This window comes from Cryptomeria japonica, chromosome 7, assembly GCF_030272615.1.
Source record: "Cryptomeria japonica chromosome 7, Sugi_1.0, whole genome shotgun sequence".
Classification (NCBI taxonomy): Eukaryota; Viridiplantae; Streptophyta; class Pinopsida; order Cupressales; family Cupressaceae; genus Cryptomeria; species Cryptomeria japonica.
In genome coordinates, this window is record NC_081411.1 from 159,378,732 (window position 1) to 159,450,820 (window position 72,089).

General features: G+C 37.6%; 1 protein-coding gene across 3 annotated transcripts; it reads right to left on the reverse strand.

Moving 5' to 3' along the window:
* Positions 1-8,783: 8,783 nt before the first annotated feature.
* Positions 8,784-43,445, reverse strand: LOC131078259 (probable folate-biopterin transporter 6). Of its 3 annotated transcripts, none has more exons than XM_058015925.2 (6): positions 42,681-43,438; positions 33,355-33,425; positions 32,795-32,999; positions 30,648-30,923; positions 30,250-30,441; positions 8,784-9,672 (listed from the first exon to the last, which is right to left on the reverse strand). In XM_058015925.2, exons 1-6 carry the CDS (start codon positions 43,035-43,037, stop codon positions 9,181-9,183), a joined length of 1,593 nt encoding a protein of 530 aa, XP_057871908.2. In that variant the 5' UTR covers positions 43,038-43,438; the 3' UTR covers positions 8,784-9,180. The 3 variants fall into 3 exon arrangements, with proteins under 3 accessions (XP_057871908.2, XP_057871909.2, XP_057871910.2); XM_058015927.2 differs by having other exon boundaries at positions 9,398-9,581; positions 42,681-43,445; XM_058015926.2 differs by lacking the exon at positions 30,648-30,923 and having other exon boundaries at positions 42,681-43,439.
* Positions 43,446-72,089: the final 28,644 nt, after the last annotated feature.

Below are 72,089 nucleotides of genomic sequence, written 5' to 3' on the forward strand. Positions count from 1 at the left end.
CACGATCAAGAGATGGGTTTTGGATAGGAGGGAAATAGGATAAGCAAGATCAAAGGGGGTAATCAAGGATAAAAGTAAGAAATGGATAAAATAATGGATATGAGTGGAAGGGTGTGGATCAAGTGCAATATATAGGACACACAAAAGCCTGTAAAGATCCTTAACCTTGTCAAGATAAAAGGTGGAAAAAGGGATATGGATGGATATAGAGTGAATAAGGGATAATGGAGGATGAGGGATAATAGATGGATGCACACGGATGGAACTTGCCCCTAAAGAATAGTGCAAGAGGACAATGAATTATGCATGATGCCTGTTTGTCGGATTTTCATCATGGTACTTGCCCATGGCGCCTATTTGCCATGTTTTCACTAGTGGACGAATTTGTTTTTCTTTACTTTTTTTATTTTTTACTTTTTTTCTTTTCTTTGCTTTTCTTTTTTTTTTTCTTTTTTTCTTTTTCAATTTTTTTTCTTTTTTGACTTTTTTGAACTATTGGAAGATGATGGATACTTGATAGGAGATATGACTTGGGAATCAAGTTGTTCTCTAGATAATACCCCTTAAAGATGTTCTATAACGATCAATGGCTATTGAATATATGCTCAAAGATGTCGATAGGGTGATAGTAAAGGGAGATGAAATAGATGATAAGACAAAAAGGTTATAAGGATTTATGCAAAGGATTGGATAAGAGAGATGGAAGGATAGAACATAGGTGTTGGATAATGGATGGGATGTTGGAATAATTGTGCATGGCTGGATGGAAATGCTAGCAAGATCAACATTGGCACACACCTTGAGGGGTGGTGGACTGGTGGAGAAATAGTGGATTTCAGAGTTTGTCATTTTGATGGAAAGGTTGATGTGGATTTTAGGACACAAGGAGTGAAAATGGATGAAGCAGGTGAAATAGGTTTTAGGATAGTGGATGTGGGAAAATTTGGGATAGCAAACTTGAATGCCAATTTTGATTTTTCTTTAGTGTGCAAGTCCTGTACGAGCGACTTGGGAATCCACATGGTTCTTGATTTTTCATTCTTTTTTGATACTTTAAAATTAATTGCCTCGATGTAAAACTTGGGAAGCCATACACATTTTGACTTTTCTTCTTTCTTTGTGGGTCTTTGTGGCGTTTTGAAAATTTCTTTCTTTTGTAGTTCCTTGGAATGCATTGCTTCTACAAGCACCTTAGGAACCCATATGGATTTTGAAATTACTTTATTTTTCTCAATGGGCCTTTGTGGCCTTTTTTATATCTCTTTTTCTTTTTGGATCAAATTTTTTTCTTCATTTTTGCATGTCGATTAGATGAGACATGTTGATCCTTTTATTCCTGTGGATTTTTTAATAGTGGAATTTTATGTTTGGCATCCAAGTTGCTTGGATAAAGAAAAGAATGTGTGGATGGATAGGAATGATATGAAGGTATTTTGGATGGATGGAAGGTGCTCGAAGATGTGTGCCTTTGATGATCCGCATAAGGGATGGAGGGATATAGGGACCTAAAATAGATGGAAGGGGTGAAGGGGAAGGCGTGTATTTGGATTTAACTGGAGAAATGTAAGATTTATGAGGGATACCAACATCTTGAGAGTGAGCAATGTAGCCATTATAATCAATATTTTCTTTTATAGCAGGGGGTTCTAATATACCCTATTCATGAATGTCTATCCCTTTTCTTTGATAATGCATGCTTTGAAAGATCTTTTTAACAAAGGGTTTCTTCTTACTTTTGATGCTAGAGGCAAGTCCATTTTGAGGTGGAGGTGGCTTGCAAGGAATGATAGGATCATGAGAGAGCTTTATGGGCATGATGGACTCTTGAGGAAAACATGGAGAATTATGACAAGGGAATAAAGGGACACTTTGATCTTGACATGGAAGAGGACCATTGGATAGAGTAGGAAGGGTGTTTGACACTTCATTTTGAATAGGACCATTTGAAAAGGTGGAAGAGGCATCATGATCTTGCTTAGGAAGTGGATTAGGAATGGGATTTGGAAAGATGTTTTTCTCTTCAGATGGAAGGAGTTCCTCTTGGAAGAAATGGAAAGGTATAAGGGGATCATCATGGGTTTCTAGGAAGGTAGGATCTTTTTCAACCATTGGATGGGATTGGAGAGTTTTGGTGTCTTGATCTTGATTTATGATAGGCCTTGTTTCTTGATTTTTCAGATTATCCTCTTGATATGGAGTCAATTCTAAGGAAGGGTAGTGTTTTTGATATGCATGGAGGTTTCTTTGAAGGAGTTCATGTTTTTGCATGATGGGGAAGCATTTCGGATGGGACTCTCTAGAGTGGGAATGTTTGGAATTGGAGTGCATGATGGCATAGGATCTAGGATTTTTAAATCATGTGAGGAACTTGAATCAAGATTGGGATTAGCTTGGATTTCCATAGGAGATAGTCCTTGAGGGTCAACATGAAAAGTTTCATCATTAGGCTCATTGTTTGAGGAATATGGTATAGATTGTTGTTGAGAAGCCTTAGGAGATGGAGGCATCATGGAAGAGATGGAGGCTACATGTGGGCCATTGCTAGCCACAGGTTCATAATGTTGATCATGTGTAGTAATGACATCTAGTTTCTTCTTAGGTGAATTATTAGGATCTTCAATTTCAATAACACCATCAACAAGTAGGTCTTGAATTTTGTTTTAATTCCATGCACATTGAAGTCTTATGTTTGTTATGCCTATGATATGCACAATAATTACTCAAAAATTTACATCCCCATGTGGTCTTGTTAGGCAATATGATAATATTATGCTTAAGAAGCTCTTCCAAAGCTAACTCAATAGATTGCCCCAAAGGTGTGAACTGTCTATCTAGGGGATACTTGGAGGAAACGTCTTTTTGTCTTGGTGAAGGTGTCTTGTGATCTTTTATGAGACTTGGCTTTTGATTTTGAATTACTTTCAGTTTCATCTTATATAATTGTTTTAGCATTTCTTGAAGTCTGGTGTTCTTGATATCATGAAATTTTATCTCAAGAGGCGTCATTGAATCTTTTTGTTGGTCTTGAATTTCATATATTTCTCGCTTCAGATCTTGAATTTGTTGGGCCAAGGTAGCCATGGAGATTTATGACAGTTTTAATTTGCAAGAATGGATTAGTTTGTAATGAAAAAGGTTGTCCTTACTTTCGTCATCTTTCTTATGAGAACTTCTGGTTCAAACAGGCATGGGCAACTTGATGTGACCGATATAGGAGGTGATGCAGAAGTCAAGATAGAATCGGAGATAGTTTGATTAAAGAGATGTTCAAATAAAGAGATGAGGTCAAAATATGGTTTCAAGAAAGATTTATCCCGTTTAAGATGTGACCTAAGATGATCAAGAAGATCGAGGTTTGATTTGATGATTGATTGATGAACTAATTAGGACGTGACCGACAAATCTCACAACACTACCACAAGAGTACATTATCAAGAAGTGTTTTGCTCGAGATCCAAATTTTCTCAGTTTAATTCTATGTTCGTTGTTGAAGAATAAAGATCAATGAGCTTAACAGAGACTAAGATTAGATAGACATATTTTTGACACAAAAGTGGACAAGGTAGTTATCTCAGTAGAATTCTTGTCCTACAAAGGGTGAATCGACTTCTTTCTCTCTCTCAAGGGTTGGAGATTTAGGTTGAGAGTCATTGTAAGTGATACATACAAAATTATGGAAATAGAGCGAGATTGATCTTCCCTCCCTTATTTAAGCGATAGCTGAATGTAGATTTCTAAGCAAAAGCCCTACTTCTCAGGGGTTCTTCGTCAAATTCGTTAGATTTCCCTTGAAGGTATAACCGCATATGTCTCAGGAACACACTATGCGACAAGAAGAGTTGACGGTTGGTGTATAAAAACTTTCTCCTCTTATAGATTTGCCTAGGACTAGGACACTTCTTTTTTAGTTTAGCCTCTGGATTGAGGCTTCTTCTTCTCAACACTTGGGGATTGGACATACAAGATATTGACACTTGATCAGATATGGATACTGACTATGGCAGACAAGAGGATGTTTGGACAATGAGGACAAAAGAGGTCTGCTCTAGGATACTAACTGCTTTCGGGACTTAAGGACAGATTTTTGTACGACAAAGTATGAGACCAGAACGAGTAACTTTCAGGGTCAGACGATGGAGATATAGATTCGTACAAGTTGTTGCTCTAACTCATACAAGGACCTTTCTTATTAGAATGACAATTTGACAATAGTGATGTTTGTCCCTACGAGTTTAAATCAGACCAGAACGATAAAGCGTTGACTTGTTGTTGGCTCGTACGACCTAGGATGAGTTTTGATAGAGTTTCGATCACTAACTTGGTTTTCAGTTTGCCTTTCAGTTACAGTTTGATGTTTCTAATTGTCTTGGGTTTTGTTTCAATTATTTTGAGGGATGAAAAGCATAGCAAATAGTAGGTGTAAAATGGTAACAAGCACAACATGCTAACCCTATGGAAGTTGGCTGAGAAGGAAAACCTTTGCCCGCAACCTAGGTACACACCCAATAGCTAATCAGAACACGACCACTAAGTATCACGTAATGGATTCTCAACGTCGTATTAGCCGACTCCAAACACTAATGGGGCCACGATATGACGAGTAATCTTGGGGGGAAAACCAGTTATCCCCTTGCACAAAGATTATCCTCCTTTCGGAGGTGAGCCGAATAGCTTTTAACCTAAAGTTTGTAGTAAGGGTTCCATTCGGAAGGATTGCCTGACTATCGTGCAAGCACGATTTAGATTATAAAACCTAGCAGGATGTTGAAACCATGTAGTCACGCAAGCATGATTTAGATTGCGAGGCCCTACAAGATGCTCAACATGAGACACTCCTCATAAATGAAGCAGTGCCACCGATTATTCTGTCTCCTGGGACTTTCACCCCAGAAGCGTTTTATTATAGTGAGTTGGATTCCTAGCTTTGGCTGGACTCACTCGGGTCATTCCCTCTCATCGAGCCTTAGGGGATTCTCAGGAGGTAGGCCCTCTAAAGGTATCAACAGATCTCAAACTCTAATAGAAAAAACAAATCTCATGGTCTGGATTTCTGATTGTCCGAATGGACAAGAGCATACTCTCCTACTCTAGATTTTTCCCAAAAATACGTAAAACAAAGTTGTTTCCCTTATAGAAATTGAAGTGTTCCTAAAAATATTAAGAAGACAGAATGTTTGTTTGTATCTCTTGAGGCAACCTACAAAACAAAGATATCAGTAGTTCGAGTTTGTAATCTTTGGCAAGCGTATGTTTAATGATTGAATTCTTTGCCAAGCGAACCTGCAAACATTAAAAGCCCAAAATTAGTTGCCAAAATAACATAAAAAAAAATCATCAAAAAAAAATTTTAGCATGCAAACTGTAAATTAAACTAATCTAACAAGAATTTTCATTCTTTATGACTATCCTAGTTATGACAGTTTTGAGAGTACTGCACTCTGACATCCATAACTTTCAAACCAAACAAAAATAGGCAAATCACTTCGACGAAAAATGTATTAAAATTGGTTTGAAACAACATATAAAAAATTTGTTTAAATCCAACGGTTCAATAAAAATTTATACCCTCCAAACAAAGACCATTTTTTACTGTCACAAAAGAACAAGTAAAATGATAGTACTCCACTCTTTCATTCATAACTTTCCAATGAAATTTAATTAGAGAAATCTCTCTGGTGTTAATGTAGAAAACTTGGTGTAAAACAACATATCCCAAATTTGTTTAGATCCAATGGTTCAATAAATATTTATACCCTCCAAACAGAGACCCTTTTTTACTGTCATAGAAGAACAAGCAAAATGATAGTACTGCACTCTGTCATTCATAACTTTCGAACCAGACACAATTAAGCAAATCTCTCTAGTGAAAATACAGAAAACGTGGTTTGAAACAACATATTTAAATTTTGTTTAGATCCAACGGTTCAATAAAAAGTTATACCCTCCAAACAGAGACCATTTTTTACTGTCACAAAAGAACAAGCAAAAAGAAATATCTTTATTTGCAAATTTAACACATGTTTATTAGTTATAAAGACCAAACATCAAATATGTTCAAACAAAATTAGAAATCTTGTAGTGGCGGCTTCGAGCCCCACAGTGGGTGCCAGAAATGTGTGTGTGAAATTTGGAGAACCTGCAAAGGCACAAACACTTCAATAAACCATTATTTGCATGGGTTAGTTAATCAAAAACAACAAAATGAAATCCATTGCAAGTTAGCTTATTGCCTCCTAGAAAGTGCGAGTGTGGATTGCTTTCAGATTGCTAAGCTATCCAATGACTAGACTACACTCAAATAGAGGATTTTTAAATGCATGCAACTAGGCGAATGCAAGATTAATTGATTAAGCGAAATGAGATTATCAAACTAAATGATCAAAGCTCTAAATGAAGCTAAGCTAGATTATATGCAAGAAATTGAAAAAAATGAATCTAAGCTAATGAACTAGAAGTCTAAATAAGAGAAATGAATCTAAGCTAATGAACTAGAAGTCTAAATGATTATAAGATTAAATGAAAGCTAAATGAAAACTAAGTTGATTGATGAATTAAATATGCAAAGCTTCTTCAAAATTTCCTTGATAAACTGCAACATAATATTAGCATAATAACGATGTAAAATTCTCTGATCCTAATTGAAGAATGAGACCCTGAATTTATAGGAAAATCAAGAGGGAGACCAAAGGTCAAGATTGATCTTTAATGAATGGTCAAGATCGATTCGAAGGAAGCACAATCCAGGTGAAATGATTTGATTGGACAATTTAATTCTATTTTGGAAAGATAAGATTGAGTTGAAATTAGCAACTCGGATTCTTTCCATTTTTCTTGGGTTCAGTCGATTTGTTTCCTTTTATTGAATTTTTGTGTTCATAATTTCCAATTTATTTTTCAAATTAATTCCTCTTTATTGATTTGTTTCCTTTTTTTGAAGATTTATGGCAATTTTTATTTATTTATTAAATATGCAAAAGATATTTAATTAAATAAATGAGATATTTGATTTTTAAAATATTTTCTATTTTGAATTTTGAATGTTGAATTTGATCAATTAATTATTTTATACCTTAAGAATTAATTAATCAGGCTCTCATGATTGATTTAAATTGATTATTTGATTCAAGACCTTGATGAATTTTATTGAATTTAAGCACATTAGTCAAGATCAAGGGCTCATGGTTTTGGATGACCATTTTTAAGGTATTACAGTTACAAGTTATTACATGACACCTAGTTAGGTGGAGCTATGGTTGGGCAAAAGTTACCAATAGGGTCCTGACACTAGAGTTGGCATTATGATACATTTGTCTCTCTTTACGAAACCACTGAATCCGTCACACCTTGCACCCTAAGTACCTACAATCAACCATATTCCACACACAATTGCACCAAACCAATAGTCAAAATAAGTCGAAAAAACATAAACAATGCATTGTGTGAGTAGAAGTTCCATCCCTAATCCAGTTTACAATGAGACTAGGGAGTTTGACAAGAAAATAAAGGGGTTCCTAGGGAATGTGAGAAAATTTTGGCTGCTTTCACCACCTAATTGGTTTGCATCACTCCATTCTAACATAGATCATAAGCTTCTTGAAAGTGCGGGCATTACATGCTTCATTTTGGTGGCGTTCTTGCTATCCATCTATTACACAGATTACCTATGGATGTAAGTTGACAGCTTCCCACTATCATCATCTTACTGTGTGCATGTTCATTTACTCTTGTTTAACATTACAACTCAATAATCACTCACTACAAACTATTTCCCTTCCAAAATATTGCTGCAATTTACCACAAACTACTGATTGAGAAAGCATCCACTTAAGACCACAAACCACCTTGTCCTTAACTGAAAAGCGGGCTACTCTCTTACTGTCAGTTTAGCATCACATACAGTGATTGAAGTACAATCTTCAGCTTGGCCAATAGCTATAACTTCACTCATTCATCACCATCCCCCTTTGCCTCGCCCAACAAAAAGGCCATCTTTGAGAAGCATACTTGATCTGCAATCTTGGAGACAATCCAAAACTTGAAAACCTTCTCATCATGCATTATTTCTTCTTTACATGCATGCATGAGAAAGTTTCTTAAAAACAACATACCATCATTAACATCATCAGCAATATTGCCTTTATTATTATGTTTACTTTCCTTAAGCAAGTCGGTAGTTGTTAATCTACACTCCAAAACATTGTCACAATAAAATCTGGAAAATAACAAAAAAAAATCTTGAAATTTATTTGTTATTAGCATATAGTAGTTCACCATCACTTATAGATCGTCCCATAGAGAGACCAATCTATGCATCAGAAGGAAGATCCACCAACATACGATTAATTATAATCCCAAGGCTGCCACATAAATCTGTCTATAACATGCTTTCTCCAAAGCTCCCACATAAATCTGTCTATAGCATTCTTACTCTTTATTATATCATATCAAACATTCAAACGTGCTGTTTCCATCTCATCAAGAATGACATTCTCCAAGGATTTTTATCTTTACCATATTCTTTGGTAACCAAATACTCACAGGTTCAAACTTTCAAGATTTATGCATTATAAACTTCTGCAGCACCGTTAGATATGATAACATACTGTGATACTAGAGGCAACGTGCACAAATGAAAAATTCAAAAATGAAACATTCAATCACAAATATATATAAAGATGGATTGGACTAAATAAAGAGCTAATTATTTAAACAAAAAGATACTTCCTAAATAAAGAATAGGTAGCCCATCTAGATTAGAAGCCCCATCATATCTACATAAGGCCTCAGACCCAATAATCAACTTATCCTTCATATATTAGTAGTACTTTAAAAAAGTGCTCATGTAACAAAGTTACAATATAAGTTATTTGTCTTGGCATGGTGATAACTTGATACTTCAAGGAGTTTGTCCATTGTTTGCAGAACCAGTCCAAGTCTTCGCAATTTATCTATCATTTGGTAATAGAGATGTGTATAGGCAATAATCATAACTTTCATTGTCTTCTTACTAGCTGTCACTGGATTGAAAAATCCCACTAAATGCTGCATCTTGGGCAGACCAACCCAACCATGCATTCTAACAATGGCGTTCCACCCTTTATTTTCTATCATCCATGAAGCCAAACACTGCAGGCAATGGCACTCTGTAAATTCTTATTGTATACAATAGATGCAAGTAGTCTATATACACTCATTAACCTTGTGCGCTGAAACCTCACTGCAGAGCTCAATATCCTTTGAAGTTTCTTCCATTTGCAAATTATTTGATAGGGAAATGCTTGGTGGTTTGATGTTTTCCACTGTACAGTCTGGTACAAGAAAAAGAAACATGAGGGGAGACAGTCTCAAGAGGCTTCGGATAAGTACTGCCAACCAAAGTCTGCTATAGTCATCCTTTTGAACATGGAGCCACTTAAGCAGAAGTGCACCAAACCAAGAACCACATGTATTGCCAAAGTTGGACACTGACATCAGGAAAGAAAAGACAGTGCCCTCAATACCAGTGGGGCAAAGCTGGGCAGATAATATAAGCAATGGCATTATCTGAAGCCTGGATAGAGCATCTGATAAAGCTTCATCACCTAAAACAAAAGCTTGATCAGGAATATGCATTCTAAGATTCATCCTAGTGACAAGAATGATGTCAAGAAGCCCAATAAATGAAGATGCTACCTGCATTGGAGATGACATGACTACTGATCAGTAATTTACATGAAATAAAGGGTGATACCCACATTTAAAATTAGAGATTCGAGCTAAAATTTCCAATTCTAACAGGAATTAGAATTATAATGGCATTCCCCAAAAGAAATGCTTCTCTAATATAGACTTAAGATGGATTGCAACTTGAAAAACAAAATTATGTAAAAGATATGACAAAAACCTTGCAGTAAACTCAAAAGAGAAAGAAATAAATTATATTAATGTCCACAAGGGACCAAAATAGGTTAACAATGAAATGCATTATAGAAAAATTACCATATACAAAGCACTCTCATCTTGTCAATTGTTAACTCGTATGCCATTAAATATATTAAAAATCAAATGATGTATAATTTCCCCTTTTTTCGGTGATCATCAGCAGGGTCATCTAGCCTATTTTTATTCCCGTAGACCAAAGTTGGAGTTAAGATTGCATTCATAATAAGAACATATCAGGAGCAGCGAAGTGTATACGTACTAAATCAATATGTTGATAATGATATAATCCATTTCCTGGTTCTTCACATTGAAAGACATCCAGAGCAATTGAATAAGTTTCCTTTAACAGATATTCATTTTGATCTTATTGTCCAAGGCCTTTGGGTATAAGGATAATCATGCAGTCCGAAGAGCATTTCCATCATTGATTACCATTACATTAATGAGCAGAGGATTGCAATAAGTATATGGTTACTAACCAAATTCATTTAGACATAAGTTTTAATAGAAGAAGTCTCTTGCCGTGAAATTATAAGAAGTTAGTCTCAAAACCTTAAGGGTTAAATAAGGGAATATTACACTATCAAGATAAGTTCTATCACCCAAATTAGCTTTAGATTCTAGAGTCAAATATTATTGTCTTCAGAATTGATAAAATTACATTTATAAATGTATTACAATTCTCATGTTAAGTTGGAATTATTGTCCTAGGACTAAATTACAGCAAATTGCAAATGGGAGCATTACAAAAGCAACAACTCTACAAAATTTAGTGCAATTTCCTAAGGTAATCATATGATGTTCAAATCACCACCATGAACATAGACACCATCAAGGCGATGCATATCAATGAAGAAGTAGCAATTGAAGTTAAGCTTGGATAAATGAGTGTAGTTGACTACACAAGATACTTCACAATCAATGAAATACGAGTAGTATGAACATAGGAGTTCCATCATCAATCATTCACAAAGATCTTTCATCCATCTAATTATCATCATTTAATGTGAGGATCTAACAAGAAACCATTCAATTATGTAGAAGAAACAACACATTCCACCATATCTTCAATGAAAAGCATGTTTATTTACAAGTTTGGCAACAATTTCTGCATTCTCCTCCTACTCTACTTCTAACTGCTTGTTATCTGCTACTCTTCTACTAAATAAAATATTCACTATTAAACTTTGCAAATGAAGAAGTGGAGCCTTATATAGTGCTCTCATTACAATAAGTGGCTCAGATTAATTCACAATCAATGGCCACGATTACAAGATAGAAACCCTAATTAGGTTTTGTTACACCCATTACAAAGCATTTAATGTTTGACCAATGATAAAATTACAGTTTATGGGACATATGTCCTTTGAATTTCCGACCAATAAATTGTGAAGGTAGGTACATTGAACTTTGTGTCCACATGTGGTAGTTATCTCTTGGTTGGATGAGTCAGGTGCATTGAATCTAGACGCCTTGTCTTGGAATGATGTGATTGGATAAGTGATGACAGGGCGCCACCTCAACTTGTTCCTTGTAACTCATCACAAATGTAGGTGATTAATGCAAATCTCTTGACACTCAACATTTCTAAGCTCAATCATGAATGAGATGAAGGTAGGAGATATTCCCAAACTGTATCCTTTTTGGGGATCAATCTTTCTAACTTTGATTAACTCTTCTGGAATTATCTCCCTGATGTACTAGCAATAATTCTTAGATTTCTGGAGGAGATTCAAGATTGTGAAAAAAATTTCTTTAGCACGTGCTTGCTCTTGTGAATCTTCTGCTTCCTTGATCTCTTCTATGTGGAGAGATCTCTCTCTTCATAAAGAAAGCTGATATCTTCACGTTGCACATACCTCCTTAGCTTGAAGTGAAGTATATGTGTTGACTTCCTTTGATGCTATGCCCTGCACTTGCTTTATAGTGTCTTTGCTTGATGTTGCTAATGCATTGGTCATACTCTTTTACTCCTTGAATTACCTTCTCATTTGTCTTTGCTTTGAGCATGTTGATGTTGATGCTTGAGTCCTCCCTAGCAAATTCGATGTTGTGAAGCAACTTATCTTGGATACTTAATCATCCCAATGTTGCAAAGTCTTCTTTGTCTTCTCACGTCCTTAAGCTTGAACACCACGAGCTGATCTCTTGCATGTCCTTATCTCCCTTAAGTGATGAATTTCCTCCTCCCTTTGCCTTCATAACCTGAAAAGTAAATAAACCTTGATCAAGATATAGAAGAGAACAACTTTGTTCTTCAAATCAGAAATGAATTCCCCTTGTTTAATCTCTAATTTTCACCTTTCAAGGTCTGATTCACTGATGTTCTAAAGTTTGATTTGTCATATTTTCAGTCTGAGACTTCACTTTTTATGTCTAATTTTTCACTGTTTCTGATTTTGTGACTTGATTCCTATCTAAACACATGCAGGGTTGGACTTTTTAGAGGTCACTGGAAGTGACTTAGAACAGGTTGGACTTTTAGGTGTGTATGGAAGTTCGAGTTTTCAAAGGGTTACTTACTGGAAGTGACACTAGGCAGGTCGGAGATTTGAGGAGTCACTAATAGTGACATCCCCCTTCTCAAATCACTGGCATCCCTCATCAACTTGATCACTTGCAAGTTGAAACATTGAAATCATTCCAATCTCCAATAGTACAAACACATTTTCAAGTCCTTGGGCAGGATTTTGAATGTCATGGATACTAACTTGTAGCAAGTTGGAACTTTGATATGTCACTGACGGTGATGCAAAGCTGATCAGAATTTTGAAGAGGCATTGACTGGAAGTGGTCGAACTTTTGAATTAGCACTGACTGGAAGTGGTCGGGCTTTTGGGGGGCCACTGACTAGAAATGGTCAAGGATTTGGGGGATCACTAACTAATAATGGTCGGGGATTTAGGGGATCACTGACTATAAATGGCCAAGGTTTTAGGGGGATCATTGACTGGAATGGTCAGGGATTTAGGGGGTCATTGATAGTGATCCACAAGTGGCAACTTCACTTGTTCCATTAGCTGGTTTAAGGCATTTCAAGTCTTTGCTAGAAGATTTCACCTAATTCATTCAAAATTACCCCCCAAAATATCAAGCATTCACCTCAATCAATGTTCATCTTGACAAGTATAATACTTCCACACCTTAATCATGCTTTCAAGAGTCACGGGAAATGCCTTCAAGGTAGTTAGACTTTTGAGACCCCACTGGTTGGGAATAAGGCAAGTCGTAGATTTGGATGAGCACTGACTAGAAGTGGTTGGGCTTTTTACAGGGCACTGACAGTAGTCAATAGCAGACATCAAGTTTCCACAATCCATGAGAAATTGATCTAGAGTGTTTCTGGATAAGAAAGTGGTTGATGTTTTCACCCCTCATTGACAGTGACTCAAGGATATCAATTTTACTTGCTCAATCACCCCAATCTCTTCAAACATCAAGCACTCACCTCTCCAACTCCAAGGGTCCTTCATCAACATCAAAGATATTTGATGGCTATTAGGCTTTCATCTTGATTGACTTGCATCTAACCTCTCAATTCCTATGACTCAACACTTGAACTCATTATTTCCATCTCTAATGATGATGATCAAATGAAATTATTATATCGTTCATTGTCAAGCCTTGAGAGCTACCTAACCTCAATTCAACCCAAAGAGATGGACATGACTTGCTCATTTCCTCGCAACCTAAGATACTGCACTCCCTCTAGTAAAAGGTTAATAGCTAACAACACTACTAGACGACCAAACCAAGGCAACCAACCTAGAAAGAAGGAAAGTAAAAAGTAGGGGTGCCCATTTGCAATGGGGCGATTGTGAAAACATTACAATAGAGCCTTATATAGAGCTCTCTTTACAATTCAAAGGCTCAGATTGATTCTCAAATCAATGGCCAAGATTACAAGATAAAACCCGAATTAGGGTATTGTTGTCATTTTATGACACCCTTGATCCATCAGTGAGAACCGATCAGAGATATGTTCTATGGACCACCGCTGCCTCAATTGATCGAGGAGAAAACAATGGAATCATGAAGTATGAAGTGTTGTCTTGCCAGGCCCCCCCGGAACTCCGGAACCTCCAACTTCCCAAGTTCCCAAGTCTTCCCAACTTCGGTGACTGTTGTGACCATTTCACACATCGCCCCATTAAAATGGGGACCCCCTCTTTTTGCTCGTTTTGCCTGTTCTTTTTCTCTGCTTTTTAGGGTTTTGGTAGTTTGTTAGTTGTCTGGATTTAGGGTCAAGCCTTAGGGTTCCTTTTTCGATCGTTTTCAGGCTAGAGTCCAGTCAGTCTTGAGAGCTTTTTAAGCTTCCTTTCGCAGGATGCAATTTTGAATAAAATGAATTCGCCAAAATGGTCTATTTTCAATTGGAATTTTTAGTGCAGAGTCTTAATTTGCCTAAGTGTTGATGATGAAAATGTGAATTTTATCCAATTGAGTAATTTTGACCAAATTTTGAGTTTTTTGATTTTTGATCCTGGGCATGGGGAATGATTTGTTTTTGCCTTGTGAAGTGATTAAACTTGTAAAATCATGATATTTTGGCCTGTAGGAGCAAAATCGCTCCTGTCCCTCAGTGAAGGACCGGAGCTCGTTTTCAAAAATCTTACTGTCCCTGCAGGGTCAAGATGAATTTCGAATTGGAAGTGATAAAGAAAGGCGTGATCTTTCCGTTGAATATAAATTGAAGAATTTCACGAACACGGAAATGCCCCAGGAGTCAGAATCGCTCCTGTCCCTCAGTGAAGGACCGGAGCTCAAAATCAAATATTGCTTTGTCCTTGCAGGATTTTAACAACTTGACGATTTGAAGAGGTCCAAAGAAGTGCATTTTACCAATTGAATATAATTTGAAGGCACAAACATGAAGAAAAGTGGACCAAACATGCAAAATCGCTCCTGTCCCTCAGTCAGGGACCAGGGCGAAATCCATTGTAGCTCCCGTCCCTCTCCCAGGGACCAGAGCGAAATTCTTCATAAGGCATGTTTTAGGCAAAGATCAAGCAAGTTTTAAGTTTGAAGGCAAGAAAGGAGGTGAATTGAACCCGTTGAAGATAAATTGAAGATTACAAAACATCTACAAGGGACCCAAATACCCAAGTTCGCTCCTGTCCCTTAGTCAGGGACCAGAGCGATTTTTGCTTTAGACAAATTTCTTGCCAAGTAAGGGCAAATTCCAAGGCATGGATGAGTGAAATGGAGCACTACAAGACCATTGAAGATAATTTTTGAAGTTAGCAAAGTGAGATGAAGACTACAAGAGCAAGATCGCTCCTGTCCCTCAGTCAGGGACCAGGGCGATATGATGATTATACTGCCTTTTCGCTAAGTTCAAACCTCTCCAAGTCAAGGTGAAGGGTGGCAAGGACGTTTTGAAACGTCTCAATGAAGAACGAAGTATCCAAGGTCGCCAATGTTGAAGGAATTACACCAAGACACCCAGTTTGCTCCTGTCCCTCAGGCAGGGACCAGAGCGAAATTTTCATGAGAGCCTAGATTTTGAAAGTTGACCACGTTTTAAGTGTCCAAGGGGATCAAAAGGACTTCATTTTACACGATGAAAGATATGGCAAGTTGATGAAAGCAAGCATGAGCTCAAAACCTTGAAGTTCGCTCCTGTCCCTCAGTCAGGGACCAGAGCGATATTTATCATATTGGCCAAATCTTTCCAAAATCACGTTAAGTCAAGATCATGCGAGGTGGTAAAAGGTCTAAGGTGTCTTAAGAAGGTGATATACGAAGGTTTCAAACGTCAAACAACTATCAATTGAGCCAAGGAAGCTATATCGCTCCTGTCCCTCTCCAAGGGACCAGGACGATTTTCACAGGATCCTTCATTTTCCTTTAAAAATCATGACAATGCAAGGGTACGCAGGATCGAAGACGCTATTTGGAAGGTGATGATCGAAGAACAAAGGTTGAAAGATGGCAAATTTTGGCTAGAGCTTCAAGATCGCTCCTGTCCCTCTCCAAGGGACCAGGGCGATAATCCTCCAAACATCAAATATGCCTTGTAGAAGTCAAGTGAAACAAGCGTGGAATGGAGAAACAATGTCATTGCTTGCAATATGAAGAGGATTGGTGATTAAAGAAGCGAGATCAAGGAGAGAAACACTAGGATCGCTCCTGTCCCTCACCAAGGGACCAGGGCGATATTTGCTAAAATGCTTGTTATCCTTCGAAGATCATGTCAAAACGAAGTTGCAAAGGGTATAAAACGTCGTTTGGAAGGCAATGAACGAGGAGTTAAAATCAAGAACGAAGAATTTCAAGTAAGAACATAGGGATCGCTCCTGTCCCTCCCCAAGGGACCAGAGCGATATCACCCCAAGAGGCACTCATTTGCAAGATCAAATCACCCAAGTTTGAAATTCCTAGTAAAAATGCCAATTCCAACGTAAGGATGGAGATTTTAAACGTCAAAAGTGCAAGAATCAAGACCAAGTTGATGGATCGCTCCTGTCCCTCAGTCAGGGACCAGGGCGATGAGGTTTGTATTTTCCACTCTCCAATTTTGGCGCTCAAACACATTTTTTTGAATTTATTTAAATGCTAGAAAATTCGATAAGTTGGAAAATTCAATTTAATGGCATTTAAAATTTGGGCTAAAATTAATTAATTATTTTTGCCTTGTAAAAAAAAATCGAATTTATTAATTAAAAAACGATGGCATTTAATAATTAATTATTAATTAATTAAAAAATTAAATGGAGCGCTTGGTTTATGAAAGTCGGCCTTTATTATTTATTTAAAAATCGTTTTAATTACCTTATTTTTACCAAGTCGGCCTCAAGGTAATTGTGAGGGTTAAGCGCTTATAAAAGGAGGTGAAAGTTTCATTTTTACATCGTCATTTATCATCTCTTATATGCGATTTGGAGTATGCAATGAGGAAGCAAATTTCATAAAGGAGAAGTGCGAGTTTCTATCCAAAGGTGGTGCGAAGTATTATCAAAGAGGTGCGAATTGTATTCAAGGTGGTGCGAATTTCATTTCAAGCAAGGAGGTGCAAAGTATTATCCAAGGAAGTGCGAATTTGAAGTTTGAATTAAGGCGAAGACCACATCAAAGACATCTCCAAGGGTGGCGAAATTGATAAGAAAGACGTTCACTTGAAGATCACGTGGAAGAGACTATCCAACGTTAATTTTGCCTAGGCGAATTCCTTTGTTTTGCATTCTAGAGTTGGCTCTCTAGTGAGGTATGGCGATATGGCTTTATTGTTTTAAATTTTGAATTTTGATCGTCATTGCTTCAAGTTTTGAATTTTGAAATTTTGAATTTCAATAGCTCAATCGTTATTTAGGAAATGATAACTCCAAGACTTATCATGAAGTTTCCTAAAATTAATCTAATCTATGTTATGCATTGCAATATCTAGTTACTTATTATGAAATGTTGTGTAGGTATGGCGACTCCGAAGGCGGGAGCATCCACCAGTCGTCCAGCTCTCATGAAGGAAGATCAAAAGACCGAGAAGTGGAGACCAAGATCGTGTCGAAGTGGAGCAACATTGGAGATACTAACTTGGGCAACTTCAGCACGAAGAAGTTTCGAGAGGTCCCTTACATTGGCAAGCCATCACCTGTCGCCAGGAGGATAATCGAAAGTGGCATCATTAAGGCGGCCGGCTTCCCTCCAGCAGTTCAGTGCCATGAGTTGATGATCGAGTGTGCTCGTCATTATGATCCTCAATCCAGAACAATCGTGTCCAAGGAAGGAAACACTTTAGCTTATCTTTCAGAAGAGGCTATAAGTGAGGCTTTCCATCTTCCAGAGCATAGAGATATGGTCTACAAGAGTATAGAAGGGGCCAGGTCAATGTACGAAGATGATCCAGATGCTTGCCTAAGCATCATTAACAAGAACTGGTTACTCAAGAGTCGTCCTTGCCTGAGCAAGGTACCGAACACACCACATAGGATCGATTTCCAGGAGGAGTACAGAGATTTGATTACAATGCTCAACCGAGTGACAAGAGCCTTGTTGGACATTCCCAGGAAGTGACAGAGAAGAGGAAGGCTACCAAGATGTCCAAGATGATTAGAGATGAGACTGGATCTAGAAAATTACAGATAGCTACACCGGCGGTGGACAAGTATGAAGGGGAGATCCTAGCAGAGGAATATGATATAGAGACATTTGAGCTAGGTCCATCCACAGCTGAGCAGACACTAGATGATGCCGCAGATTCCTTTGAGGCATTGAAGGACAAGCTTAGAGAAGAAATGGAGAAGAGTAGAAAGCTTGAGAGGGAGGTCGGTGCATGGAGAACATATTTCAGCCATCTCAATCAGCCTTTAGGACGTCAGGATCCAGCAAGATCACCCATACAGGCACTTCCCCTTCAATCAATTGGTGAGGCAGAGAGATTCAAGAGTATGGTCCAGCGTATGAGTACTTGGATGGACAAATCTCATACAGTTGCCGTAGAATTTGCAACAAGGATGATGAAGACTATTCATAGGGCTATTCAGGTTCTTGAGATAATCCACAATTTGATGATAACAGTGGCCGCATTTGCTCATACCAAAGATGTTATCATTCCTGTCTTGAAAGTAATCAGACAAACATCGAGGAAGGTCTTAGCACAGGAAAAGATTATGGATGGAGGACCTCACAGTTTACTTCAGTGGTCGACCTTACTCCAGATGAAGGAAGTTCTCTTCGAGGACATCAGTAATAGATGCAGTCATGTTGAGGAGGTGATCAACCTGATCCAGGACAGAGTATTTGAGGTACTACGTACCATTCTTGGCAGGAGGATCGAAGTTGAGACAGATGTGGATTTGCAGGAATTAGAAGATAGAATCAAGGTCATCTTTTGCAAGGACGCTAATATCACAGATGAGCAACAAGACCAGATGTTTGCTACCATGCTCCTGATTGAAAAGACTAAAGAACTTGAACTTACATGGGACGCAGCTCTTCTAGATGCATTTGATCAGGTCATCCACTTGGAAGAAAGAATGAAGAATCTTCCCGAGATTCCAATTGCTGAAATCGAAGGAATCGTGTCAAGATTCATTGCATATGCTAAAAAGGAGCATTGGAAAGGGAATAAGATTCTAGATGAGAGGTTGTTATAGATGACATGGCACCTTAATTGTCATTGGTCTATGTCTCCTAGATTTTTGTGCCAAATTTAATATTTGGCTATGCATTTAATATTGTTCAGTAAAAAGGAGGCCATTTGTAACAAACCCTAATTAGGGTTTAGGTGTCATGATCTTGACCGTTGATCTGCTTTCAATCTGGACCATTCATTGTAATTGAGGATGCTATTTATACCCTCATTTTCATTTCATTTGTAATAGAGATAGTTAAGAGATTAGAGAGAGAGTTTGATGTATTAGAGAGAGATTAGAGTTTAGAAGCAATTTACTTTTGTAGCAAGATTGAGTTTGGGGAAAGGAATTCAAACAATTGTTGTACATGATGGCTTTGAGATCAATGAAATATTGAAGTTATGGTGTTTTGTTGCAATTCTCTTGGTTATCTTCATGGTTGTTCATTTTCCTTGAATCATTTCTCAATCAAAGTAGTGTGTTAATTCGAAGGACAAAGTGTTGGACTTGATCTTTGGTGGGATTCGCTTTCCAAACCACTAGCTTCTTGCTGATTGTGAGAATGCCTTGCGTGGTCGACTGGAGAATACTCTAATCACTTAACCTTCAATCGTTATTGTATCTTAGATATGTACCTTCGTGGTAGTGTCTTTGATCTTTGATGCGTTGAAAATCATTTGTTACCTTAGAAGATCACATCAATTTCAATTGAGTTGTTATTTTATGGCGAAATTGAAGTTGGTAGAATCTTGCCAAGTCTTGTCCACATGAAGTCATTCTTAGGGTTAGATTAGATTAGACCTCTTGCAAACCCTATCCTTTTGTTATTTTTTTTGAAAAGCTTCTTTAGTTTAGTAAGACTTTCGGAGTGTAAGGCCCCTTAAGAACACAGCAAATCACATCATACTGCTGGAGCTTATCCACACGTAGAGACCCTACTAACCAGAACATTGGAGTCATCCTAACTGATCCTTCTTGCGAAATCTTCAGCAGTTAGAGACTTTATTCAAGAGAGGATAAGATGCCTTTGGGTATTTTATTCTGTGTATGATCGTGTACAAAATACACGTCAACAGTGACCCAGGTCTGAATTTTTTCCCCAACTTCGGTGACCCATGTCTCCGAAGTTCCCCCAACTTCGGTGACCCAGGTCTCCGAAATTCATAAGTACTCTCTTCCTCAACCCTGGAACTTCGGAACCCCGAAGTTCCCAAGTCTTCCCAACTTTGGTTACCCAGGTCTCCGAAGTTCCTAAGTCTTCTCTTCCTCAACCCCGAAACTCCAGAACCCTGAAGTTCCCAAGTTCCCAAGTCTTCCCAACTTCGGTGACCCGGGTCTCCGAAGTTTCCCCCCAACTTCGGTGACCCAAGTCTCCGAAGTTCCTAAGTCTTCTCTTCCTCAACCCTGGAACTTCAGAACCCCCAAGTTCCCAATTTCCTAGTTCTTCAACCCCGAAACTTCAGAACCCCCAGGTTCCCAAGTTCCTAAGTCTTCAACCCTAGAACTCCGGAACCCCCAGGTTCCCAAGTTCCTAAGTTCTTCAACCTCGGAACTCTGGAACCCTCAGGTTCCCAAGTTCCTATTTCTTCAACCCTAGAACTCCGGAAACCCCAGGTTCCCAAGTTCCTAAGTCTTCAACCTCGGAACTTCGAAACCCCCACCTTCCCAAGTTCCTAAGTTCTTCAACCCCAAAACTCCAGAACCCCCAAGTTCCCAAGTTCCTAGCTCTTCCTCAACCCCGGAACTCCGGAACCCCCAGGTTCCCAAGTTCCTAGTTCTTCAACCCCAGAACTCCCGAACCCCCAGGTTCCCAAGTCTTCAACCTCGGAACTCCAGAACCCCCAAGTTCCCAAGTTCCTAGTTCTTCTCCCCCGAAATTCTGGAACCTTGAAATTCCCAAGTTGCTAAGTCTTCCCAACTTCAGTGACCCAGAGCTCCGAAGTTTCCCCAACTTCAGTGACCCAGGTCTCCGAAGTTCCCCCAACTTCGATGACCCAGGTCTTCGAAGTCTTCCAAACTACTTTTGGCTTGCAACACTTCCGGATGGCGTGATCGACACTCAAGGCTTTAAATGCTCTGACAGTTTTGGTGACTTGTGCACCTTCTTTTGTAGAGCCACAGGGGTGCATTTGATGTTTTTGGCAAAATTTCCATCAAGGGAGGTACGGGGCCATGCTTGTTGTCGTGACTTATGTCATGTTTGCATACTCTGACTTTGGAAGGTCAGTCAATCCATCTTCTTAGGGTTGCCTTTCATGGGTATCGCTAGGTTGCTTGCATGTACTTCTAGACTGACATGCAGGGGTCATGATCACCCTTGTAACCATTTTTCTATATAAAGGTCGTTAAGCCTCATTGTAATGGGTTCTCTCCCTGCTGGCTGGAGCTATTCCATGCTCTCCCACTTCTCTTGTATTTATCTTGCATTTTTGCAACTGTAAGTTTGGCCATTGGCCTTATAATTAATTGAAAATCACCATTCTTGCCTTCTTTCAACTTATGTATGTTGTGTATGTTTTCTTACCTTCATCATAGGTGTATGTCTTGTGGCTTTTCTCTCCATATATGTTGTGTTAACATGTTTTATGAGTGTGACTTGTGGGAATCCTTCTCCCCTCTTGACACTTAGCGAATTCTAACCTCCATATATGTATTGGAGTCACTCATGCAACTAAAGTTTGTGCATCTCTTGGGTGTTTCAGTTAATTCTTTGTGTCATTTTGGTGGGGAGAGAAACAATCTCTTCTTGGTGCATCACCTCCTTCTATTTCAAGCATTCTCTCTTCCCTTTACCTCTGCAAGTTGTTAGGATAGGCTTAGGAGTTAGTTTTGAAGTGTTGAGTTGGTTCAACACCTGCACCTAGATTGAGAAGGAAGTCGGCCTTCTCCAGAGATTCAAACCCCTTGCGCAAGGTCCCACACTTTGGGGTTGTTTCCATGTTTCACAAGGTTGCCCAATTGATAGCTCAGCAAGGGTGCAAGCTTTTGTGATAACAGTTTTTGGCACGGCCGATGGGACTTCATTCGATTTACATGCTAAGGATTCAGTGTTGTTCTTGGCATCTCAGACTTTAGAGGCAGTCATCTCTCAAACACTTGGCGACTCTGTTCAACAAGTCCAGTTCTTGTTCATATGAAGTTCCTAACTCTAGGACCCCAGAACCCCCAGGTTCCCAAGTCATCAACTCCGAAACCCCCAGGTTCTGAAGTTCCCAAGTCTGGAACCCCCAGGTTCCGAAGTGCCTAAGTCCTCAACTCCGAAATCCCCAGGTTCCAAAGTCATGCAATCCTAAGCCCAAGCCAACTAAAGATTCGTTGTGTTCTTTAGTTCATGAAGCCTTTGGAGGCAACATCTTTCAAGAACCTGGCGACTTTGCAATCATTTGGTTGATCTGTGGTATGTTATCAGTCTCTGGTTGAGAGGGTCCGTCGGCTCTCTTTAGGGATTTTGATAAACAAGCTCCATCTCTTTCAAATTATTTAAAATGAGTTCACATCATGGGTGTAACTTCTATTCACCGCCATTCTATGAGAATGCCAACCATTTTTCCCCTCCTTACCAACAGGACCGAACTAGGACTGCTCCTATTTTCAACCCAAACAACTTCACTTCAGCAGCATGTGGGTACTTTCCTAATGCTTGCCACCCACCCACCCCTGCTCAACCTTCTTGGCAGCCCAACGAGCCCCAAGATGACAAAAAAAGGTAAATTGTAGAAATCAAAAGTGTGTTGCTTGATTTCACCAAGCAGCTAGAGGAGTCAAAGAGACAATTGGAGTGGGATTTACAGCGGGATCAGCTTGCTTATTAGGCTCAGCTTTAGCAACAACAAATGGGAGCCCAAAGACAACATAGGGAGTTCCTTGCAAGGCAGCTTGCCTCTGCTAGGAAGAAAGAAATTGAGCAACTAGTAGCCATAGAGATGCGGCTTATACAGGACGAGGTTTCTACCCCTAGGGTTCCTAAGTTTGAAATCCCAAGCTTCAGGCAGGGGAGACCTCCCAAGCTTTCAACTTCCCCCGCTAGTTTTAAAGTTCCAGGTTTCAAGGGAGCTCCAGTTGTTGTTATACAAGAGCCTTCTCCTCAGTGCCTTTTGCAAAATACCCCACCACCTAGGCCCTTTCCTGATGCTATCTCCCTTTTTAAGGGTGGACCTGTTGTATGGAGGACGAATGGTTCCCATCCTCATCATGACGAAGGGGTTCAATCAGCCATTGGGGAGTCTTCATATGCTCTAAAGGAAGAGGAATCGGCAATGCTGCGGGAGGATATTGAGAGCAATCAGTTGCAACAGCAAGTCATTGAACATGAGAAGTGTGAAGATAAAGAGGAGGACATTGTCCTCTCATTTGACAATCTTACTTTCTTTCTTGATCATGAGGAGAAGGATATGTCTACACCTCCCCCGGTGGTAGCTCTGGAGCAACATGCTAGTCTTGAGGAGGGCACAAGGGGTAATGGTTTTGTTGCAGATTGCATGGTGGATGGATCATGCCATGAACCTGAGGTTGTTGCATTTTGCTGCCTGGAGGAGGAAACAAAAACAAGGAGACAATCTAAAAATTTTAGATCTTCTTGTGAGGTGTCTCATAAACTTGAGATTTGTGCTGAGGAGTTGGATATCAGCACATGTGATTATGATGTATGTTGGTTCTCCCCTGTCCCTGAAAGTTATGATATTGAATATGAGGTCTTCATTCAAGGTGAAGATGTTTCTTTTGGCATTAGGGATGAGCTTCAATGTTTCACTTGGTTCCTCTTTGACAGAGGCAAAAGCATCAATTGCCTCTTATTGTAACAATGTAAATATTAGTTAGGTTTCTTGTTTGCCAAGAAGTGCATGAGCACAGGCTGTTCCCCTTCAGAATGGTTGATCTTGATCCTTTGCAAGTTACAGAGAAGAGAGTTTTCTTCTTTCTTGCAATTATGACTCAGTGCCCAATGGATTACACAGGCTACTGATCTATATGCTTAGCAAGCAAGCATCCCGCAGAGGTCGCTAAAAATGTTGTCATTTTATGACACCCTTGGTGCATCAGTGAGAACTGATCAGAGATATGTTCTATGGACCACCGCTGCCTCAGTTGATCGAGGAGAAAACAATGGAATCATGAAGTATGAAGTGTTGTCTTGTCGGGGGGCCCCGGAACTCTGGAACCCCGAAGTTCCTAGGTTCCCAAGCCTTCCCAACTTCGGTGACCCAGGTCTCTGAAGTTTCCCCCCAACTTCGATGACCCACATCTCCGAAGTTCCCACAACTTCGATGACCCAAGTCTCTGAAGTTCCTAAGTCTTCTCTTCCTCAACCCTGGAACTCCAGAACCCCGAAGTTCCCAAGTTCCTAAGTCTTCACAACTTCGGTTACCCAGGTCTCCAAAGCTCCTAAGTCTTCTCTTCCTCAACCCCAGAACTCCAGAACCCCAAAGTTCCTAGGTTCCCAAGTCTTCCCAACTTCGGTGACCGAGGTCTCCGAATTTTCCCCCCAACTTCGATGACCCAGGTCTCCGAAGTTCCCCCAACTTCGATGACCCAGGTCTTCGAAGTTCCTAAGTCTTCTCTTCCTCAACCCCAGAACTCTGGAACCCCCAGGTTCCCAAGTTCCTAGATCTTCAACCCCGGAACCCCCAAGTTCCCAAGTTCCTAAGTCTTCAACTCCGGAACCCCCAGGTTCCCAAGTTCCTAATTCTTCAACCCCGAAACTTCGGAAACCCCAGGTTCCCAAGTTCCTAGTTCTTCTACCCCGGAACTCCAGAACCCCCAAGTTCCCAAGTTCCTAGTTCTTCTACCCCGGAACTGTGGAACCCCCAAATTCCCAAGTTCCTAGTTTTTCAACCCCGAAACTCTGGAACCCCCAGGTTCCCAAGTTCCTAAGTCTTCAACCCTGGAACTCCGGAACCCCCACGTTCCCAAGTTCCTAAGTTCTTCAACCCCAGAACTCCGGAACCCCCAGGTTCCCAAGTTCCTATCTCTTCCTCAACCTTGGAACTCCGGAACCCCCAAGTTCCTAGTTCTTCAACCCCGGAACTCCGGAACCCCCAAGTTCCATAGTTCCTAAGTCTTCAACCCCGGAACTTCGGAACCCCCAAGTTCCCAAGTTCCTAGTTCTTCTCCCCCGGAACTCCGAAACCCCGAAGTTCCCAAGTTGCTAAGTCTTCCCAACTTAGGTGACCCAGATCTCCGAAGTTTCCCCAACTTCGTGACCCAGGTCTCCTAAGTTTCCCCAACTTCGGTGACCCAGGTCTCTGAAGTCTTCCAAACTACTTCCGGATGGCATGATCGACCCTCAAGGCTTTAAATGCTCCGACAGTTTTGGTGACTTGTGCACCTTTTTTGTGGAGCCACAGGGGTGCATTTTATGTTTTTGGCAGAATTTCCATCAAGGGAGGTACAAGGTCATGCTTGTTGTGGTGACTTATGTCATGTCTGCATACTTTGACTCTGGAAGGTCAGTCAATCCACCTTCTCAAGGTTGCCTTTTGTGGGTATGGCTAGGTTGCTTGCATGTACAAAAGTCAAGTGCATGCACTTCCCTGCACTTCCAGAATGACATGCAGGGGTCATGATCACCCTTGTAACCATTTTTCTATATAAAGGTTGTTAAGCATCATTGTAAAGGGTTCTCTCTCTGCTGGCTAGAGCTATTCCATGCTCTCCCACTTCTCTTGTATTTATCTTGCATTTTTGCAACTGTAAGTTTGGCCATTGGCCTTATAATTAATTGAAAATCACCATTCTTGCCTTCTTTCAACTTATGTATATTGTGTATGTTTTCATACCTTCATCATAGGTGTATGTCTTGTGGCTTTTCTCTCCATATATGTTGTGTTAATTTGTTTTCTGAGTGTGACTTGTGGGAATCCTTCTCCCCTCATGACACTTAGCGAATTCTAACCTCCATCTATGCATTGGAGTCACTCATGCAACTGAAGTTTGTGCATCTCCTAGGTATTTCAGTTAATTCTTTGTGTCATTTCGGTGGGGAGAGGAACAATCTCTTCTTCATGCATCACCTCCTTCTATTTCAAGCATTCTCTCTTCCCTTTACCTCTGCAAGTTGTTAGGATGGGCTTAGGAGTTAGTTTTGAAGTGTTGAGTTGGTTCAACACCTGCACCTAGATTGAGAAGGAAGTCGGCCTTCTCCGGAGATTCAACCCCCTTGCGCAAGGTCCCACACTTCGGGGTTGTTTCCATGTTTCACAAGGTTGCTCAGTTGATAGCTCAGCAAGGGTGCAAGCTTTTGTGATAACATGTATTTTACAACAAACTCCTTGACCAATGAGATCATTACATTTTATAGGACACATGTCCTCCTTGAATTCTAACCAATGAAAGCAGAGGTTGGGTACATAAAATAATATTTGTTGAAGCATCATGTGTCACTTGCTCCACCTTTGGATGTGTTAGGTACAGTGACTTGGACACCCTGACTTGGAAGAACCTAATTGGTTGATGATAACTGGGAGGCCACCTCAACAACTTACACCATGTAGATCATCACGAAGAAGTGTGATTGAGCAATATCTCTTGATACTCAACATTTCAATTGCTCAACGTGATTTGATGGAGGTAATGGGACGTATTCCCAAATTCTACCATCTTGATCAAGCCTCTCTAGATTTGATTAACTCTTCTAAAATTATCTGACTTGATCACATTTGTGCATTTCATTTTCACATTCCAGAATTTTCCTTTTTGTGATGCATTTTACTCCACTTCATTTTGAAATGCAAATAATAGCTTTGATGGCCTTTGATCATTTTGTAGTAATTGTAGAATTCCCTATCTTCATGCAGTTCTTCATGTTGCAATATCGTGTTCACATTGTTGAGTTCCATCCTTTGACCTTGTTACAAAATTCTTGTGTAACTTGCCTTGAACACACCTACACAATTTCACCTTCTTTTCTTGTCTTGGCTTGCTTCCTTCTTGTACTAACAATGATTCTTGGATTTCCGAAGGAAATTCAAGATAATTGTAAAATTTTCTTATTTCGGCACTATCATAATGTTGTAGAGCAATCTCCCATGTGTTGGTTGTATCCTTGAAGTTGTAGTGCTTGGGTCCTTGTCCTAATGGCTTGATGTTCATCTTGCATGCTCTTGAATCTTCTTTGTCATTCTTGAAGTGTGAATCTTGTCCTTCCTTGCATTGCCTACTAGGAGTCCCAGGTTACTATGTCTTGATGCATCAATCTTCATCTTCTTGAACTTCTTGATGTTATTGTTGCACTTTCTTCTTTGTTAGAAAAATGTTCCCTTGTCTTGATGTTGTCCCTTCACTTCCCTTTGTTTTCTTCCTTTGCAAATGTTGTCCATTTTGTAAATGTGAACATTTCCTTGATTTGATGTCCTTAAGACTTCTTGGATAGCTCGATCTTGAGTGTGCTGATGCTGAATTCTTCCATCCGGTTCTTTGGATAACTTGATCCTGCAAGCATGTTGTCCCTGTCCTCATGTTGCTTTTTCCATGTGGTTGACTGCCTCTTTTGAGTTTGTAATGTCCCTATTTCCATCAGCTGATTAAAACATGCTTGAACCTGGATTTGTCAATGCTGATAAACAAGTAGCCACCACCTCTTGGAACAAATGCCTGTGGGAAAAAACTGAAAACACATTTTTAAAATAAATTTAATAGAAAACCCTAAATATTTTATTGACAAATTTGAGGGCAAAACTTAAATGATTTTTTCCATGTTCTTTAATTTTACCATATTTCATTTTTTTTTGTTTTAAATCCGATGATCCCTATGACATAGCCCATAGGCACAATCACTAAGATAAATTGATTATTCCCCAATATCAAGATTTGCACAACAATAATCAAACAATCTTATAATTTAAGCATTCATGATATAAAAAAAAGGCTACCCATATGAGTAAAAAAAAGAGGGATGAATCTGATCATGACCTTATATTAATCAAATGATAGTACACATGAATTACTAGAGCAATGCCAAAACATGAAAGGTATTTGAACTAAAAAAGACACAAGAAAATAATATGTTTGCAAGATTACAAGCATGAGCTTACTCAGTACATTCTACCCTTACAACTAAGCCAAAAGCTTTTATTTGTGCAAAGGAAAATATCTATTCTAAGAGATTGAAAGCCAAGTGAGAAGTTAATGCCACAATCATGCAAGATATCTACATGTAACTGTTGGAATGAATAGCACATGAATGCCTACTATTTTCATTTGGAGCAGAGAAGTAATGTGTACTTTGAATGCATCTTGAATGTTGCAAAATAATCTCTAGAGGCTCATTTGAATTTCAAAAGCACAATGGCTGCACTGCAAAATATTTAATTGTCGATTTCCAATATATGCAGCCCATAGTGGAGAATGACCTAGAGAAGAATAGTCAAAGACTAAGCTTTGCTACTATGGATCCATGAACCAATGGCACATAATGATTTTGAAAATATGACTACAACCTCTAAATGAAGCACAATTCATTGGTCAAGCTGGAGTGCAATCACAAAACGGCTCTATATGTTATTTAGTATCATATATTTTATCTTGACATAGGATCCATCTATTTACAAAAGAGAAGATGTTTCAACCAGTGACACAACAAAGATAACTTAGAAGACTAACAACTCCTTGGTAGTGCACATGCACACCATGTATCCTTTAAATGCAATCATTGTTAATTTCATCCATTCATGACCACATACATGAAAAGGTAGGGCGCAACCACAATACTAAGTTACTAACAACTTCACATCCCACCAATCAATGGCACAATGAAAAAAACTAACAATAGTGGCAACGTTTTGACATGCACTTGTTAATGGATGTGGGAAGGGCTAGTGTATGATAAAACTTTTTGACTCAACAAGCTATTCAAGGTTATAGAATCCTACCAATTTCTCTACAAGCTTAATACAAAACAAGAAGAAGGCCAGCCATCAAAAATATGGAACCTTTGGCCAATGGCTCAACAATATTTAGATGTCAAATTGACAAGTTCTTGATGGTTCACATGCCATTAGATCAAAAAGTGATTAGACAATTGTTGTACTCTATTGTGACAATATATCCTAACACTTCCCAAGGGTTCACAAACTATTGGATCCATATGAGATTAACAATGCAGATCTCAATAACAACTCTACCTCTATACTTCAATAACCAATGGTGCACTACAAGAAATTTTAAATCCTGACGACCTTTTAGGGACATGTGACTTGTTGGATCCCTACTGCAACACCACGAGCATAACAACGGCAACCCTTACATATTGCAAGAACTCGCTTGTTGATTGTTGTTGACATCATACCATTCCGAACTCATTCCAATATAAGTCCACAAATCTTAAAGCCTTTTTATTGATGACACCTATTGGCAAATACTCCTGCTAGCAATCAGAAAGGAGGGTCCGCCATGAACAAGAACTTGGAGCTTGGTCATAGAATGGGAGATTTGAGTAACAATCATAGCCTAAGGGAGGATTAAAGCACAAGAGCATAGGATATGGCCATATAAAGATGTCTTAGATTAGATATGAACACAAATAAGGGAACAATTTAGGCTCAATGGAGAACAAAAAGAGAATCTTAGTCGAACTATTTATCAATGCTAAGGTACAAAAATAGTTGCAGAGCTGGGAGAAAGGAAAACAAGGATAAAAGGTAGTGGGGGCAAAAGTTTGAAATTGTAGTGCAAAAAAATTGCACTGTACTTTCCCAAGAGTACCTTGCTCTCTCATAACATCTACTCAGGTCCCTTTGGAGAAAAAGAAATCCTTACTGGACATAATAAGATCCTACATTTTTCCTCTTCTGGTAGTGGGTCATGATGTTAATTTTTCTAGCCTGAGCATTGGTATAGACATTTGACAATGCCAATTTCTGATCTTGGTCTCTAGCTTTGTTCTTTTTCAGCTCCTTGTTCCATTTCATTGAAGGACTTCCCTCACATGATTACTTGCAGTTACATTTAGGTTTGCAGTGGCGTTTACCCCTTCAGTTATGTTTCCTAGAATTTACATTTTAAGACCTACAGTCCGTTTCACCCTCAGACTTACTATTATAGCTGATCATACTTTCAAGTTCCACTGCCCTTTTGTCATTTGTAAAAATTCATAAAATTCCTGTTTTCCTTTCTTCCCAAAAGATGAGCAATATCTACTCTCTGGAGAGTTTGCAATCATTATTTTATATATCACAACAAGACATCTAAACATTCTTTAAGTATTTGACCTGAGACTATTGGTAGAAATCAGATATTTGAATGAAGAAACAGGAGTTACCTGAGGCCAGAGGAACATCTTCCTGAACGTCTGATACCGGAACCAACAATTGTAACTGGCTACACCAATAAACATGGCCATATAGCCCACTGCACTTGCAAGTCCCATAAATTCTTCACTGAAGCCAGGACCCGCCACAGGATCTGTAAGCCAGAAAAACATGGCCTCAGATATATCTGGGCACAAAGAACCCTGAAATGCGAATCAGAAAATATAGAATATTTTTTAAAAAGCCATAATACTAAATATGAAAGGGTCCCTTCAAAAAAAAATAATGCTAGAGAAAAAGAATGTAATCTTTCTGTCCAAATCTTAATGTGTAAAAGAAATATAAACATTAGAAAATGTTATTCATTTTATCAAAATGCTTGTATCCAAAAGTTACTGATTTGAATAACCTGCGAAAGGTAAATGTAGAGTGCAGGTCTCCAAAGAATAGGATCACACAGAGTTTGTCTGAAAATTCGAAGAGTGTGCATCAGTGCTTCAGACTGAAAATTTGACATTTTCTTTTGCAAACGAATTTCTGGAAGGCCCAATGCTGCAACTATAAGCATAAGTGGTGCAATTGAAACTAACATATAGGAACCTTGTGGTCCCCAACCATGTACTGCTGCCCCAGAAACTCCACATCCAAATAAACCACCAACTGCCAAACTCCCCCAAGATAAGCTCTGTATGATGTAAAAATAGATCATGAGTTTTAAGTATATATTTTATTAATTGAAGAGCTTCTGGCAGAAAATTGTGTCAGAGCTTTTCAATCAAACTGTGACAGAGCTTTTCAATCAACATTGATCGAAAAGCTCCCTCACAGTTTTCTGTCAGAAGGTCTTTAATCAATCTTGATGAACTGTGGAAATCCGAAATATCACATCTATATAGTTATCTTTAGTGCATCATGGAGCTTGAATTCTGATTCCATGGAGCTGTGGACCATGGCTTAAATTGCTTGTATTATAAATCCCTTGATTCATCTTAAAAGACTTTTTTATATTTATTTTATGAATTATCTCATTTATTTGCTAATTGTTCAAACTTCATATAGCCTATAAGCTTTTCATGCACAATTCATTTTTTATATCTGTAAGTAATTATTGTAGGAGTGTCTATTTCCCATACCAATAGGTTAAGCATTTTTTAATCATAAAGAAATCATGTTGATTATTAATGATTTCAAATGGAAATTCTCAAAAAGAGAAAACAATTTATAGGCATTGGAGCAAGATCTCATGCAACCACTTAGCTTAAAAAAATTAGCAACGACTGCTCAAAGTTTTAGAAGCATTTTTTGAGCTAGTGGTCTCATAAAATTTTGCATATTTCTGCTTAATAAGTCAGGTATTTTTCATAGTATGTCAAATTTTGATATTGCTATCAAGATTCAACTGTGTAGCTTTTGAGTCAAACACATGACCCACATTTTACACGAACCCATCTATCATGAGAATGAATGGTTCACTTAGCACTCATTGCATTGGCCATAGTATTTGTGTTCATGTGTTAGCCTTTCAACTTCATGTATACCGGTCCTACTTAGTCACTTTTTTTTAGCTGTAAGGCATATGCATGTAGCCATAAGATTTGCTTTTAATCAAAAAGTATAAAACCCTTTGCCTAGTGTTGAAAGGGTGTATTACCATTTTATCTGAGGCAAAACCAAAAAGATATTCTTTATTCAACATGAACGTGAACAAACCCAAATAATATTGTAAATTGTCAGTACATAATGTCTAATTATAGGTTAGTTTTCAATTTACAGAGAGGTTCCCCTTCTGTTTTAAAGAATGGTTTTACCACACATCTATTATGTTGTCTGTTGCACTAAACGGTGTGAATTAAAACATTAACAATTACTAGCACAAAGTTTACTAGCGTTTCTATTCTGCTATGCACCTCTATTGATTTATGCTTCAAAAAGAAGATCCATACTTTCATATAAATATTGTTAATGCCATTCAATTTGACATCATATGCTTAACTCAGAAGTTCATGAGAAGCAGCAGAGGAGCAGATTACTATAAAGGAATAAAATATTAATCCTAAATAAAACCAAAGACACCTATGAAATTAATTTTCGAAACAGTTGCCACAAAACGTCACATCCAAAGTTTATCAAGGAATAAAATATTAATCCTAAATAAAACCAAAGACACCTATGAAATTATTTTTCGAAACAGTTGCCACAAAACTTCACATCCAAAGTTTATCAATCAAACCTGTTAAGATAAACTACATTTTGACATTAAATAAGCAGCAAATTCAGCTCGTTAAATGTGCCACATTTAAACTTAACCCACTATAGTCCTATTATTTTCCAGATATTTGAAGGTGCCAGGATTTTATTTTCAAAAATTTAGAAGTGCATTGTAATTTACTACAAAATCCAGTGATGTTAACAGTTAAACACATACCTGGCCAGCATTTCTTATTTATTATAAAGGTTCAATGGGTCAAATGCATCTCTTTCTAGAGATGTAAAGAAAACAAATTCCAAAGAAAGTGCCTAAGGCAAAGACTAGACATATTTGCACAAAATTTGTACCTGTAAATCACTTGCAAGTTCGGGAGTGGTTTTACTGCGTTGTGCAACTGCAGCATCTGCCACAACATCTGGAAACGCAGTACACATAGCTACTGCAGCCATCAAAAAGGTAGCTACCCAAGGTGTTACGTTTAAGAAAGCAAGTGCCCAAAGAAAAAGACACCCAGCAATTCCACATATAATTAAATATGGCCACCTTCGATACCTATGAATCCACAATAAATCCAACCATTATCATGGAAAACTGTTTGTAGCAAATTATAAAAGTAATCCAAAGCTTGCAATCAATGATGAGATAAATGTTGATTTATTGGATTAAGAATAGAAACGGTAAGTTATTTAATACATCATAATGGATAAAGACAATGAGATTGCGTTGACATATCTGCAGTCATATTAACACACATCAAATCTTGTAATATGTATAATTGAAATTTGTTTCTCATCTTAATAAAAAGCTTCACTGATATGAAATATCCCATGAAAATAAGCACATAGAAATGGCAATGAGAAGGCATAAAGTATATCATTGCAGAACACAAGAAAAGAGGTGACCATACCCAGCAATGGGAAATGTGTCGGTGATCAGACCATAGATTGGTTTTAAGTCCCATGGTATATTTGATAAAGCCTGCCAAACAAAACCAAATAGATAATCTCATTTAACAGGATGCAAATCTACTTCTAGTATATCTACAACACACAAGAATTGTGAGACAAATAAAAATAAGGTTTATCATCTTGCCTGTAACATAAATTTCAAATCATAAAAAAGAAACAAAAAGACCACTGAATCTGCCATGTGCCAGGGATACATTAAGTCCTACCATGACAGGACAGGAAAAAGAAATCCAAAAGCCATATCCAAGGCAACTCATGAGCTAATATCCAAAACAAACTCACCTTTTACTCGCACTACTTTTCTAAAATTTCACATTTAATTATGGAATAAAAATGGGAATTCACCATCCAAAATGCCTTGGTCTAATAACAAGTTGGGTTCAAAATTATCAAGTAGGTCCTCATGTTAAGTGGAATGGTCATATACATAGGAGATGGATATTCAACGTCCTTTAGGAAGAACTGATCTATCAAGTTTATCAAGGAAAATTTACCTTGTAGTCCAATGGAGTGGAGCTTTTGATAGTGATATCATTATAGTACCGAGTGTATCTAAGCTCTTTTTTACATAAGTGAATTTCATATTACTTATTTATGCTAAAAATATGACAATGCCATTTAGTGTTCCTAGTTGTTTAATTTATTTCTATCTACGCTCTACAGTTCTTCCAGCTATCAACTGCTTTATGAAATAACCACATTATAATTGTTTGAGAAATTAACTATTCTATTTCTAGCTACCTTTATAACTGTTCCCCCTATTACATATGTGTATAAGACCACCTGCAGATGAACAGTAATTAACTTTCTAAATACATGGGCTGTCCTCATCATTCCCTCTTTGCTTAAAGGAAATTATCCCCAATTTTACCAAATAAACCATTACCACTTTGTAGCTACAAAGATGAGTCATAAGAAAATGAATTGATAATATATGAAGTGTAAACTATTGGCACCCCATTTAGTTATGTCTCATTTTGCTTCATTTTTCTCCAAGGTCGTGCATTTGACCTTATCCACCCTTTGCTGATAACAAATATGAGAAATCCTAAATGGGTCCCCTATGTGTCAAATGGTGCAAAGTCTCATAAAGGGCCTAAGTCTTGGCTTTCTCCATTCTTTTCCCTAATATTTCATGTATTGTTTTGAGGTTTTGAGGATATCCATACTTGCATGCCTTTCCTATCAATCCCGAAACCCTACCTCAAACCTTTGTGAAGTTTTGAGGTTTTGGGGATATCTATACTTGCAACTAATCCATCTTCAAGGTGTCCAAATCCTTCATTTCTTCACTGGCAGAGACCTTTGCATCAAATCTCATGGGAGAGATCTTAATACCTTTTGCACGATTACTTCATCCTCAAACATTTCTCCAAGACCATAGAAGTATTTACAATCTCATCCACACGGAGGAGAAAGGCAGCAAAATTCTCTTCATCCTTCATCTTCAAGCTTTCAAATTGTTTCTTGTGAGTTTAGAGTTTCGCCCTTTTTTACTTTATCATCTCCTTCATGCGTTCTTTGAAGCTTATCCCACATTTCTTTTGTCGATGTGCAATGCATAGCTTTGACGAATTCTGATTCAGTTAAACCACTTAGAATTGCATTCATTTCTTTAGCATTGTTCTCACTTGCCCTCTTTCTTGCTAGTTTTCGTGATCAGATTATCCACAATAAACAGAAAACTAAAGTTGCACAGTAAAGCATACAAATAGAGGATCACACAACACAAGGCTACCCTGGGGAAAACCTCCCTCTACGAGGAAAAACCCAGCAACAACAGATCCTCAGATCTGATTATGTTATATTGAATTGAAGTACAATAACAACCCAGCTAGGGCACAATTATCAGCTGAAATCAAACTTATCTCATAACCGCCGATTTGTGTGTGATTCAAGGGCTTCAGCTTGTTTGCTATCTTTGCAGCAGACTGAAGTATTTCGCATCACCAACAAAAGTGTTTTGCAGCACCTTCCTTGCTGACCTTTGGAGGAAGAATTCGCACTATAAGGAGCAGAGATATTTCGCACCTCTCAAATCAGACTAATTCGCATGAATGTGAATATTTTAAGCCTTGCAAGTGGCTGGTATATATATGGGGTTCATCTTTTTACTTATCTCTAAGTCGGCCCATTTAACCTTGGGCGCTAAAACCATTTTACATATTACAATGATGTGGATAGGTCCACACGTTTGGAGTGTATAATGCCGTTAACTTCGTACATTCCAATATAGGATCGGCCCTATAATGTTTCTTTTATGTTTGGCGTGTAGGAGATAAAGGGGCCAGCCCTATGCGCATAGAGATAGGGCCCAGCCCTAGTTACACGCTTCCTTAATGAAGCAGGGCCCAGCCCTAGTTACACGCTTCCTTAATGAAGCAGGGCCCAGCCCTATAAGGATTCGGACAACATTGGAATAGGGCCCAGCCCTATTTGTTTTACACATAATTACAATAGATAGGGCCCTGCCCTATAAGGCATCATCCGAATCCTATTTATTTTCCTAACCTAGTTACAAAATCAACACTCCCTCTTAACTAGGGAGGAAAATAAATACATAACCAAATTCACATGGACAAACCCATGGTATGAACATTTACAAGGTTTAGGATTAGGGCCCAACCCTAATAGTTCAATCAATATACAATTCGTGATTTGATCACGCAATTACATTACAATGAGCCTTTACATGATCTTCTCTAGCAATGCCTGCAGAGGAAGAAGCCAACGCTTCATAACTTCACACTTTCCTGGGAACCTGCATATAACACCATTATCTTTCATATAACACCATTATCTTTCATCATGCACATCCACAAAGGATGAAAGAGACCTTTCCATATGCACACCTGCAATAATTAATACTCAAAGATATATGTAACCATATAACATAAATCATGCACAACCGCAGAGGATACATAAACTTCTCCCAGAGAAGGACAATCTGTCACCTTGCACACCGCAAAGGGTGAACTCACCTTGCACTCCGCAGAGGGTGAGAAATAACCGCCACCTTGCACTCCGCAAAGGGTGGGAAATAACTGCCACCTTGCACTCCGCAGAGGGTGGGAATAACCGCCACCTTGCACTCCGCAAAGGGTGGAAAGAACTGCCACCTTGCACTCTACAGAGGGTGGACTCACCTTGCACTCCGCAGAGGGTGAGAGAGAACTGCCACCTTGCACTCTGCAGAGGGTGGATGATACACCCAGTGTATCATGGTTAGTATCATCATAAATAAACATTTTGCAATAGACAAGGAATATACATTAGATATATATTATCAATTCCTCTATTAAACCATAATGATTATAACCCAAGAATGAAATTGAGATATTAAAAGATATCAAGACTCCCTCTAAAACCCTATCTAAATAAAGAATTCACAGACCTGATGATTCAATCTTACTTACGAAGTGGACCCATAGCATCTTAAGAGAGAGAGATGAAAGGTAGACTTTCATAATTAGTCCAATGACAAGATCTGATTGAGAGAGGGCTTCTCAGGTCATGCATGAAAGCTTTCTTCAGAGAGACATAATCTGAAAACATTATCTTCAAGAGTAGACATTAGGTTACCTTAGAGACATGATATAGTAAAACAAAACACCAACCCTTACAAACCCTCAACACACAGATTCAGACATATAGATAGAAGAAATTTACCTATACTCGGATCCTAATAGTTAATACACATCCATATATATACACTATCACTATTCAGCCATGCATACATTGAATATATAAGTGATAGCAGGTATATGATAGCAGAAATATAAGGATGACAGCAAGTATCAAAATAAGGTAAGTTTTAAGGTAGCTTCAAATCACCTATAACTTCACTTACCTATCTCCCTTGAAATAAGTTGAGATTCATCACCTTTGAAGGTTCTAAGATACTAAGAGGATGAGGAATCCATTGATGTAGATGAAAGACCTTGACTGTGCATGTAATCATCTGAAAACCCTAGATCTGCACTTAGAAGTCCAGGCTGTAAATCTGATCATTGCACATGCAAACCTAGGCTCTGATACCATGTTAGTTTTCGTGATCAGATTATCCACAATAAACAGAAAACTAAAGTTGCATAGTAAAGCATACAAATAGAGGATCACACAACACAAGGCTACCCTAGGGAAAACCTCCCTCTAGGAGGAAAAACCCAGCAACAATAGATCCTCAGATCTGATTATGTTATATTGAATTGAAGTACAATAACAACCCAGCTAGGGCACAATTATCAGCTGAAATCAAACTTATCTCATAACCGCCGATTTGTGTGTGATTCAAGGGCTTCAGCTTGTTTGCTATCTTTACAGCACACTGAAGTATTTCGCATCACCAACAGAATTGTTTTGCAACACCTTCCTTGCTGACCTTTGGAGGAAGAATTTGCACTATAAGGAGCAAAGATATTTCACACCTCTCAAATCAGACTAATTCGCATGAATGTGAATATTTTAAGCCTTGCAAGTCGCTGGTATATATATGGGGTTCATCTTTTTACTTATCTCTAAGTCGGCCCATTTAACCTTGGGCGCTAAAACCATTTTACATATTACAATGATGTGGATAGGTCCACACGTTTGGAGTGTATAATGCTGTTAACTTCGTACATTCCAATATAGGGTCGGCCCTATAATGTTTCTTTTATGTTTGGCGTGTAGGAGATAAAGGGGCCAGCCCTATGCGCATAGAGATAGGGCCCAGCCCTAGTTACACGCTTCCTTAATGAAGCAGGGCCCAGCCCTATAAGGATTTGGACAACATTGGAATAGGGCCCAGCCCTATTTGTTTTACACATAATTACAATAGATAGGGCCCTGCCCTATAAGGATTCGGATGATGCCTTAAGGCAATCCGAATCCTATTTATTTTCCTAACCTAGTTACAAAATCAACATTTCTGACTTGATCCATTGGTGGAGTAGATTGTGCCACATAGCCGTCCACAACCAATTGCCATATATCAAATCCATGAGACATCAAATAAGTGTGCATCCTTACACTCCAAAATGCATGGTTGCTCTTGTCGAACAATGGAGCTTGGTTTGAGAACCCTTCTTCACTTGCCACGTGTGTTCCTAGGATCTTTCTTTCAAGCGGTTAGGCTTTTTTGAAGGAACCAAGTTTAATACCAATTGAAGAAATGCACACACTTATACTCAGATAGGGAGGGTGAATCAGTATAATACAACTTTTCACTCATTAAAACTTTAGCAATCATAGACCAATAATTGAAAGTAAAATCTAACAATAGAGAACACAAGATGTATGCATGATTTTTACATGGAAACCCTTGCGGGGAAAAACCACGACAAAATATTGCTTATATTTGAATCTTCTTACAATTCCATAGAAACCAACTAACAAAAGACACCAATCCCTTCCACTGAGCACCAACTCGACAGGAGACACTAGTCTCTTTCAATGACAGGAACCAACGTCTCGATCTCTCAAAAAAAAAAGGCACCAACCTTCAAAATGCAAAATAATAATATGTTTGTGGCTTCTTCCTGGATCTGCCCTAAGTCACCTTCAAAACTGCTCATAACTTCACAAAAATCTTCCTTGAAAATCTACTTTCAAATCTCCAACTCGGATCTGTAATATGATCTTCAATAAATGGTCATAAATCTGAATTAAATCTTCCTGCAAATCTGCTCTATATCTGCTCCAAGAATGTCTTCTTTTTGCTCATAAGTTTGCTTTTTTAATGTCTTATCTTTACTCATAAATCTTCTATTTTTATGCTCTATATCTGCTCATAAAAATAGGAAAGATATTCAATGAATAATTATTAAAATGATCCTCAAAAATCTTCTACTTATACCACCTCAAACAGCACTTCAACCAAGGGTTGCATCTCCTTACTTAGGTCAGCCCTTACTTTGCCCAAAGTGGGCGCACACTTCTAGGGGGTTGTCCCACTTGGGATGCACACCAAAAAAAATATTTAATTTACATTTTAAAATCATTATTTTGTCTTTTTAAACAGTCTTCTCCTCTTGGATGCTAGAAATGGGTCAGTCCGTGTAGGCATTAATTACTTTTTCCTTGCCACAAAAAAATCTCAATTGAGGTGTCATAAATTAGGCACATGTTAAAACATACACGCCACCAATTGGCCCTTTGACATCAATGACTATTAATCCAACAATGCTGTCGAAATTGCTCCAAGAATTTTGTCACCTTTGAAGACTCGTGTTCATGAGCTTGGTGCTGATAGTGTATTGTAACCATTTTTTTATTACTGATAATACAAAGTACTGTGCTTTTGGAGTGAGGGATTTTTCTACCGAAAGGGTTTTGCCCATGTATATGTTGCATTATGAGTTTATTCTGTTGCATATCTGTTTATGATGTTTTGGATGTGCATCTGAGTTTGCAGCTGTAGAGGGATTTCGAATTTTGGCAACTACTCCTCTGCATAGATTGGTGTAAGAAGATGCTTCCATGCACCTAGGGTCCTTTCACCTTGTTGTTGCCATCAATTGCATAGCTCTTGAGTGAGCAACTGCACCGAGTCAGGGTTTTGGATAGTGCTTGAAAGCTTTGTTGAATTATGCATAAAATAAAAATGAAAGGATCCAAGCAAAATGATACAAAAGTTAAAACAAATACAAACTAACATGCTGCTATTGTCACAAGAACGAAGTCAAAAATAGGAAGCTTGATTCACAAGGACCTGAAACTAGATTTAACACTAAAATGTGTCGTTATTGGGCTATGTAAGCTTTAACAAGCAAGAAACATGAAATTCAAAACAAATTCAACAATTGACAACAGAAATTGATACCAATCGATTGACTGAAGATTACAAGTGAAAATAAGCAACAGTAGAAAATCGACAGCACAAATTGAATCGGGAATATAGACAACAAGGTTTCTTTGCCAATATACCATTAGTGTATTAAAGGCTAGAGGGCAGAGCCAATACTAATCAAGAAGGATTGTCAGAGCCCCAATGTGCAGCTGAATAAATGTTGAATTTAGAAATCAAAGTTCTGAAATTTCATAAAGGAATCAGAAATAGGCAGCATGAAACGATGAAAGAGATTTGTAACCATAAACTTATAGTGCAGAATCTTGAAGTGTATTAACATTGATCGGAAAGCATGAAATCTGCAATCAGGAAGGCCTCCAGTGATCTGAAATCTGATAACTAGCTATGTTGATGTGAATCTTGGTTATATTTAAGAGGATAGTGAATGCTGTGCAGAAATTGAAATTGGAAACAAATAGAAATTTTTAGAAATGGCAAGGTTCTGGTCATTAGCTAGCATGTCAAACAAAAAGTATATCAGACACTGAGTAATCTCCAATGCAGAAAAATTCTGGGATGAGAAGGCTTGATGGTTAGGCTCAAATAATGATATATATGACTATTTTGCAATCCAAGATTTGATGGTAATTTTAATTTGATGATTTCACTCACTCACTGATCACACCTACCCTCTTGTGTGGTTATGATAGTTGGGGCCCATACCTCGCGCTCTGGGTTGAAGTCAGCTACCAAAAGTGCTTTTTACAGTGCTATCTAAACATATTAATGCTAAGAGATGGGTCCCTCAAGCCATCATCTGTGCATAATTTGCTACAGCTCCTCTCACTACTTCAATATTATTCCAGGCGGTGACTATGATAAACAAGTTGAGACTAATGGCCACCTCCCAGTTTAACCATCTTAGGTGTCCTTGTCTTGCTCTCAGATCCTCTATGGCAGTGGCAAATCATGCACTTGAGTCTTGTTGGTAGAAGAGAGCTTCCTCCTTTTTGCATCTTATTGACCTTGATATTGCTAAAGTACTGCCACAGACTTCTCAGTTAATTCTCGCAATCTCTTCGAGAGAGTGATAAAGAAGGGCATTCTTATTGAGATTTACAAAGTATACCTCTAGTCTATATGGATTGCACCTAAAGAGCTACTTCAAAACATCATCGCTACTCAGATTTGTATCTCCACTTCACTAATGGAATCAACTCCCTGCAACTTAGAGTTTGCTTCTACCAGCTTTCTGCTGAGATAGACCACCATAAATTCAAGAGAGTTATATTTGCCAAATATGCTCCTTGGAATTAGAGACCAAGGAACATTTTTTATTCTAATTTCTAATGTTCTCCCTATTATGAAATCAAAAGACCTTTTTTTTCTCTTCAAAGGTTTGCTCAGTTCTTTCCTGCCTATCATGGCTTATGAGGGCTAGAGATGTCTTGCTCTCTTGCAAAAGATTTTGAACTTTGTCAAGGGCTTTCAAGAGGCACATCTAATAGAGGGATTCATGCAAGATTGATTACTTCCTATTTCCAGCCCTCCCATTTCAAGAGGAAAAGGTCTTCTAGACCTGTTGGGCATGACAAACCTATTGCTCATAAGTTTTTAAGAATTATTTTAGTTCATGTTTTTCTTTATTGTGTTGTTCACTTATTGTTTTGTATTTTCTTGAGATGTGCACCTGCAATCCCCTTGTCCTCTTTAGCATTGTATTTGTTTCAGTCCCACGGATCAATTTTGGTCTTCCGTGGACACAATATATATCAATTAATATACATGAAATAAAAAACATAAGAGAACAAAAAAAACAAGAATCAGCTCGGTTGGTTGAGCCACCCACTCTCAGTGCATGGCCTGCCAGCAAATCTGATTTCAAGTCTTGCTTTAAATTGCGAAGCTGAAGTATGGCATCTAAACCTACCATAGGGTTACGGGTGGCAGGGGCGCCGTGCCTTCCAGCACCTTCTGAAAGGTGGCTAGGTTCCCAATTTCCCCAATCACTACAAAAGAATATAAATAAAAAGGTCATATTAGACATTACTACTCGTGAAAACTTGTTATTCGATTGATAACTTAATATATGTGGGTAAAAATCCAAGAAAACTATAGGCTTCTATTCGTTCCTACAGCTCCTAACATAAAAAATTAAAAACCAAAAAAAATGTGTGAGGAAAAAAATCATATAAGAAATATTACTCATGAAAATTGGTTATCAAAGTGATAATTTATACAAGTTGATACAAATCCCACAGAAATATTGGCTTCCATTTGTTCTTACAGCCATTTTCACCTCTTCAGTGGTTTGGAAACTATAGCCCCTGTAGGAACCATGCCTTTAGTTGATAAAGATTGTATAAAGGCCATTTGGCACCCAATTTTAGATTAAATTGCCCAGCTTTGATTGTCTTGATTTTAAGATCTTATAGAGTGCTGCAACTCAAAAAAGCTGTAAAAAGAAGAACGACGCAGTAAAAACAAAATGCATACCATAAAAGCTTGTGTAGAAGCAGGCTGCATTTTCTGCACATCTCTCCAATAATAATTAGTTGCAAGACCCTTCACTGTCTCTCCATAACCTTGGCTGACACCATATACAATCATAACAACACCCAGAAATGGAACACCGAATGTTTCTCTCATTACTGCGAACCATTGCCAAAAATGTTTGACAACTTCCCATGGACTAGTATACTTCCATCCACCCAAATGCCTGCCTTGTGTGAACTCGTTCTCATTATCATTGTAACTGCTACTGCTGCTGCTGCTGCTTGCAATATCTATTCCTGTTTTTACCTGGTCTTTCAGCTCCAACAAGATGGGGATTGCTTCATCTTCTTTCTCCATCCCAAACAAACAAACAGCCACAATAAAATATACAAATTGGGCTTTGATTCAATACAAACATGTATATGCTATCATCCAGATTTCAGATGAGTGTATGTATTTGTTATTAACCATTGATGGTTTCTGCTCTTTTCATGTCGATCAATGCAGAAATATTTTTCATTTGTGTAAGTCGTTCCTACAAAAACCTGTAACAGTGAAAATCCCAGTTTTGACACGTATAATAATAGAGGTGTTACCCTCAAGATTACGTGCGAGTTTTTTTTATTAAATTAGGAGTTATATTTTGAAGGTCCAGCACGTTGAAGAAGCAATTCTTTGACTTGCTTGTGTGCCCACTGGGATTTTATTTCTGATACGCATGATTTGTCTGCCATTTAATCCATATAACTCGCTACTAGTATTTTGACTTTGATTTAACGAGGGTTGGCTCAAGTTTTTTATTAAATCGGGAGTCTAAACCGGAGAAGTACTTATTTGACTCGTTTGTGTGCCTTTTGATATGCATGATTTGTCTGCCATTCAATCCATATAGCTCGCTACCAACATTTTGACATATAGCTCGCTACCAACATTTTGACTTTGATTTTTAAATTTGAAGGGATTACTATGTTTGAGACGGATAAGTTTTGTATTCTTAATTAATAATTTAGATAGTTAAAAGGGTTGTGATTAATTGTTAAAGGATTATTTTATTTTTATATTAGAGATTGAGGGTTTTTTTCATTAATATTATATTTTAATGTGATATATTGAAGTGTGATATTTTCATTTTAGAGATAATATGTTGTAGGTTTGCAAGTAATGAAGGAAGAAAGTAATGAGAAGTACTCTAGTTGTCATGTAGGAGGAGATCATAGGAGAAAATTCTTCAAGCTATAGGAGTTAAGGATGGAGAAGACAAAGCAAATGCCCTACAAGAGAAGTTAAAAGGTGAGAAAAGGATGGAGAAGACAAAGCAAATGCCCTACAAGAGAAGTAAAAAGGTGAGAAGATGAAAAGGCATTCAAATCATTGGAGAACAACAAGATGAGTTAAAATTTGAACGTGTTGTAACAATATCCTCTATTGACAAAGCATTAGTTAAAATAGTATCTCAACAAAATATTGGATGTGAGCTCCATGAACAAACCTTCATAAATATACTACAAATGAATCATATTTGTTGTCTCCTCTATGAATAAACCTTCATAATTCAAGGGTAAGGACCCAATTAGAATGCCTACTAATTAATTTGAAAAAAAAAGTAGTTGTGATAAATTAAATAATAAATTTGTCAAATAAATATGTGAGGGTTGAATAATTGAAAACTATATATAACACTAGATTTAATATTAATGTGGATATTACTATAATGTTTCAAGTTACACATACATGACATTAGCCAACCAAACAATTTCTTGTTGAAAGAACAACACAATAATAACATCAACACTTAAATATGAGAATTCCATGTCACACGACACACTAACATACACGCAAGTGTTGTGTCAAGCACAACAACACACAAGACATAGCAAGGACATTGTGGTGATGTTCCATATCATGCACAACATAAGACAAGATCACAATTACTCCAAGAAAGGTGGCACAGTGAAATGCTAACATATTGTGTAATAGAGTCACTATGATGATCCTATAAGAGAGTGGGACTTCACCATGATAATGATTAGGTTCTATCCCATAATTGTGTTATCTCATGAACGCAACACAATGGTAGGTTGATGGATTCATTTACCTTGAATCCCTACCTTAACTCACAATACCAAGGGAAACCTAAGGAGATGGGACAACCAAGAGATATTACGTACCTCAACTAGTTGTAATAACCATTGGTCCTCAAACGTGGAGTAGGGTGAGGGTACCAACTACCATTGATCTACTCCATAGAAACTCAACAAACACCCAAACACTAGGAGCAAAGCTTCACAAGAGGCTAAACCACTAGGAGGTACAAGTTGTCCACCATTTGGTTATGTTCATGCAAAGACATGATTCTTGATGCAAAGAATAGAATAACTTCTAGTCAAGGACAACTATCAACCAATTATCAACATGGGAAGACTAACAAGACCAAGGGGAACAGCTTTCAAATATAAATTTTTCCAAAAAAAATGCTTGGAAAAACCTATCATTAATGAATAAAAGACTATAGTGTGTAATTGTGTAATTGGTCAAGTGTCCACTTTTGGTTCTAAAGTCTAGTTCTAGTGTTGGAGTCCAAAATTTTTATTTTGTGGTCTTATTTTTGCGTTGTTGTCTTTTTTCTATTTTGTAATCCTAACCAAAAACTAGATGAATGAGAATTTTTAGGTCCTACACCTAGAAACAATGCCTAGGTCTCACAAAAACAAGGTACAATATAAATTGACTCTAAAAAGACCAAAACAGTTCTAGGAGAAGAAGGTGGACAAACACGCCTAATCTTTACGACACCTAATCTTTGGACACAAGAAAATTGAAGATATATCAAGGACTAAAAAATGAATCCAAAAATATAAAAAATAAAGAAAAATATTCCCCAAACTCTACACACCCTCCCACCACACAACGGAAATCCAAATAACACAACACCACCACCCTATGGTAAGAAATCAAAATCAAGACGGAGAAAATATCTTCCAAATTTGATGTCATGATGGAATGTTCTCTATCACATTAAGTTACTATTAAGGCCAAGTCCAATGGTTCTCTAATTTAATTTATATGTACTTGTTAACTTATTTTAGTATAAACACTAAATAACGTTAGAAAGGGCATGTTAGTGGGTTTTGGTCTTTTTGTTTTGCCATATGTCTGGTTGTAATCACAGAATTAGCCTTAATGTTTTCCAAAAAGGGCCATGCAACTTCTGGGAGTGAAATCTTTGATGCGGAAGAAGTCAAGTTTTTGTTGTCTCTAAAGCTGAAAGCTACCCATCGACGTCGCAAGAGGAGTTAGGGTTTATAGTGATTCTTGGGATTCAATAACACGTTGCAGCATTGGTATGCAATGGTAGGGCACGTTGCAACAAATCATGGAGGAGGATCGAAGGAGAGAATAATATGGCATTATGCATGGAGGTTGACAGAGTCTCAAAGGGACACGTTTTCCAACCCATTGATCACCATATACGTGGAGAATGAAGGATTGAACAACTCTGTTTTTACACTTCCATAGACATCCCACGCTGTTAAAAAGGAAAGGTAGATTTTCATATGGTATTACTATGCCTGCAAGTGCTTTCGAGTGTTCTTAGTCAATGATCCTTCATTCTTGCTTTCCTGCTGCCTTAATACTGTATCTATCCAAGAAACTGTAGATAGCATTGTTATTACTTCCAAATATTGACATAGCCGTTTGCATTATGTTCTACTATCCATATCTTTGTTGATATTGATGCAATTTTGTACTTGAGGAAACCTTGATCCATTGAAAAAGCATTATCAAAACTTTGAGAAGAACATGGTTTACTAGGAAGAACATATATTTTAGAAACCATGGAAAGCATGCTGGAATGTTTATGTCATTTTTGGGGTCCCGTATGTCATAGTTCCATATAGAGGCAGACTAGAGATGAATGGCTGAATGGCAGGGTAGCTATGTTACTTTGAGTTTCCGGGATGGGAACGGTAGGGATGGCTGGCTGGACGGTAAATTTTTTTTGTCAATTTTGGGGTGACGGGGATGGTGGGGATGACAAAGGGGATAGCTATATAAAATACAGGAAAAAATTTAAAATATAAAAAAAATTTAAATGTTCATATGAAAAATAGATAAAGCATGTATATATACATTATATACATATGCAAACATGGATCAAGCAAGTATATGTACATCATAGAACCTCAACATACCACATTTGTGTTCAAAATTCATTGTCAATACGTAATATGCATTCATAATTCAGAATTCATTGTCAATACTCAATATGCATTCATAATTGAAAACATATTGTCAATATTTCAGCACTTGTTTCTTTCTACTTGGAGGATATTTTGATAGTCTTTCATTTCTATTATGACCTACGACCACTTATTTATGCACTACAATGTTTTGGGTGTTTGTTAAATTCTATACCAAGTTGTTATTCATATTTCTGAGTGCTTTTGACTATGATTCAGACCTAATTACCTTTTATATTAGTGAAAAGTCCAATATTGCAAACCTACAACCACTTTTTTACGCACTACCGAGTTCTAAGTGTTTGTGAAATTTATTACTAGGTTGTTGCTTTGGAAGTGATTCAAACATGTTTACCAGTCATATTAGTGAAAATCCAGTTTTACAAACCTATAATAAAATTAAAAAAATGTTGTTTTTTTAGTATTTGAATCTTTTCTTTTTTTAAATGTGCTGAGAAAAGGGGGATGGTTGGTCGTCTTGGGGGGACATCCCCCAACCATATTGGGGATGGGGGAACGTCCCCTCTAACATTAATTGTCGTCCCTAAGTTTTTGAGACATTTCCCGTAGATTTTACAATTTTGGGAACGGCGGGGGGACGTCCCCTGGCTGTCCCCAAGTCCCTGAAATGTCCTGGTACAGTGACAGGGGGTTTAGCCTAGGGACACATCCCCAGGTAACGTAGATCAAAAGATAATAAGTATACAACATGGTATTTAAATATCGCAGTATTATGGAAGACAAAGAGCAGAGATTGAAACTAAAGCCATCCCATCACAATGAAAGAACGCAGTACAACAAGAGAACATTCACAAGTGTCTCTAAGTAGAAAAAGTTAAAAGAAAGACAATTGTGAAAAGAGGATCTAAGAATAGTTGAACAGTAGTGAGTACTCCATGAAAAGTGCAAAGACAACTTATAGTATAGTGGATGATATGCAATTCCATTAAAATACCATAAGGGGAAGCAAGTGGATGCTACATAGGTTGCTTAAAAAAAATAGTCAACATGAGACAAAGAAAACATCAGTGTTAGGTGACAATGGGCATTTGTCATGACAATGGCAAAACAGTGTATGACAGTCAAAATGGTTAGTCAAAGGCAATGGAGCCAAGCTTGTGCAGTTGATAAATTTCTTGAGCAGATGCTTTATCAATTTCCTTATGCTCACAAATTCTTCAACAATGACATGATAAGACAAGATTCAAGTAGATGGCTTTTGACAAGTTACATGGAGACCATGTAATGTCCTCAACTCAAATCAAGAAGCTTAGTTGTAATTTGGTTCTCCTTTCATTGGATTACCCAAGAGGAAAAGGACATAGAGCATCATTGGGTGTGATATGGGGTCCTTGGCTTGTTCTAATTTTTTATTTTAAGTTGAGTGCACGTCTTTTGTTGCAACTTAAGTGAATATAATTTATTTTAAGTTGGGCACATCTTTTTAGGCAATTTTAAGTGATGTCTAGCCAAGGGACTTAAGTTGTCCCCTCTTTTATGTACTTAAGTGACTTAATTAAAACATGTGACAAAAGCCAAGATGGGCCCCAACTTCAAGAGTTCTTATTGATGCATATTTTAGGTTTTTATTTTGTAGCCTTGGATTAAGACGTGGACTATCAAGGGTGGAGATTGATTCATCTTTATAGAAGTTGTTATAAAACACCCTTAAGGGCTCATTTGAGAGGATTGTGTGATGAAGATTTTTATTTATCGTTGTTGCAACTTGACTTGAGGATTGAAACAGGCTTAAGTATCCCTAATTTCGATGAGACATATGGGCTCTCCCTAGTCGGAAGAGTGTGTTTCAGTGGAAGAACTCTGGTTTGTGAAACTCTAGCACATTATTGTTTTTGGGCCGCAAGTATTCATTAGGTTTGGAGACCAAATTAGAGGAAAATCTCAATGTTGGAGACTTGTATATGGAATTATCTACAACTACAAACCATCAAATTTTAGCATGTTACAAATGGCTACTAAAGAGCACATAAGACATGATGAATAATGATGAACAACAAATATCCTAAACAGTACTGAGAGGGGGGGGTGAATCAGTACAGACAAAAACTTCTCAACAACTTATCAAGTTAAAACAATGATAACCAGTTGTCATCACTGAACTTAACCATGGCAATACCAGTTAAACACAGTAAGACTTCAGATATTTAAACCAGTAAATTGAATACTTCAAATATCATTCAACACTCGATAACTACTTCACCAATATATATATGCATGTGTTGTATGAGTAATACCATAACTATTAAATTTGCATGTGTATACATCTAAACAAAGAATACTCAGTCATCACATGAAAAATGCACAACTCATAACACACAGATTTTTCACATGGAAACCCAAATGGGAAAAACCACGGTGGGGATGAATACCCACAAGCTTGTTTTGAACTCTTTTGAAGTCCGCTCTGTTAGGAGCCTAGTCCAGTTAAAGACTTTACAATAAGGTTTTGTTAGGAACCGATCTTGTTAAAGATCACTCGGTTAAGGGATGGCTATATACCCTGTTAAAGGTTGAAACCCTATTAAAGGTTACCTTGCTAGAGGATTTAAAGAACTCAATGAACTTGATTCACCTGGTTAGAGGATTTACAACAAGCTTGTTAAAGCTACTCGATAAAGGGATTTTCCAACTGTTGAAATGGTTAGAAGACAACAGGTAAAGGTTTGATCTGATAACAACACTACATGCTAAGGCAAATCCTTTTCAATTCCTCTACTCTGTAGTTCTCCACTCAATGGTCTGGCAAGTATCTCATCACTCGGATACAAACACAACATTTGCCAACACAAACAATACCAAACATCATCGACCTTATAGACAATAATTAGGTCGGTAGCATAAACCCTAAACCCTAAACATTTAGGTTTACAATTACAAGCGGTCCAATCCTAACCGTTCAAAAAACTTGCATAGAATGAAACAATCTCAAACAAATCACAAATCATTCTGCATCGTCCATTCTCCACCGCATATGGAAATCAATAACCCATCACGCTCTCTTCACATACCGCTAAGAATAATGTTCATACCTGAGGTAGACATTTAATGCAATCGATCTTCACATGCAAGATCCTCAAGGAAATCCTTCACGTGCACAAAACTGACGTGGTATCTCGATCTCATCCTTATCTCTTAGCTAACTCATCACAAAATATCACCGGTTGCATCGCATAAGCTAGATTGCCAAACCAGAAACCCTAGAGCTAAGATTACCAACTGGTAATCACACTTAATGAAACCTTGACACCGGTTCACTACATCTCTTCATACTGGTTCTCCAACTTGAACATTAGTAACAACTTCTTCCAATCTTCATATCGGTTCACCTATACTTATTTACATCAATGACAACATACATCATATCATCATATGCCAACATACCAGTTCATCAAATGCATCTCCCCCTTTGGCATTGATGGAAATACTCAATGTAGCATTGCAACTATAAACAACATAGACCAATGCAACTATAACATTTATCTCCATCAACAAATATCTTCTCCCATACATCAGATATCTTCTCCCCCATACATCAGACATCTTCTCCCCCTTTGACAACAATGCCAAAGTGGAGGCACAAGCTTCCATTTTCCACTATGTTGCTCCCCCTATGGAATAGCATCCTTCAACACATCAACCCTGAAAGATTTGACACTGTAGTACTTGACTAATGTGGAGCACAAAGCTTTAGTTTACTTCATGAAGGGGCAAAACCCCTAATTCACCTCTTAAATAGGTAAATGTTGTCTTCGGTAAGGGCTTAGTGAATATGTGTGCTAACTGCTCCTTATTGGAAACATGTTCTAATACAATCTCTTTGTTTTGAACCCTCTCTCTCAAGAAATGATACTTGAGCTCAATGTTCTTAGTTCTAGCATGTAATACCGGATTCTTGGAAATATTGATTACACTAGTATTATCACAGAAAATACTCACCGGTTCAAATATAGGTACTTTGAAACCATCCAATACATGCTTCATCCATATTGCTTGAGTGCAGTTCATAAATGCTGCCACATACTCCATTTCAGTTGTAGACTGGGAAATATAGCTTTGCTTCTTGCTCGTCCATGAGACTAGTCTTCCACCGGTTGTGCTCTTCCAGTCGTTCACATTACCTGCCTAATCTGCGTCGGTAAACACTTTGAGATTAAAATCACCATTGTATGGATACCACAATCCATAATCAACTATCCCTTTCAGGTATCTAAGAATCCTCTCGACTGCTACCAAGTGGGATTCTCTCGGACTTTTCTGAAAGCGAGCTACAATGCCCATTGCATGAGCAATATCAAATCTGTTGTGTACCACATAGTGCAACTTACCAATCATTGACCGGTACTCCTTTTCATTCACCAACACTGAATCATCTTCCTTAGTTAATTTGTAGTCGGTCACCATCGATGTACCAACCGGTTTGCTCTCCTCCATGCCAAAGGTCTTGAATACCTCTTTGACATACTTGGACTGGGTAATAAAGATACCTTTTTTCATCAACTGAATCTGTAGACCAATGAAGAACTTTATCTCTCCAATCAGAGACATCTCAAACTCTTTCTTCATTTCAACTGCAAATGCATGGCTCATTTCATCATCTCCTTCAAAGATTATGTCATCTACAAATACTTCACAGATTAGAATCTGATCTCCTTCAGATTTCAGGTAAATCTTCCTGTCCTCACTTGTTCTCTGAAATCCTATCTTTACAAGATGAGAGTGTAACCGTTCATAACATGCCCTTGGTGCTTGCTTCAATCCATACAGGGCCTTGTGTAATCTACACACCATGTCACTATCTTCTAATAAGGCAAACCCATCTGGTTGCTCAATATACACTTCCTCTTATAGGATTCCGTTCAAGAATGCAGACTTCACATCCATTTGATATACCTTGAATCCTGTAAATGTTGCAAATGCAAGTAGCATTCAAACACCTTCTAGTCTAGCCACTGGGGTAAAGGTTTCTCCATAGTCTTCTCCCTCTTCCTGAGCATATCCCTTGCATACAACTCTTGCCTTGTTCCTTACAATTGTGCCTTCTTCATTCAACTTATTCCTGAAGACCCATTTGGTACCTATGACATTCTTGTGTTCCGGTTTGGGTACCAAAGACCATGTTGCATTCTTTTCTATCTGGTCCAGCTCCTCTTCCATTGCCTTAATCCAGTCTTCATCTGTAAGTGCCTCTCTAGTAGTCTTAGGCTCAAATTCAGAAATCATGCAAGATTTTTCTTTCACCTTGCTTCTTGTGAGTATCCCTGCATCTTTATATCCTATGATTTGCTTAGGATCATGATTTAGTTTTACATATCTAGGAATGATTCTAGTTGGTTCTGCTTGCTTTTCCTCTTCTTCTTCACCTACTGCAACTTCTACCGATATAGGAACACTGAGACCTTTTCTTGTTTCTTTCTTAACCGATTCCCAGAAGGCTATACTTGGTTCATCTTCCACTTGTTCGCTGCAGGTTTCCTCAGGTTTCTCAGGGGATTAATCAACCCTGATGTTGATGCTCTCAACAATTCTCTGAGTTCCATTGTTGTAGCATTTGAGAGCTTTGCTCTTAGTGGAATGTCCTAGAAATATTCCTTCATCACATTTAGCATCAAACTTGCTCAGATGCTTACCTCTCCTGATGTAACACTTACTGCCAAAGACTTTAAAATAACTCACAGTGGGAGTCTTCCCAGTCCAGTACTCATAAGGGGTTTTATCTTTACCTTTCTTGATGAGTACCCGGTTCATAGTATAGACTGCAGTACTCACTGCTTCTCTCCAAAAAGTGTGAGCTACCTTTCTTTGGATCAGCATTGTTCTAGTCACTTCAACTACAATTATGTTATTCCTTTCTGCTATGGCATTCTATTGTGGTGTCCTTCGGGAAAACAACTGCATCTTGATGTCGTTCTCTTCACAATACTTGTTGAATTCATCAGAAGTGAATTCACCTCCTTGATCAGTTCTTAGGCATTTTATCCTTTGACCACTTTCCTTCTCTACCAATTCTCTAAAGGCTTTGAACTTTCCAAATCCCTCAGACTTGTCTTTTGAAAATGTGACCCACATCATTCTTGAGCAGTCATCAGTATGAATCATGAAATACCTATCTCCCTTAATACTTCCAGTTTTCATTGGAGCATACAGATCGGTGCACACAAGATCAAGTAAGTTCTCTGCTGAAAAAGGCTTACCTTTGAAAGTTGAGGAAGACATCTTCCCAAGTTGACATTCTCTGAACAAAGAATTCTCAGGTTTGTTCAGCAAAGGCAATCCTCTTACTGCCTTGATCACACTCGCCTTTACAATATTATCAAAATTCATATGACAAAGTCCCCTATGCCATATCCAACTGTCATCAAACTTCGCCATCAGTCACTGACTAATCTTGGCATTTAACTGAAACAGGTTACCTCTAGTCTACTTACCGGTGGCAATAAGTTCACCACTCTTTCCAATTATACTGTAGACTCCACCTTTGAATTTCATAATGAGTCCTTTGTCATTTAGCTGAGCAACACTCAAAAGGTTGTGCTTAAGACCTTCTACCCAGTAGACATCATATGCACTGCTCTTTCCATCCAGTGAGATGGATCCTTTACCTTTCACCAAACATGGTGCATCATTGCCAAACCGGACAACACCTCCATTGTATTCTTCCAGAGACAGAAACTTTCTTCAGTCACTAGTCATGTGGTGAGAACACCCACTATCAATAATCCATTCATTTGAGTTGTCAATGTGAGAGACAAGGGATTTCTTGTCAGATACTTCTTCCTTTATAGCTACAAACACTATATCCTCATTCTCTTCATCCTCAAATTCTTCATTAGTAGCACCTTCATCCACTGCAACAAGAGAATTTCTTCAACCTTCTCCTTTATACTTTATAAACCTCTCTAGTTTATCCTTATTGTCATTGTTAGGACAATTAACAACTATATGTCCTATCTTATTGTAGGAAAAACATTTTAAAGGAAGCTTACCTTTGTATTTTCTGGTGCCTTTTGAAAGTCTCTTGGCAAGAAGAGCTTCAAACTCCATCAGAATCTCCTCATCATCCATGTCTATGTTTGGCCTAGATTCATAACTGGTGCTTACTTCTTTTCCTTTTCTGGTTGGTGCAACAGATGCTCTAAAGGCTAACTCAGTCTTCTGAACACTACCATCATAACTATTCCAATCATAGGCAATCAACTTTGCAATGATAGAGTCTAACGATACCTTGGTTTTGTCGATAGATCTTAACTCCTAAATAGCAGCAACTCTGATTGCATAGACCGGTAAAAATGATCTCAAAACTTTACTGACAACGGTGCCATCATCAATTGTTCCACCAGTGCTCTTGATATCTCCAACCATAGTCTTGATCCTTATGCCATATTGTTGAATGGTCTCTCCTTCAACCATCCTCATGTCTTCAAATTTTCCTCTAAGGCTTTCTTCCTTAGCTTGTTTGACATGCTCATCACCACCATAAATGGTTTCCAGAGTGTCCTTATCTTGTGCATCAATGAACTCAATATTGGACAGACTGCTAATAAGGGCTTCCATGACTTAACCATTTTCTTGAATTTCTCTTTTCTGATCATCGGTTAGAGTGCCAATGGGGATAACATAGACATTCTCAACATAGCTCCAATGTTGAGCACCCAAACTCTTGATATAAATCTTCATTATGTCCTTCCATATTTTGAAGTTATCTCTATTTAACTTAGGACCTTCCCTCTTCATCATTAAAGCAAGATCTTTTACCTCAAATTGTTAAGCTTATATCACCAAGGACCTAGAGTTGCTCTGATACCAATTGATGAATAATGATCAACAACAAATATCCTAAAGGGTACTGAGAGGGGGGGGTGAATCAGTATAGACAAAAACTTCTCAACAACTTATCAAGTTAAAACAATGATAACCGGTTGTCTTCATCACTGAACTTAACCATTGCAATATCGGTTAAACAAGGTAAGATTTCAGATATTTAAACCAGTAAACTGAATACTTCAAATATCATTCAACACTTGATAACTACTTCACCAATATGCATATGTATGTGTTGTATCAGTAATACCATAACTATTAACTTTGCATGCATATACATCTAAACAAAGAATACTCAGTCATCACATGAAAAATGCACAACTCATAACACACAGATTTTTCACGTGGAAACCCAAATGGGAAAAACCACGGTGGGGATGAATACCCACAAGCTTTTTTAGAACTCTTTTGAAGTCTACTTTGTTAGGAGCCTAGTCCAGTTAAAGACTTTACAAAAAGGTTTTGTTAGGAACCGATCATGTTAAAGATCACCCGGTTAAGGGATGGCTATATACCCTGTTAAAGGTTGAAAGAACTCAATGAACTTGAGTCACCTGGTTAGAGGATTTACAACAAGCCTGTTAAAGCTACTCGATAAAGGGATTTTCCAACTGTTGAAATGGTTAGAAGACAACAGGTAAAGCTCTAATCTGATAACAGCCCTACATGCTAAGGCAAATCCTTTTCAGTTCCTCTACTCTGTAGTTCTCCACTCATTGGTCTGGCAAGTATCTCATCACTCGAATACAAACACAACATTTGCCAACACAAACAATACCAAACATCATCGACCTTATAGACAATAATTAGGTCGGTAGCATAAACCCTAAACCCTAAACATTTAGGTTTACAATTACAGGCGGTCCAATCCTAACCGTTCAAAACACTTGCATAGAATGAAATAATCTCAAACAAATCACAAGTCATTCTACATCATCCATTCTCCACCACATATGGAAATTAGTAACCCATCACGCTCTCTTCATATACCGCTAAGAAGAATGTTCATTCCCGAGGTAGACATTTAATGCAATCAATCTTCACATGCAAGATCTTCAAGGAAATCCTTCACGTGCACAAAACTGACGTGGCATCTCGATCTCATCCTTATCTCTTAGCTAACTCATCACGGAATACCACCAGTTGCATCGCATAAGCTAGATTGCCAAACTGGAAACCCTAGAGATGAGATTACCAATCAGTAATCACACTTAGTGAAACCCTAACACCGATTCACTACATCTCTTCATATCGGTTCTCCAACTTGAACATCAATAACAACTTCTTCCAATCTTCATACCGGTTCACCTATACTTATTGATATCAATGACAACATACATTATCATCATATGCCAACATACCAGTTCATCAAATGCCAACAAGACAGACCTAGTGTTGACCATTTTGGAAGCCAAGGGCCACTTTGAGGCTAGGGTTTGGAAATTATTCTAAACCAGTTTTGAGTATCATTGGTATTAAAATCTGCATATTTATCTCTGCAAGACATTGTATCTCAATTTTAAAATTTTGGGCAATATTAATAAATGTTTTTTTATTGTATTTCCTAGCTCATATCTTTTAGCTGCACAAATCAGATCTGAAATCTAATCAAAATCATGGTTTTGAATTGAAAATATTTACAAGCAAATAAATTTTCAAATTTTGTGCCCTAGTTTGTAGAGGTGTTTTCTTTTGTTAGTTGTGCCCTAGTTTGTAGAGGTGTTTTATTTTGTTAGTTGTGCCCTAGTTTGCAGATTTTTTTGTGTTTTGGGAGACGACAGTGATATCAAAGTTGTGAGACTCGGCAACCATTTGGGTTTATATGCATGCGTGGAAAAGGTGGTCATAATGTGGAGAAACTCAAAGGAACAATGGTGGGTTTAGATCAACCACCATCATCAAGTGAAGAAGAAGTAAAACGGATGTTTTCAGACATGATAAGACTGTTGAATGATAACAACCTCTATTTGAGTCAATTGGCCCATAATACAACGAATGGTAAGAAATTGGTGCATACAAAAGGACAAGGCAACAAAACTGCAGACAATAAGGCACATTCAACAAGCAGATCCTCACAGTCTAGACAATTTGTGCCCACTTTTATACAAGATGAACCTATGGAGGAAAATGAGAATGCTAAAATACAAGATAAATATCAAGTCTTGGGATCAAATTTCCAATTAGCTATCTCTTTCAAGGACTACTTGGAAGTCACCAAATGCACAAGGCCTAGACAAAATCAAAACAATCAAGGAAAACAAAATTATGGGCTGCTGAAAAAAATTGGGAAATTTGTCTCTACCTAGTTTTAATGGATCAACTAGATGTACAACTAGAGACTAGATTCTGAAATTGGACACCTACTTTGTCTTGAACTAGATGAAGGAGAGTGATGTCATAAAATTTGCTACACTTCACCTTGAAGGGATTTCACATGAATGGTCTATCATGGTTTAGTAACACAAGGACATGGTGACATAGTCTCGTATGACCAGTTTTGCACTACATTGATGGAGATATTTGAATGAAAGGATTTGGAGGCACATTCTAGAGAGTTGGCTTAGTGGAAACAAGTTGGCACACTTGATGCATATATTTCAGAATTTAAGTGATTATCATATATGGTTACTAATGTGTCTAAAAGGAGTTTGATTTTTTGGTTCATGGAGGGTTTGGTTGATCCTATTAAAGGTTGGGTCAAAGCTTTTGACCCACCATCCTTGCAGGATGTTATTAAGCATGTAAGGAATATGGAGTTATCCACACCACATGCTAGGTTTCCCAGCAAGTATCCTCAAAGATCCTCACCACAAAATTGGCCACAAAGGACAAGAAACCTAAATACATCAAACTAGCAGGAGAGATGACTAAACCAACTAGTGGGACAACTCTTGATACAAGGGATGAGTTGAGATGGAAGAGGATTTGTTTTATTGTCATGAGCATTGGACACCTTGACATAGGTGTAAGAGTGGGGGCAAAGCCCATTGGATTGAGGTTTTTGAAGAATCTAGTGATGATGAGTTGGAAGAGACACAGTTTTAGGATGTACAACAAGAGCAAATGGATGGATATTCAGGCACAGATGAGCATCAAGATGATTTGTCAAAAATGGAGGGTACAATTGCAACTCTCTCTACCACTCCTTATTATAAGACTTTTAGAGTTAAGGGTGTTGTGCAGGGACAATGGGTTGTGTTAATTGATAATGGGGCTACCCACAACTTCATGGATGTGTCCTATGTGAAAAAGAGGGATCTAAAAGTAGAGGAACATGAAGGTTTTCGTGTGAGGACAATGAAGGGCACATTGCATTGTGCAAATCTTGTTCCACAATTGAGCATGGCATTAGGTAATTACACCCTTACTGAGGACTTCTATGTGATTGACATTGAGGAAACTAAATTTGTGTTATGTGTTTTGTGGTTACATACTATAAGTCCATAATTGGCAAACTTCAAGACTATGCAATTGAGTTTTATAGCAAATGGTAAAAACATGGTATTGAGGGGCTTATATTTAGATGCACCTAGAGTCATTTCAGCTAAGAGGATGGATATTATTTTTTTGTCATTCAGAGACTGAGTAGGTGGTGCAATATTTTATTACAGATAAGCCCACAGATATAAGACAATGATATCACGTTGACATATAGGGCTTGTTGGATAAGCATAGCATAGTGTTTTTAGATTTACCACATGGTTTACCTCCAAATTGTGGTTTTGAGCATGCCATTGAGCTTGTGGATAGCAAGCCAGTTGTCACAGGTCCTTACCATCATCCCAAGCAGTTCAAGGATGAGATTGAGAGGACTATTCAGGAATTGTTAGATGTGGGACATATACGACCCAATTGTAGTCCTTTCTCTTCTTTTGTTGTACTGGTGAAGAAGAAGGATGGTACTATGAGGATGTGCATAGACTATTGTGCACTTAATAAGAAGACCATCAAGAATAAGTTCCCTATTCCACACATTGATGAGTTGGATGAGCTACATGGAGCAGTCTACTTTTCCAAAATAGATCTTCAATCAAGATACCATCAAATCCGAGTTTGGGAGAAGGATGTGCACAAAACAACATTTAGATGCCACTGTGGACATTTTGAGTATTTAGTAATGCCCTTTGGATTATCAAATGCTCCAACTACTTTTCAATCTTGTATAAACCATGTGTTCAACAAGCATCTATAGAAGTTTGTTTTGGTCTTCTTTGATGGCATTCTAGTTTATAGCAAAACATGGGAGGAGCATCTTTGGCATCTTAATGAGGTACTGAGCATTTTGGCAACTAATTCCCTTTTTGCAAAAGCCTCTAAGTTTGAAGTCAGTATGATCAAGCTATTGTATCTCAGATATGTCATTTGAAATGATGGAGTTAAGGCACATAGGGAGAAAATTTAGGCTATACTTGATTGGCCACCATAGAAGAATGTGTCACAATTGAGGGGCTTCATTGGTTATGCACATACTATAGATAGTTTGTGAAGGAGTTCTCTTTGTTAATCACTCCTTTGACAAATTTGACTAAGAAGGATGCTTTTGTTTTAACGGTTGAGACTCAAGAGATCATGGATCATCTTAAGAAGGTCATGAGTACTTGCCCCGTGTTGGCTTTGTTGGATTTCTCAAAACCTTTTGTGCTTGAATGTGACACATCCGGAATTAACATTGGGTTTGTTTTAATGCAAGACAAGCATCCCCTTGCTTATGAAAGCCAAAAGTTGAATGAAGCGGAAAGGCGGTTTTCTTCATATGATAAGGAGATGTTGGTGATCATGCACGCGCTTGAGAAGTTTCACCAATATCTTGTGGGTAGCAAATTCACAGTGCGGATTGATCATAATAGCCTCAAGTATTTCATGGAACAAAAGGATTGAACGAAAGATAGCAGTGCTAGGTAAGCAAGTTGCAAGGATATGATTTTGATATTGAATTTGTTAAAGGGAAAAATAATGTCGTTGTTGATGCTTTGTTAAGAAATCCTATTTTTTGTTCACTCTTAGAAATTTTTGCCACTTGGAAGGACCACATATTAATAGAATATGCCAAAAATCAGCATGCTTGTGACATTTTAGATGGTAAAATAGATGATGAAAGGTATAAGGTGTTGCAAGACATCATCTATTACAAGGAATGAATCTATCTAGTACCTGAAAATGAATTTAAATATAAAATTATTGTTGTTCATAACAATCAGTTGGCTAGTCACCCTGGTTATTTGAAGACATACAAACGCATTTGTGAAAGATTCTCATGGAAGGGAACGAAAGATGATGTTTGTAAACATTGAGAGAATGTCTTGAATGCCAAAGAAGCAAGGCTGAAACTTCTTTTCCAACATGGCTACTACAACCACTTCCAATTCTGAATAAAAAATGGGAGCAAGTATCAATTGATTTTATTATTGGGTTGCCTAAGGTCAATGGTAAGGATTGTATTTTTTTGTAGTGGACAGACTTACAAAATATGCTCATTTTATGCCTATGTATTTCAAATTTAAAGCACCTCAAGTTGTTGGTTTATCTTTTGAGCAAGTTTTCAGACTACATGGAGTGTCAAAGAGGATTGTAAGTGATAGAGACTGCATATTCATCAATGCTTTTTGGCAAGAATTGATGAAGCTGGTTGGAATGGAACTTGATCATAGCACTAGTTATCATCCTCAAATGAATGGTCAAACCAAAATTGTAAATAAGTGGCTCAAACATTATTTAAGGAATTATGTTTTGGGTCAGCAAAAAGCATGGGCAAGATGGTTGCATTTGGCAAAAAATTTCTACAATACTACATAGCACATGAGCATTGGCATGACTCCTTTTAAAGCTCTATATGGGTATGAAGCTTCTACATTTGTTGATTTGATATTTTCAAATTCTAGAGCCCCGAAATCTCTTGAGTGGGCTAAAGAAAATCAAAATATCCTTAAAGCACTCAAGGAGAATATTCAGATTGCACAGGAGCAAAAGAAGAAATATGTTGATCGGCACCGAGTTGAGAGGTCTTTTGAGGTGGGAGACTTGGTATTTGTGCATCTTCAACCTTATAGAAAATATTGATTGAAGATGAGTGGGGCAAAAAAGCTTAAACCCAAATTTATGGGCCTTTCAAGGTGACTATGTGAATTGTTGAAGTGGCTTATGAGCTAGAGCTTCCATCTACCAGCAAGATTCATAATGTATTCCATGTGTCATGCCTCAAAAAGGCACTTGGATAGCATGTCATGCCTTCTAAGGAATTTTCTCCCATGGATGAAGAGGGTAAATTGATACTTATTCCAAAACCAATTTTACAAGTAAGGGAGAAAAGATTTAGGAATAAGGTAATTTCTGAATATCTTATCAAATAGAAAGACTTGCCCTTGGAGGATACAACATGGGAAGGAGAAGAGATTCTTAAGCATCCTAGTATTAAAATGCTTGAGGACAAGCATTGTTTGAGTGGGGAGGACTATAATGGCCTCAACTCAAATCAAGACGCTTAGTTGTAATTTGGTTGTCCTTTTCTTGGATTACCCAAGAGGAAGAGGATGTAGAGCATCATTAGGTGAGATGTGGGGTCCTTAGCTTGTTCTAATTTCTAATTTTAAGTTGAGTGAATGTCTTTTGATGCAACTTAAGTGAACTTAAGTTATTTTAAGTTGGGCACGTCTATTTTAAGTGATGCCTAGCCAAGGGACTTAAGTTGTTTCCTCTTTTATGTACTTAAGTGACTTAATTAAAACATGTGAAAAAAGCCAAGATGGGCCCCAACTTCAAGAGTTCTTATTGGTGCACATTTTAGGTTTTTATTTTGAAGCCTTGGATTTAGAGGTGGACTATCAAGGGTGGAGATTGATTCATCTTTTTAGAAGTTGTTATAAAACACCCTTAAGGGCTTATTTGAGAGGATTATGTGATGAAGATTTATGTTTATTGTTGCTACAACTTGGCTTGAGAATTGAAACCCTTAAGTATCCCTGATTTCGGTGAGAAATATAGGCTCTCCCTAGTTGGAAGAGTGTGTTCAATAGAAGAACTCTGGTTTGTGAAACCCTAGCACATTATTGTTTCTAGGCTGCAAGTATTCATCTGGTTTGGAGACCAAATTGGAGGAGAATCTCAATGTTGGAGACTCGTATCCGAAATTATCTACAACTGCAAACCATCAATTTCTAAGCACTTTACAGATGGCTATTGAAGAGCACATAAGACAAACCTAGGGTTGACCATTTTGGAAGCCTAGGGCCACTTTGAGGGTTAGCTAGGGTTGGAAATTATTCTCAAACTAGTTTTGAGGTATTTTTGGTATTAAAATCTGCATATTTATCTCTACAAGACATTGTATCTCAGTTTTGTAAATCATGGGCAATAATAAGGGTTTTTTTATTGTATTTCCTAGCTCAAAAATAATCTAATATCTTCATCTTTTAGTTGTACAAATCAGATCTGAAATCTAATCAAAGTTATGGTTTTGAATTGAAAATATTTACATGCAAATAGGTTTTTAGATTTTGCGCCCTACTTTGCAGAGGTGTTCTCTTTTGTCAGTTATACCCTAGTTTGTAGAATTTTTTGTTTTTTTTTTAGCACCCCTATTTGGGGATACTACAGAGCAACATGGAGAGAAGACCAATGGTATGTTGAAGGTCATGCACCTAAGAAGAGGATTGTCATGTAGTAGTTCAACAATGACAATATGCAAGATGAAATATTTTTGACAAAGTGACAAGCCACAAAGATTGTAGGGCGATAATTGAAATACAAAGGAAAACTAAAAGTTTTAAGTCAGTTAATGTATGTTTCAAAAATGTGTGTCAAACACAATGAGAGGTAATGTTTCATGAAGATAGAGGATGGTCCTCAAAATGATACTACTTCACGCAAAGGGTGGACCATTTACAATGAAGATTGTTAAGGGGTAAAGAAATAAGTGTTGGAATTGTTTGTCTTTGCCAAAAGCTCGAATTATCAACGTTTGATATAAACGCCAAATTTAGCCCAACCCACGGAAAGTAGTTGAGCCATGTCATGAGTCCCCAAGGACGTGCTGACCACCAAGTCAATAATCTCTTCCTTAGCATTGACTAAGCCTTCAACACCCACTAAAGGGAGACTCGAACCCGTGACCCAAGGCTCTAATACCAATTGTTGGAATCATTTGTCATTCCGCCAAAAGCTTAAACTATCAACGCCTAATACAAACGTTAGATTTACTCAACCCACGAGAGGCAGTTAAGCCATGTCATGAGTCCCCAAGGAGGTGTTAACCACCAAGTGAATAATAAGACCATGTAAGCATTGCACAATGAAGATATTTGAGAAGGCAAAGGGTAGAGGTGTAAAAAGGACAATCCACACAAAAGACAAGAAGTGCAGTCATATAAATGCCAACTAGCAAGGTGGACAATAGAAAGGATAGTGATATAGTGGTCCAATTAAACTTGTTTGGACAATCCCATGACAACCATAGCAGTCAACATAATTCTGGGGAAATCCACCACATTATAAATGACCTACAATCCATGATTGACATGATAAGATTGTTAACACTCATTAATTATTGCCAAGAGACTAAAAGACAGTCAACAAGGTGACAATAAATGAAGTGCACAATCAAAGTGTCATTCAATAGTATATACATTGTCCATGTTTCTAAGAGATGGATAGTACTCAAGCATAAGCAAAAGGGGAAGAATGATTAAAGAATGCAAGGTACGATCATGTAAACTCATGACCGAACTCTTGACGAGCTTTAAAGGACATATCAAATGACATTCTTAATGGGTAGTGACAATGGCACTATGATAGTGATGTCATTTTAAGCTATACATAAAGTCATATGACAAGGCCAACACTGTGTAGGTTGGAGGCAAGTCAAATGAATACAACACAGTTAATAGCATGGTCAAATACTAAGTATGACAGTTTATTCTTCAAAAGCTCACATGATAGTATTATGCTAGGATATACAATGGATAGAACTATGAGAAAGTATTCATCAATGAGACAATCTTCAAATATGATTAGTGCATAAGAGGTAACATACCATGACCAAATGTGAGTAGCATCCATGATAGGCCTTTTTAACAATTGCAGAGAAAGAACACTAAAAAGATATGACAAAGTAGATAAATATTGTAGACCTATGATAGTTATGGACATGACAAGACAATTAAGGGAATGTCATGGTGAGATGCTAAGGACTTAAAGAGATATGAGCATGTCAACAAGTGTTAAAACTATGCTCAGGCATTTTTTGATACTATTAAATAGTTCAAATCCTCTTATATCTTTTATAATCATTTTGTAAGGCAATGAGCCTTTCGGGTTGTATCCCTTACTTGTAATTGAGCAATGAGCTCTAGGCAGTGTGCCTGAATGCATGTGCATTCCCCTTATGTAATATTTTAATACTTCTAACAGAGTATCTTAATATTGTGGGTTTGAATCCCACCGTGGTTTTTCCTTTAACCGGGTTTCCACATAAAAATCTTGGTGTTATGGTGTTGTTGATCTCAAGGATTTGTGGTTCTATACTTTGCTTTTCTTCATTTGCATTACGCAATTGAAAGATCAGGTTATTAAAGTTAAAAATTGTTGAACACTGATTCATGCCCCCCATCTCAATGTTCCCTTGATTTTGACAAGTTTGTTACTGTTTACTTGGATGGCATTCCAATTTTTAGTAAGCTTAGAGAAGAGCATATATGGGACATCAAACAAGTATTTCAAAGGACAAGAGAAGAGAAGTAGTTGATAAATATGTGGAAGTCTAGTTTCATGAAGATAGAGTTGGTATAGTTGGGATTTGTATTTATGTAGAAGGATTAAAGATGGATTTGGAGAAGGTTGGAGCAATTGTTGAATGGCTTACACCAGTAAATGTTGGAGAGGTAAGATCTTTTCATGGATTGGCTACTTTCTATAGAAAGTTCATCAGAAATTTTAGTAGCATTTGTACACCTATGACTGAGACAATGAGAGGAGATAAGAAAGATTGCAAGTGGACATCTGAAGCACAAAGAAAATTTTAACTAATGAAACAAAAAGTGACAAAACCATCAATGTTAGCTTTGTTTGATTTAAACAAAGTATTTCAAGTTGATTGTGATGCTAGTAGGAGTACCATAGGACCAGTGTTAAGTCAGGAAGGTGATGGGGTGGGGTTTGGGATAGACTAGCCTAGTATATGCTCTTGGATCCTTTCCTTGGATCACTTGGTATTCTCTACACACCCTAGGGTCTCTAGGACTTCCCTTTGCTTGAGGAATCCCCTGACCATGCCCAATCCACCCACCAATGAGTTGCAATACTGCTCCTAAGGTCTCACCTACTCATGAGACTCAAAACCTCTTACTATGGCTAATAAGGGCTAATCTTGTTCCACACCTTCCAAGGTCTTAGCAAGGTTGTTTCAAATCTATTTCTTGGTCTATCCACCCATTCATGAGCCCCCAAGAGGTTTCAAGATTCTAACCCCTTACCGATTTCACAAATTTGGGTTTTTGCCTTCAAATAGGGCTACAAGGATTAGGACCAATTAGGCCTCCTAACCAGTCGTCTAGGGCTCCCTCTCACAAACGGTGCACAAAAAACCTAATCTCCCAAAAAAGACTACCATTTATTTGGCATGGAATCAAGGATTTTCTAGGTTTTAGGCCTCCAAGTGTCTGTACACTGTCCTAGGTGGATTTTAAGGTTTTCAAGGGTTTTTGTGAGGGTTTTTAGAGCCTGCCTGGGTCACAGTGAAGGTTTTGTATTCTAGCCACTTTGTTTAGATTTGTGGAGGCTCGTCCTTCACACCAATGATTCTTCACTCACTCCTCTGCACTTCCTCCAAAGGATGCACTCTCCACTAATCAACCTTGCTCTCCAAGACCACTGCACCAATAGCCATTCCTAACCGGGCACAGTCCAGTCTCGCCTAGGAATGGGTCTTTGCTTGGCATCCTTGCATTTTCAAGGGCCCTGCTTTCTTGGAACTATAGTACAGGGTCTTCACATCCATTCCCCACGGTTTCATGGTGGTTCCACAACGAGGAATGGAGTTAAGACTTCATTTACTCAAACCGGTCCAAAACTGGATAGTAAGACTGCAACTTACAAATTATTTACAAACACACTAAATCGGTAAACAAAAAGATAATCTAATCACTCAAAATGAAGATATATACACCAAAGAAGACATTTCACACAGGTTTTCTCACAAATCAATCCATTAGTTTGCTCGGTAACTTCATTCAAACTGACTGGTAACTCAAAAACAGTCACAGTCAGGCTTTTCTTCCTTGGGCCGTACAATGTCTGACATCCAACCCTTTAACTTAGGGTTTGTAACATCTTATACTACCCATACCTCGGTCAGTGTGCCACATTTAGGGTTGTCCACGCCAACCTAAGGATTTTGACATCATGGTGGAAAAGTTGCTTGACAACTTTTGCAACTTTTGAGCAACTTTCCCAATGTTGCTCTTCATGACTCCTAGACCAACAATGGGCCAACCTAAGGACACCACCATGATATGAAGGACCCCTAAACACCTCCAAGACAAACATACTCTCCATTTTCAAGAAAATTACAATCTTGACTTATGACCCCTAAGATCTCCTCTAGGACCCTACCTAGGACCTATGAGCACATGGCTCATTATTTTATGTACAGTGGCTTCTAAAGAAGCATAACACCAACAAGACAAAGAAAGAGAAAGAGTCTGGAAGGGTGCTCCTACACCAAAAGGGAGGCCAATAGCATATTTCAGTGAAAATTTGAATGATGCTAGGAAGAGATATTCAGTCTATGATCATGAATTATATGTCGTAATTCAAGCTTTGAAGAAGTGGAGACATTACTTGTTGCCTAAATAATTTGTGTTGTACATTGATCATCAAGCTTTGCAGTATTTGAACATCAGTCAAAATAAGTTGAATCAAAGACATATGAGATGGGTTGAATTCTTGCAGAGTTACACATTTGTGTTGAAGCAAAGTAGTGGTAAGTCAAACAAAGTTGCAAATGCATTGAGTCGGGGGAGGAATATGTTGACAGAAATGAGAATGGAAATATCAGGTTTTGAAGAACTTAAACATTTGTATGAGAATGACATTGATTATGTTGAAGCATGGAAAGCATGTAAGGAACCGGTAGTCACAGATAGAAGTCAGTAGTTCGATTATTTCATTCAGGAAGACATGATGTTCAAGGGAAATCAGTTATGCATTTCAAAGAGTTCAATGAGATAGATTTTGATCAAAGAAAAGCACAATGGGGGATTAGCGGGACATTTTGGTGTTGACAAGACAATTACTTTGGTTAGTGAACACTACTTTTGGTCGCATATGTATAAAGATATTAGGAAGTATGTTTAGAGTTGCAAACATTCTCAATTTGCAAAGGGAAGCAATTAGAATACCAAATTATACAAACCTTTTATAGTACTAGAAAGACATTAACATGGATTTCATATTGGGGTTACCAAGGACACAAAGAGGACACGATTCAATATTGTTAGTAGTGGATATATTTTCTAAAATGTTATATTTCATTCCTTGCAATAAGACCAATGATGCAATGCATGTTGTAAACTTTTTTTTTAAGGAGATTGTCAAATTGCATGGATTACTAAAGAGCATAATTTTAGATCGAGATACCAAATTCATTGGATATTTTTGGAGAACCTTGTGGAAGAAAATGAAGACAAATTTGAAATCCAATTCACAATATCACCCTCAAATTTATGGACAAATAGAGGTAGTAAACATAAGTTTGGGTAACTTGTTGAGATGTTTAGTAGGAGAAAAAGTAGTAAATTGGGATATAGTTCTACTGCAAGAAGAGTTTGCATACAACAATTCGGTGAACCAATGTACACGGATGACACCATTTGAGATTGTGATTGGAGTACATCCTAGAGGAGTTGCGAAACTTAGAGACGTCATTATGGAGGATAAGAGGAGTGCAAAGTAGAAGAAATTGAAGGAAAAATGGAGATAATGCATAAACATACCCGTGAGTATTATGGAGGATATGAACAAGTATAAGGAGCATGAAGGTGAGAAGAGGAGACATAAGGAGTTTGTTATTGGAGATGAATTCATGATATATCTCAAGAAGGAAATATTTTCAATAGGCATAGACAACAAGTTGAAGATGAGGAAGTATGGACCATGTAAGATTCTGAGGAAGTTTGATTTCAAAAATGCATATGAAGGGGTGTTACTGAAAGCATTGGGTATATCACCTATTTTCAATGTTGCAAACATCTATGAGTATCATGGAAAGTAGTCAAATGGCTATAGCAATAAAGTTTGTTTGGAGGATCAATTACCCCATCAACCATCAGAGTGAATTGAGCATATTTTGGATAGCAAAATTGAAAAGAGCACCAAGAACAAGCTATATCGGAAATATTTGGTGAAATGGAAAGGTCGTGCCTTGGTTTTCCTCTAGCCCTAGCAAAGTGAGAGGCTTACTTTTGTTCTAATCCTAGGTGTCTAATGTAGGAGTGTCCTTGGTTATCAAGCAATCCTGCATCAACCAAAAACATATTTTTTCCTTTTATTTCAATTTATAGTTGTCTCGACACTTTCTCTGCATTGAACAAAATATTCCTTTTCATGTCTTGCAGATCTAGATTCACATTTTGAATGTGATCATATACATCATATCCAAAGATCTTATATACATCAAGTTATCGTGTCTAAAATTTCATTCATTTGCCACAACATTTTGTGTATGCGGTGATAGTTCACTTGCAGACCATTCTCATGTTGTGTGGATCTAATTGGAACATCATTTGAAACATTTGGGACCTAGGGGAATCATATCTTGTGGTCCACAATATTTTTTCATCCTCAACATTGTATCATCTCTTATATTGAGGCCAACTCACACGTTTCATCATTCTTTGGGTTTTAAGAGCCTGTGGCCAATATGGATCTTTTTTTGAAACTTAAGGAGCATATGTAATATCATTTATAATCATTCTTAGATATAGAACATAGTTGGAATCGAAGTAGTTAGATAGATCTTTTCTTCCAATATGTTGGACTGTAATTAGGCCAATGCACCCTGTGCAAGCTTGTAATGCCTTACGACAGGCTTGTGAACCCATTATTATTTTTGATATCAAAACATATGATGTAATTGATATTGCTAATGATGAATACACTGATCTTATTGTTTGTTCAACATTATGTTGTGTCAAACTCTATGTTTCATGGTTGGACAATTCTATTTGGACCTCCATCTGTGACTATACCAATAGGGTTGTTTGAAGCCATTATCACTCATTTTAAAGCAGTTAGGGGGGCCTTAATGACCCAATATTAGTTGCATTTGACCCCAAATAGTTGGTGTCAAGAAGGATAGTTTTTATAGCATGTGGACAATATCTAGGAAGAAGTGGTTGAGTTGTTTTAGTTGGAGAAGATTTATGGGGCAATATAGATTGTTTCCAAGGCTTTTCCAAGCATATAGGAGTTAATTGATGAACCTCATTAATAGTGGGGTCAATGTTGAATAATTTTCTCCATATAACAACCATTTTGGAGCACTTTCAAGGATCTTTAGTGACCATTTTTAGTTTCATCCAAACCAAAAACAAGTTGAAAATTGTTTCTTCTCTTTATGGTATATGTTGCAAACTGGTAATCAATCGTTGTATTCTATAAAGCAGCTTTTGGGATCTTTTTTCTAGTTAGTGCGTGTTGATTAGTCCATTATTGCAATGAACATCTTTTCAAGAGAATTTGGTGTGTCACCTTCTCAAAACATATTTTATTGTGTAAAGCATAGATTAATAAGTGTTTCTATGTAATTATAGGTAATTCCTTTTGCATTTGTCTCCTTTGGCTCCTTTAGGTAGGATAAGGCATACTCTCATTGTAGGTTATATGATTGTGTGACTACTATACAAATAATAACTAGTTGTGAAAGTTTCATTTTTCTTCTTGAATTTAGAGTATTTTCACCTTCTTATGAAACATGCATGCATGAGTATGTAAAAACTTTGAGTTGTGTTCTGCTATTGCTAGATCATTTAGTATATGTATGTCCAAACAACAATTGTATAGGTCTTGAAAATCACATTGGTTCATCACCTAGTAGTCATAGGTTTCATTAAAGATATCCTTTTCCCTTTTCTTAGTAAAGAAATAGTTTTAGGTGATAGTCATTAAAGGAACCAATCATTTCTGGAGGTCCATCTCCATTATAGGTTACATACAACCTGGAGGTGTTTCCATGTGTCAACAAGTGGCAAGATTAATAGCTTAGCCAAGGTGCAAACCTTGTGGATAACAATACTAAATAAAAGTATGTGAAATACCCTGTGCATTTGACAAAAATGTCAATATGTGATAAAAATTCTAATTGTGCACTACCATTGTAACTAGGAAATTTGGAATACATCAAAGCATATAATTAGGCAACCACAAAACCTAATCAAGCATTGAAATCAAATCCTAGTTCAATCAACAAAGGAATGAAAGACGACATTCAAATTAAAATGCAAACCATCACAAATGTTTGCCTTCATTTACCTCCATTGTCCTTCTTTCTCCTTCAAATTTGATGGTGATCTCACATACAAATGCAAATGTATTGAAACCAAGATGATGAGATGATAGAAAAATTATTTAGGCAACATAAGGATACTCGAAGCATGGTTGATTCTGATGAGAAATGCATCCAATTTATAGAAAAATTGGAGAAAGGACAACAATTAGCAAGAAATCAATATTAGATGCAATTGGATTCAAATATGGGGAAAAATCAGGTTTAGAAAGAAATGTCATTGCACACTTTCCATGCAAGATGATAAGACTAAACATCAAATCTAATATTAGGATAAGATGCCATATCCAAACTCATGATGAATAAGGAAACATGCTTCCAAATTAAAGCACAAAAATAGGAGCCACTTGAGAGAGATAATGAGTTGGAAATTAGGATCTAGCAATTAGGAAATTAGGTGGAAATGATGAATTAGAAATTAGGAAATCAGGTGAATTAATTAATAAGTTTTCATTCATTAATTAATTCACAAAAAAATGGGGAATTAATTAGCCAATTAAATAAATTTAATTGTGACAAGAAGACTTAGGATAAATGAATAAATTATTTAACCTAGAGGGAAAATGACAAATAGGATTAAATGATTAAATCAAAGAACCCTAGGAGATAAATTAGAAATGCAAGGACAATAATTAGGTCATGACAAAAGATAATTGATAAAGTGTCGATGTTGATTGATAAAGATCAATGATAAATTGATCAAGATTGACACGGATGAAATTGATAGAAGCCAACTGATGAGGACCAATGACTAATCGATCCAAAATGACGAGAAATGATGATTGATTAAGATTGATGACAAATCGATCAAAGATTGATAAAAGGTAGACTTGATGAAGGTCGAATGATCAAAGACCAATGACAAATTGGTCACAAATCAATAAGAGATTGATAAATTGATGATCGATTGATAATAGTCAAAGATCGCAATTGATAATGATAATGTTGACAAGACCTAATTGAAAATGCGACAAATGCAAGAGACACGGAAGAATGACAAAATGTCGACAAATAATAAAGATCAAGTGTGTGACATAGAAGAAATGTTAATAGGATGCAAAAACCCTAAAATAAGGTCATACATACATGTTAAAGTATGACACCACAAGCGTTGACCATTTTTAGATGCCTACAACCACCATTTATGTGTGCATTAGATATTCATCCAATTAGGTAATTCCAATATAATAATAAAATTACATATGACGATTCAAAGGTCCTAAATTATACATTTTACATCTTTCTTATAAGGAAATGAAACAATTTTCATCTTCATGTAATCCTAAGCCACTCTAATAAATCTACTACTTTTCCAATGGTGATTTATCTCAACCCAACCACATGGAATGTGAATCCATCCCACCATGCTAGAAGATAGTCATTTGAGCACAATCACATACACAAAACAAGGGGAGTATGGCTCACACACATGCTAAGAAATATGAATAACCATCTTAGCATACACATGCTAAACAAGTATGATAAATCATCATAACATAACATGTCAACCATCATTATTAGCCAATCATGGCATAAACATGCCAAAGGGGAATCATCACCAACATACAAGTGTAAGAGATGAACCAAATCATGTAACAAATACATGAAATCATTAGCATAAAGTAAAAGCATGAGCACATATATAATCAAGGTCTATGTTGAACACACCACAAGAGTGAGAGGGGGGGTCAATCAGTCTTGAGCAAGTCTTTTAATCTTATTATATCACACACTTATCAATTAACTTTAATCACTTAAACACAAATGAAAGATGAA

What these genes read in the sequence shown, in the direction of transcription:
- LOC131078259 (XM_058015925.2), bottom strand. Translation starts at nt 43,037, where the DNA reads ATGGAGAAAGAAGATGAAGCAATCCCCATCTTGTTGGAGCTGAAAGAC. An exon ending in AACTTGCAAGTGATTTACAG is followed by an intron (nt 30,924 to 32,794) that starts GTACAAATTTTG and finishes TACATCATACAG; the next exon opens with AGCTTATCTTGGGGGAGTTT. An exon ending in TCTACATTTACCTTTCGCAG is followed by an intron (nt 30,442 to 30,647) that starts GTTATTCAAATC and finishes TTCGCATTTCAG; the next exon opens with GGTTCTTTGTGCCCAGATAT.